At 35.4% G+C, this 72,089-nt stretch overlaps 1 protein-coding gene and 1 long non-coding RNA gene across 2 annotated transcripts; both read left to right on the top strand.

The window, feature by feature from the left end:
* Positions 1–37,395: 37,395 nt before the first annotated feature.
* LOC124105999 (disintegrin and metalloproteinase domain-containing protein 5-like) lies at positions 37,396–45,474 on the top strand. Its single transcript, XM_058585310.1, has 4 exons — positions 37,396–37,400; positions 38,193–38,320; positions 44,048–44,207; positions 45,357–45,474. The coding sequence occupies exons 1-4, from the start codon at positions 37,396–37,398 to the stop codon at positions 45,415–45,417; spliced, it is 354 nt and encodes a 117-aa protein (XP_058441293.1). The 3' UTR covers positions 45,418–45,474.
* A 12,732-nt stretch (positions 45,475–58,206) lies between these two features.
* Positions 58,207–72,083, top strand: LOC124106005 (uncharacterized). The gene is made up of 3 exons (XR_006855963.2): positions 58,207–60,461; positions 62,371–62,426; positions 67,235–72,083. It is a non-coding gene; the product is annotated as an uncharacterized LOC124106005 (long non-coding RNA).
* Positions 72,084–72,089: the final 6 nt, after the last annotated feature.

Raw genomic sequence — 72,089 nt, 5'->3', positions numbered from 1 at the left:
CTGCCATTTTCCTCTTCCCTTCCTTCCCCTCCATTTCATCCTGCTTAGTGGCTGAGTTTAACTTTTGCAGGCTGACCCCCATTGACCCACGCAGCACCTGCAGCCATCCTCTCCCACTGTCAAGGTGATGTGAGGCAGATGAACAATGTGGGCTTCTGGAGACCAGAAGACCAACCCTCTGCCTCCCCTTCCCTTCCCCTTCCGTTCTCCTCTCACCTGGGGCTCATGTATCCCAGAACAGGCTCCTGGTGTACAATCAGCCCCAGGAAGTCCTCTTGTGGATGATGAGGTGTTAGGGACATGGCAAGAAAAGATGCAAGGTCCAGAGGGCAGTGGGGAGAGCTGAGAGCTGAGATGACACACCTGTGCCTCAAGAGCTCCACAGGATCACAGATCACCTTGTCAGCACAGACTCAGTGGAAAATTTGTGAAGAAGTTTAATGTTGGGAGCTCAGACGGGGCTAAGGACACTCATATCAAAAAAAAAAAACCACATAAGCAATTTCTAAGAATCAACAAATGATTTGGAAATTATTAGAATGATTCATTTATACTCTAATAACTTGGCAAAGTAGTCTCATAAAATACATGGATTTTTTTTTTTTAGTTTTTATAGAGGATATAAGGAGGCATGTTTTAAGATTTTAAATCTACTTTTTTATATTACTTTACTGGTTATTAAATATCTTTAATACCATCCTTGGCCAAAAGTCCAAGTTACCGGTGAAAACATTTTGCTTTTGGCATACAGGAGGATTTTAAACTTTCCAAAACTGTTTGAAGCCCATCAAAAAAAAAAAAAAACACTTTTTTTTTCTTGTACTGGGGATTGAACCCAGGGGTTCTTAACCACTGAGCCCAGCCCTTTCTTAATATTTTATTTAGAGAGAGGGTCTCACTGAGTTGCTAAGTGCCTCACTTAGCAACTGTCTTTGAATTCGCCATCCTCCTGACTCAGCCTCCCAAGCCTCTGAGGTTTTCAGGCGTAAGCCATCGCGCCTGGCATGAAATACTCTTGATATCCAGCTTTTAAAGCATAAGTTTCTTAATTGGGGTATAGTCATTAAAAATAAGTAATTTCTGATTTTCTTTTTTTTTTTTTCTTCCCCTGTTACCTTTAGCTCTACTGAAAGGGTGTTGCTGGGACCCTAAGATTTGTTAAGGCAGACATATAATACAATGAGTTCCTTTTGGAGAGGTTTATGCTGGACCCCAGGATTATTATCTGTAGGTGGTATCAGAGAGCATATTCAGATCCCAGGTCATTCTGGGATTACCCAAAGCTCCACCCACAAGCCTGGGTACAAGATTTTTGTGTTCCCATTGCTCCCTTCTTTATTTCCCAAAAGACTGGAGCTCTCTAAGTCCTCTGACCCTCTACCTCTGGAAAGTCTTTGTAAGTCATCCTTTTGAAATTTGAGCAGCAAATCTCACAGCCATCAGCTTGATGTTTTAAAGTATCTGACTCCATTTCTCTCTCTCTCTGCATTTGACATTGGTGTTGATAGAAGAGCCCTTAATTCACCAGCTTAGAGGAGCAGGCTTGCATCCTCAGACACATTTCTCTGACTCTTTCCAAGGCATGAACACTCAATGATGGATGAACATTTCATTATTGCTACTTAATTTATGTTCTACCCAAACTCTAATTCATCAAACACTTCATTTATGTTTTGCTTCCTTCAGAGAATTAGCATATAGATGCAATGAAAACTAAACTTATTGAATAGGAGATAAAATAAGTTTATATTTATTATTCCTCTGGCTATTTTTCAGGATTAAATTTTAAGCAAAAAATCTACTTATTTCTTTTGACAATTTGGTATGAAATTTCCATCTCCTTATCAGGTGATTTCCCTATAATTGATGTTTTCCTGTTTAGCTATATTTCCAAATACCCTATCTATAATTGCTATTTCCTCTGAGTCCCTCTTACTGAGCTAAATGATTTCAAAATGTGGTTTAGGGTATTTTGAAATATTCGTTTCTCTGCTTCCTCTAACTTGCCATTTCAGTTTATCCTACAGTGGTTTCTTAGGGAGTGCCAGCTGACACATAATCTTTGTACATATCCAGTCGGATGAGTTCAATTTCATTAATTTCAGCTAAATTGACTATAACATATTGAATTGCTTTAAAGCTGATAGATCTGTGTTTCAGCGTCTTATTTTTGTTGATACATTTCTAACTTGTTGTGTGACCTCTGGGAAAGTCATATAACCAATCCAAGGCTCAATGGCAAAGACAAACAACGATTCAGTACAGTTATTGATATTAAATCACACACTGTATATGATTCCTGGCTCATAGTAGGTAATCAGTACCCTTTGATGTTGACTTCCTTTTCCTGAATACTGATAAGGATGATATGTACATGACGACAGTAAAACTGTTCAAAGAGCTTTGGCAGATTTGGCTCTCACAGCCATTAATGGTATTAAATACAAGAAAAGAAAACTGGAGTCTCTCCAAGTAACTGACAATACAATGAAATGTAATGCAAAATAATTGCCAAATGAAATCACAAATCATGCAAAAAACTACCCTTACAAAAGTGACATTGGAGGAATTGTTCAAAGAATACACATATCTGTTGTTACCATTGGTCAACATTAGTTATGCTAGAATAAAATATGCTATATGTATTTTTGATGGAATAATCATGTGAATCAGATCACAAAAATGTGTATCAATGGTATTATGAAAATTTTGTCATGACATTGCACCAGGGCTTACGCTAACTTCCAGTAGACCCAGTCTACCATGAGTTTTAGCTCCATATCCATCTTCCCAGGACCTGGTAGTGTCTGTATTAATCATAAAAAGTTTTGAACCATGAGAACAAATAATTAGAGCTAAAATCAACTATTAATCTTTCTGTTTCAGATAAATGGATATCAATACTGTTTATGTGGTCTTTCCCACTCTTTCTTGCTTATATTTTTATTGATATAAAGCTTACATAATTTAAGAATTTTAAAGTATATGATTCAATGGTTTTAGTATATTCTCAATGTTGCACAGCCATCATCACCATTTAATTTCAGAATATTTTTATAAACTCCAAAAAAACCTCTCTAACAGTAAAATACTTCTGGAGGGATAATTCATAGATTCAACAGTTAAAATCTATGTATTTTCATATTTTTTCATTCCAAAGGAAAAAAAAATAAACTTGAATGTACCCAGGAAAAGAGCTAATTTGAAATAAGAAGTGAGGATATTGAAACAGATATCAGCAGTTCATTATTTGGGGTAGTTGTAGTAGCCTGACTCCAAGGTGGCTTCCAAGGATCTGTCTTTTCTTTGTCAAACACTGTGTAATCTCCGCTCAGATTGTGTCCGGATTGGTCTGTGTGACCAGTAGAATACCACAGAAGTAATGCTATGTCACTTCTGATGCTGGCTTATAAAAAGACACTGTCATTTGGTCATGTTATGGCCCTTGAATCACTCTGTGGGGGGAAGCCAGCTACCAAATCATGAAGACTCACAAGCAGCCCATAGAAAGTGGCTCACAGAGTACGGAATTGAGCCCTTCCGTTCTCCAATGAGGATCTAAGGCTTCTTCCATAACTCCTGTGGGGGGTACCATCTTGGAATAGATTCCTTAGCCCCTGTCAAGCTTCAGATCACTGCAGCCTTGGCGAATGTCTTGATGACAGCCTCATGAAAGACACTGAACTAGAACTATACAGCTAAACTGGTGTTGGACCTTAGAAAATAAGTGTGATGATCCAAATGCAGCTGTGCACCCTGGTGATCCCAGCAACTTGGGAGGCTGAAGCCAAGGATTAAAAGTTTGAGGGCAGCCTGGGCAACTGAGGCCCAGTCTCAAAATTTAAAAATTAAAACGGCTGGAGGTATAGCTCAGTGGAGTGCACACCTGGCTTCAATTCCCAGTAGAAGAGGAGCAGAAAGAGGAGAGGAAGAAGGAGGAGGAAGAAGAGAAACAACTGGTTTCTCTTTTCTTGCGGGGGTGGGGGAGGTACAGAGGATTAAATTCAGGCATACTCAACCACTGAGCCACATCCCCAGCCCTATTTTTTATTTTATTTAGAGACAGGGCCTCACTGAGTTGCTTAGTGCCTTGCCATTGCTGAGGCTGGTTTTGAACTCAAGAGCCTCCTGCCAAAGCCTCCCAAGCCTCTGGGATTACAGGCATGTGCCACCAAGCCCAGCTGTTTCTCTGTCTTTTGAGGTAATTCGCTACAGAATAATAGATAATTGATACAGGGGTATAAGGATAATAATTTAACAAGGCTACCAGCATAAGAGGGGGAGGTACCTGTGCCATTCATGGCAGAGCACTGAGGTTTTTTCATTATATTATTAATGTCCAAGGCACTAACCTTGGACACGTAGGCTGCAGTTTCTTATATATTGTCCTATCCAGGACATCATGATGCTCTGCTGCCTCTTCTTTTTTCTAATCAAGACAGTCCTTGTGCAAATTAAACCTACACCATATAGAAATAAACAGAGAAGCCAAAATAAGGTAATTTTCTCTGGGTATCACTTGTGACCAGAGATGGAGGACTTTGATTCCCTGAATCTTCACAGGGGTGAGCTACAAATTTTCTCAAAGAGACTTTCGATTTTTCTGTGTTTGTTTTTCAGTGAATGTTACAGAAACAGATAAAAAAAAAATTAAGTGCAAATAAAATGTTAAAACTATTTAAAATAAGTAGGTCAAGGAAGATAATTTGAAAATGTTAAATCAGATATCAATACCTTCACGACCGCTCCCCTTTTGGAAAGGTACCGGTTTCTCCTTCCCTGCTTAAACATTTACTTAGAACCTCTATTCTTTGAATTGCTTAAACCACTCGACAATGTTTTCTCTTGGCACTGAAATATGTTTATATAATTCAAACCTCCAGTCTGTTCAGATCTTGTTAAAACTTGTTGTGCTTTGCTAACTCCTAGTGGAGTAAATGCATTTTAAATGCTTTGGGGCCAGATACTTAAACCACTTTTCATGAACTATTTGCCTGATTCCATATATTTCTTTCCCTTCACCAACAAGTTGCTAGGACTGAAGATAATTTTCTTTTTCCAGAGATGTGGACTAAAAATGTACTGGATGATCCTGGGTACTAGCTGTCTTGGATTTGCAGTGGCCTTTAGATGGCAAGTGTGAGAAGTCAGATGCTGTCCAGTCACTAACATCAACAGTTGGGAGCCAGGAGAGCTTGTCTCCTGTTTCATCAAATAAAAACATAACACAGATGCATTTTGTTAATTGGGCACGAAGGGCGGACATCAGATCCACCGGCCCCTTGTTTTTTTTTTTTAATTAGTTATATATGACAGCAGGATGCATTTTGATTCTTTGTACACAATTGCAGCACAACTTTACATTTCTATGGTTGTACATGATATAGCGTTGCACCATATGTGCAGTCATACTTGTACCTAGGGTAATCATGTCCATCTCATTCCACCATCTTTCCTGCCCCCATGAACCCTCTCTACATTTTGTCCAATCAAAGTTCCTCTATTTTTTCACATGCCTCTCACTCCCCGTTAAGGATCAGCAACTACTTATCAGAGAGAACATTCAGCCTTTGGTTTTGGGGGATTGGCTTACGTTGCTTAGCATGATATTCTCCAATTCCATCTATTTACCTGCAAATGCCATAATTTTATTCTCTTTTAATGCTGAGTAGTATTCCATTGTGTATATGTGCCATAGTTTCTTTATCCATTCATTTACTGAAGGGCCGGGGATATAGTGTTGGTAGAACACTCACTTCGCATGCACAGAGTCCTGGGTTCGATCCCTGGCAACACACACACACACACACACACACACACACAGAGAGAGAGAGAGAGAGAGAGAGAGAGAGAGAAAACCCATTGGTTTTTATAACAGGCTAAATAAATATATAAATAAATAACCAGAATGCTGCTCTGGGGCTCCAAGAACCAGGTGTATAGACAAAGTGCTGGTATTTTCAAGAGTGGCTCCTTCCTGCTTTCTCCTCCTCTTCTGTTTCTATTAGTCTTTTATGGCAAATGTAAGTAAATAGCAGGTATGTTCACCATTACTTATTTATTTTTGAGAACTATGTCTTAAATGTTTCAATTGTTTTCCCCATTCTTCTTGAATTGATTGAAAGCATGAGGAGCTTTTTGAAACAAGATTATGGTAATAAAACTTTTTTTTTTTTTTTGAGACTTTAAAAGCAAAATCTGAGCCTGGTATGGTGGTGCATGCTTGTAATCCCAGATGCTCAGGAGGCTGAAGCAGAAGGATCACAAGTTCAAAGCTAGCCTCAGCAGAAATGAGGCCCTAAGCAACTCAGTGAGACCTTATCTCTAAATAATATACAAAATAGGGCTGGGGGTGTGGCTCAGTGGTCCAGCACCCCTGAGTTCAATTCCCAGTACCAAAAAACAAACAAACAAACAAAAACAACAACAAAAAACAAAATCAGTAATCATCAGAACACTCCTTATTTAAGTCAGAAAATAAATAAAAAATATAACAGTTTTTTAAGACTTTATTTTTAGAGCAGTGTTAGGTTTACCACTAAATTGAAACAGAGAGATCCAGTCCCTATATGCAAAGCCTCTCTCATCCTACAACCCCCTGCTATTGTTATGAAGGATGAGCCTATATTGACATACATTATCAATGAAGTCTATGATTTACATTAGTACTCACTCTTGGTGTTTGATGTGTATCCACCATTAACATATCCTACAGGACAGTTCTCACTGTCTTTCACTGTCTCTCCCTCAACCCTATCCCTGGAAACCACCAATGTGTTTACTGCATAATTTTTCCTCTTCAGAGTGGTATGGAGTGAGAATCCTACAGTATGTGGCATCTTCAGATTGGCTTTTGTCACTTAGTGACACGAGTTTAAGATTCCTCCATCATTCATGGCTTGATAGCTCATCTCTTTTTAGCACTGAATAATATTCCATTGTCTGGCTGGATCACAGTTTATCCATTTATTAACTGAAGAATATCTTGGTTGCTTCCAAGCTTTGGCAATTAATAAAATTGTTATAAACATCTTTGTGCAGGTTTGGGCTGGATATAAGTTTTCAAGTCCGTAGGGTAAATATCAAGCAGTGTGATTGCTAGATCATATGATAAGAATATGTTTCGTTTTTAAGAAACTGGCCAACTGTCTTCCAAAGTGGCTGCACCATGTTGCATTCCCAAGAGCAGCGAATGAGACTTCCTGTTGCTCCATATCCTTGCCAATAATCAGTGATATCAGTGTTCTAGATTTTAGCCATCCTAATGGGTGTGTAGTGGTAATAGTTAGTTTTCAATTTTTCTTTGCAAAAGACTTTTTAGCTGTGTTTTTTTTTCCATTAACAAGTTGTTACTCCTATTTTACAAAAGAGAAAATGGATCTCTGAGAAATGACTTGCCTTCTAATAGTACAGATGTGATGCTGATTCTTATAAGAGATAAGAGTCTTGTGACTTTCTATCATCTATCTACATTTGTTGTCTGTCAAATCATGACACACAAATGACATTTGAAATGCTATTTTTCATCAGGAGAGTTTTTGTCTTTGTTAATGAATTGAGGCATTTTAAAAAATTCCTATCAATTTGCTGTAATTTTCCCTCAAGTAACTGCTCCAGATGGCACATCAGAGACCGGAACATGAGATATTAAGTGTTTTTAGGATGTAATGCCATCTCTAATAATTTCTTCTAGATAACATGGCCAACCTTTTTATCTTCCTAATACCATCTAATTAACCAAGATGAGAGCTGCCAGTAGGAAAATTCCTATTTTCTCTTTAGAATTCAGGCTCTTTTTATATAGACTTTGGCATCTGCAAAGCTTGGGCAGAAACACAGCCCACACTAGTGAGCAATTTGGCCTTGTTGGTAAATAAAACATATACACTTCTAATCATTTCCATTTAAAATTAAACACAAAATGATGTTCCAAGTGCATTTAGAGGTATTGTTTTGGCAGGGGAGCTTCATGAGCTGAATCATTGGTATTTTACGATACAGTTCCAGGTGGTACCAAGTAAACATTTAGGCCCAGACACTTTCCTTTCCTGTTTTGTTTTGTGTTTGGTTTTGTTTTCTTCCTTTGATCCAAGTCCTAAGTATTCAGTTGAGCACAGGATTCTTTTTGAAAGTAGTTTTCTACTTGGATGGGGTGCAGAGGCTGGTCCCGGGATGTATATCCTGGGATGTACAGAAATGACTGGCTGATATTGTCCCACCACAGCCTGCATTACAGAAAGTCTTACATTACTTTGGAAACTTCCTTAGGACTTTTTCTTATTTTGTGAAATTCAACATTCTTAACAACATACCCTTAAAAAAAATGAAAAAGAGGTTTATTTATTAGAAATGACCACAAAAGAAGGCAAAGGCACTGGAACTCCCCTTGTCTCCCACCCTTGGCCACCAAAGGCACACTCACAGTTGGCGGAGGAGCCAATGACAGATGGGATGTTAATAACCACTCTTGAAACATGGACTTGGCTCTGTTCAGACCCTGTTCTCAGTTTCTCGGATGCTTATTTTGGTGGAAGTCATTGGAATTGAACTGGGTCTAAAAGTGTCCTATGAACAAGCAAGTCAGGAATGGCAGAAGCTTAGTTTGTGAGCAGGGATAGATCATTTAGGGACTTTCCCCTTCCCTTACTCTATACAGGATGACACTAAACAGTGAAATCTCTAATGCGGTTTACTCAGTCCATCCTTAAAAATGAAATACGATCTTCCTGATTAAACGAAGAATCTCAGTCTCTCAGATCACCACCTGGCCTGCCTTCTCCCTAAGGTAATACAGTCGGTATAGAAGATGGTGACAGGTGGCTACACAACCTCTTGGGTTTGATGGGAATGGAGAACTCAGGTCTTGTGCTGGATTTGGAGCGTGATCTGCCACATCTGTCAGCTTCGAGGGTGATGTTGCTTTATCAGTTGCTTCCAAAACTGCTGTTTTGGGCTAATTTTGGGGTAATGCTTCTAGAAAGTTCCAGTCAGCTCTCACAGGTTGGCTCATCTCCCCCTGCTTTCTGACCTTCCAGTTTCTGTCTTATTCTCCATGCAGTGGCCTGGCCACATAGTCTACCATTAGTCACTGCTGAAGGTCATTTCGCCTTCTCCTGGCCACCTCTTGCCAGCGCACTGGCCCTCAGCACAGCGTCCTCATCTGGTGGGAATCAGGAGTAGCCTAGGAAGTAGAATTTCAAAGCATTTCTGTGTCTGGCCACCATGGATGGCTTCCTGTCTGGCAGTTGGGTGCTCATGAGTTGCTCTCCTCACTGAGACCCAAACAACCATGAGCCTGTGAACTCAACTTACAGAACCAAGTCCAGAGAGAAGGATCACCAAGCATCTATCTGGCCACCTCCATCTCCTCTCTCTCACTCCCCCTCCCTTACCTAATTGTCTCAGGAAAGAAAAGGGTGACCTCTCACCCATTCTCCTGCTTTGTGTGTCCCTGTCATAAAACTCTACATGCTAAGGAAAAAGATAAATGAATTGAGTTAATCCTTTCTTGAGGCAAAGGCCCTGCCTAAGAGACTTTTGTTTTGCTCCATTTAAACCACATTTCTAATGTTTTTCAAAGTGCGAAATGTTTTGCTTCATTTAAACTGAATCATACTTTAAGTCCTAGTTTAAATGACAGAAACTGAATCTTATTTGTCATTCTGTTGTTGTCGATTTTGTTTTGTGTTCCTTTTATAGAAATCTTAATCTTCTTGTAGGCAGATGGACATTCTTGGATCAAGGTCATGTGTTTGGAAAATCAGAAGTGAAAAAATAATTTTAAAAAACGCACAGAATTATCCAATTATTTCCTCCATTGCACTTATGCTTTCCCAAATCCTCACAGGAATTTAGCAGAATAAATATATTTTTATGCTATTGTATATATGAGGAAATTATATTTTATTTAAACAGATTTCAAAATTTGGTTCTCAAACCCATCTTCTTTCCTACATACAAGCTGGAAGTCTAAACCCAGGTCAAGAGCCAGAGAGAGGACACCAGAAAAATTCATGTAAATGGCATCATCCACACTATCTAAACTGCCTATAGATTCTCGAAGTCAGAGAACAAAGCAGGAGATAAACAGGGCTCCCACCATGGCTGTTCCAGGGCCACCGTTAGCTCCAAACCATTCAAATAAGCCCTGGGCTAGGGGCTACTCAAGAAATGTGCCATTCAATGACAAGATTGCCTGTTTAATAATAAAAACAGAATCTGCAGATGAATTCATTAAAATGGAGCAGGCTTGAAGCACATTCTCTGAATTCTTGATATCATCTGGGATGCTCATAAATCATTCCATAATCTTGTGAAGAGAGGAAGAGCTGATTCTGTTATTTTGACTTCTGAATCTCACACTATCTACCAACTCTTCTCAGCTTGGATGAATGTCATTGGATTTGAGTTCAGAGAACTTAAGTCTTCCTGGGCTATTATTATCTTGATAAATAAATAATTCAAGCATACAGCATTGAAGCTTATAAATACCTTGCCTTGTTTCCAGTTGCTGAATTTAACCCCAGGTAAATTTTACTTTCCCTTTTATTTTCACTTGTTTTTTATAAAGAATAGTGAAAAGTGAAGAAGTCTGTTGAAAGCAGGAGCCTCCCCACCCGGGGCAGTGTAGGAACAGTTTTCATGCATAGGTGTGTCCTGCTTGGGGACATTAGAACCTGGAGAGAGTGTAAAGGACACCTTTAGAGATGATGGTTTATGGAGGCTGTGTAGGAGAGAAGGCCACCTCTGAGACTTGAAGTCCTGTGAGCATCAGGATGGAGGCCAGGAAGGGGGTAAAGGTGGCAGCTGAGCCCCAGGGGTGAAGAAAGCATCCCTCTGATCAAGTGGGTGGTGGCAGCAATCGGAGATAATTGACATAAACAGATCAATTAAGGGTAATAGGACACAGATTTCTCACCATTGGAGAAGGGGAGAAAACTAAATGAACTCAGTGATATTGGAGTGAAAGAGACATGAGGTGAAAGGCACTCCAACAGTGAGTGCTAGAGAGACTGAGGGTCTGGGAAACGGCAGGAGGCTTCAGCCAACATGTGTTTGCACATCACTCTATTCCCAGGGATTTCACATAATGCTCTATATGTGGCTAATTCAAGTTTTGCTTTGGAGAAATTTCTGGAATTTTTAATATTTTTGATCTGTGGTTGGCCGAAAATGTGGATACAGAACCAGTGGGTATGGAGAACGGACTGTAGACAGAGGTAAGTAAAGAAAGATAAACAGATACACACATACTCCAGGTCTGTCCACTGACAGGATCTGGGTGAAGTGATGCTCCAATATAAATGAGCAGAACATGCAGCTCCCAGATCTGGTTTTCTTAATACTGTTCTTCACAAAAAGGAACTCGTTTCCTCATTAAGGTAAGGTGGAGAAAGTATAAGATGAGACAGGCCTAAGCATGTGGCTCAGTTGTCAAGTGCTTGCTAGCATGCGCACAGCTCTGGATCCAATCCCCAGAACACACACACACACACACAAAAAAAAAAAAAAAAAACACAAGCAAAATAAACAATCTTTTGGGGTCAGGAATTAATAAAGTGCTAAAAGAATGAGGGAATACATCAAAGGGAGCAGCTTGAAGGTAAGAGGGGGATTTGGGATAAAAAGTGAGATATACTGCGTCTTACAGTAAATACCCACAAGCCCCTGCGATGCAGAAAGCACAGCTATAAATCTTGAGTGACAGGCCCTTGGCCCATGCCCTTGTAAAATGAGGGAAATGCACAAGCACAGGGCAAGGATGGGGTGGGGCAGGGGACTGGCATGAAATTGTGTAGTTCCATCCTGCCTCCACCTCTAGTCCAGCCCCTTCCAACTGTCCTATAAATACTGCTGACACTTACACTAACAGTTGATGTCTCTCCCTCTGGAGATGGCCTGCACTCTCCTTGAATGCATATTCCTTGCTTTACCCCAAAGTTGTAGCTCATTTGAAAACCCCCTCCACCACCCTAACTTTCCTAAATAAACCTCTGTCTATGCCGTTGGTTGACATGTGCTGAAATTCTTTTCCATCATCTCACATAAGCCAAGAACCCCATTGGTCCTGAGCCAAGTTCCCCATTTTCTCTGGGAACTCCTAGGACATTTCTCCAGAGACATCTCTTGTGACAAAGAGGCTTCTGCTGGCAATTTGCTTTTCTAATCATCATCATCATCATCAATCAGAACCAATTGAAATAAAATTAAAAACTATAAATCCATAATACAAATAAATTGCATATTTGATGAGGAATGGGATATCATTCTCAAAGCACCTCTCCACAGAATTCTTGCTAATTACAAAGATAAAAAAGCATACCTTTACATTGGAGAAGTCTGGCAGACACCAGGCTTAGTCAAGCAATCACAGGACCTCACTAGTAATTGGACAAATAAAAAAGATGCACCAACAGTGTGACAGTGAACCAAAGTATGCAAAGAGAGGATCACAGCTTCTCATCGAGGATGTGCCTGCCAGAGACATGTGACAGGAATCAACTCGACAGAGAACAGACAATCAAATCATGAAGGACATTCTACAAAGTAGTACTCTGGTAATCTTCAAAAGCGGCAAGTCCTGAGAGACAGTTTTGGAGTGGAAAATGAAGGAACCAACAACTAAATCCAACATGAGGTTCTGAACTGGACCCTATGCACTATAAACCTTTGGGACCATTAGCAAGGCAGGATCTGAGAATTAGTCAATAAGCATGTATCATTGTTAATTTTCTGATTTGGCTGGCTGTTCTGTAGTTACATAGGAGAATGTCCTTGTTTGTAGGGAATGAACACTAGAGTATTGCATGGTTTTGTGTGTCAGATCAGTAAGTTACTATCCATGATTCAGGAACAACAACAAAAAGATCTTTGTATTATATTGATAACATTCCTATTGGAAAAAAAACTCTTTAAATAACATATTACATAAAAATAAATATGTAAATAAATTAAAACAAAGTGTATTTAATATAAATCTTATACACAGACTCAGTCATATGTCTTTCTACAGCCATAATAGATGATTAGAAAAATATGTCCAAGGGCTGGGGTTGTGGCTCAATGATAGAGCGCTCGCCTAGCATATGCAAGGCCCTATGTTCGATCTTCAGAACCACACACACACAAAAAATAAATAAAATAAAGATCCTGTGTCCAACTACAACTAAAAAATAATTTATAAAGAATATAAAAGTGTGTCCAACTAAACTAGTTTAATTTGAAACAGAAAAACGTAACTAGTGAGAAGCTTTAGGTCAAGTTTCTCTGAATTATTATTATCATAATTACCTTTAATTAACAATAACAGTAAATGTATGGAAATTTATTATAATCCAAAGACTGTACCTTTAAGTCATACTAGGCTCAACATTTGTTAATATCCTGGAATATTTGACTTCTTATCTCTCTCCATTTTTGTATGCCTTTTCTTCTAAAGGTAAAGCATTTTACCTTTTTCTCCCTAAATTTTTCTACCACTCTCTCTTAAAGATAGTTTTTTAGATAATCATAGGTACAATGATCAAATTCAGGAAATGGATCTAATAGTTTGTCTAATATATATTCCATATATAAATTTTGCCAATTATCTCAATTATTTTATTGTAAATTTTTTTTTCTCATTTCAGATGCAATCCAAGATCAACGATCACATTTAACTGTCTTGCTTTCTTGGTCTTTTGTAATATTGACAGTTGTTTTGTAAAATGCTCCTTCCCTAGCGTATGATGTTTCCCTCTGGATTATTTTTTCATTTATCCCCTCTCCTTTTTTTTTTTTTTGTGCCAGTCTTGCAATGTGTTCTTTTTCTGTCTTCTTGAGCTTAACCAAATCCCAGAAATAGACTTGCTTTGATGGATAGATTGCTCATAATATAAGCTTCTTCTAATTTTTTTATTTTTACTTTTTTTTATTTTTTTACGTTGTTGGATGCACTCAGAATCAATACCTGAAGAATTTCAATTATTTGGAATTATGGAAGACAACAAATGGACTTGCTGATAACCATTAAATCAGTTTGAAACAAACTGTTTACCACTGATTAAACAAAATTAAGAACAATTCTCTATAGCAAACTGCAGATCATGGATTTAGAAACCATCATATCCACAGTGTGAGTGTGGCATTAATTACACATTGTTTCTTTCTCAAGTATCTGCACAACGCTCAGCTTGGAGGAGTGAAGTGTTGCCTCTGTCCTCCGTGGATTATTTCCCATTGAGCTCTCACGCAGGTTCCTTCCCTAATAACAGAGCACTGTGGTTTTATGGGAGCCTGGAGAGTAGTACAGGGAAGTAAGAAGGTAGGGAACTAATTGTACCAGGAAGATGAAGCAAGCTGAGAGCAAGGGGTTATTAAGTGCACTTAGTGCTAGGTGGGATGGGATGGAAAGCATTGTACGAAGATTATGCTAAATATAGAAAAAGATCTACTTGAACACATAGGAATATGATGAGCTAATTATGTAACAAAACATGTAGCAATAATAAAACCTCAAGATTCTCACCGCCTCAGTTGTCTCCATCCCTTTCTGTAGAGGTAGCCATGAGCTTTTAAACTGCGAACCTGGTAATGTATACTTTAATAATATTAGGAACGTGTCCATCTGAACAACTGTTGTCCTAATCATGTACATATTTCTCAAGTTTTTTGATGAATTACATTATGTAAGAGGTAAGCAAAATTAACACACATAGCTTTCTACTAAAACCAACCAATCAACCAACCTACAAACAAAAAGCTGGGGGGTTGTTTGGGTTTAAACCAGTATTTAATGAGTTAACACTACTTCTGATTTTTTTTTAAGTACTCACCCAAGAAAATAGTGTTGTGTCTTAAACTGTTTCAGATGCCACATGTAAGTCTTCATGGATATTGGCTTTGCCAGTTTCACTTTAATTGCTGAGCACATGCTGCCCCCTGGTGTCTCTGAGCACCTCTTTAAAGACAATGAGTTTTGTATTTCCTGCTCGCTGCTGGACATCACACTGAAAAGCATCTCTTCACTGTAGCCTCCTCTCATCTGAAACAGACAGACACCTCGTCTTCTCATCCCTGACTTTCCCACTCCTGTTACTTCCTGCACTCTGCACAATGCCTAACATATATGGTGCCTGACACATCAATAACTGTTAGTTGGATGAATGAATGATGTTTGTCAGGCTAGAAAACTTGATGATATTTTAAAATTTTCTCTTGGTTCCCCACCAAATAGTCAATGTTCTCTACCCACTGCCATCCCATCCCCTCCATTAATTATCACTTTGTGTATACTGGTTTTCACCTGCATGACTTTGCTCCCAACAGAGATCTCCCCTCTTCTCCCTCTGTGCGTCTCACTTTTCTTGAATACATAAAACCCTGGCTTTCTGTATCAGAAAATGTATAAAGAAGGTGGTCAAGTGGATAAGCCTTCATTTGTTAATTTCTTTAGGCAGGGTTAACAATAACCATGACCACGCTCATGCTAAGCAAACATTCTACTACTGAACTACAACCCTAACCCCAGATTAGGCTGATGAGTGGGCAGGTATAGATCTGGATTCCAGATGTTATTTATCATCTGGGTGAATTGGACACAGAGCCTTAGGCTCTGTTTGTTCATCCATGAAATGAGAATAATAATAACTTGCCCCCAGGTAAGTACAGAAAGCAGGTATGCTATTTTTAAAGATAGTTTCCATTTGAGTCACATGGTCAAGACAGTAGAATGCTTCCTAAGGGGAGAATTGCTGCTTGGCTTAGAAGACATGTTGCTGTGTCTTTCTGACATGAAGAGAAGCTACTTTCCTCATCCCCTGCCCACGAGTCTAGATCTTGGAAGAAGATTGAATTTTAAAAGACCTTATTTTCTCTATTCAGAAAAGTATTTGAGATCCAGATAGCTGTGGTCAGTGCAGGAAAGAGGACCCAAAGTTGAGGAGCTACATTTTGTAGAGGAAAAAGAAATAGGTAGGAGTCATCTTTGAGAAACTTTTAGAGGTAAAACATACAAGCTTGCACTGTTTTCTATTTTCTTCTGTACTTAGTGTCTTTGATCTTTTTCTCCTCTCAGAAACATCTGTGGCCACCATGGGTGTAGGTGAGTGATGCTTTGGGAATGAAGAAAAAGAGAAGAGATTCATGAGTGGCATAAAGAGAGCAGGGAGAGGACCAGCATTCAAGTGGATAGTTGGCAGGTGGGAGGTTGAGCATCAATCAGGGAGAAGGAATCTGGAGAGAGGAGACATACAAACATAACGCCCCAATCCCACCATCACTCCCTCATAAACACACACAGAAAGCTCAAAAAACACTGTGGGAGGTGTTGGGCTTTGCACCTTATGACGGAGGGTATTTTATCTCAATATTAAAGGAGACAGACCCAGGGAAAGCAGAAGGATTTGGAAGCATCTGGGTCATATTTGGAAAACACTTCACAAGATACTTAGAACAATGTAAGCACTCAGTGAATGATACAAACAATGACCAGGTTATCATCCAGCTGTTATCACTACTATTTAGCAGATCTCTTATGTTAGGTGTTCTAGGACATCTCTTGAAGTGTTGAAATGAATTTCTGATCATCTCTAGAGTATCCTGCTATTTTCTCTTCACATGTTTTAGTCTAATGGAGGATCAATTCTGTGAGATCAGGGGCTGGGGCTAGATCTATGCATAAACTCCAAAGCTCCTAGTCTGATATCTTGTGCACAGTAAATGTAAAATATTTTTTGACCCAGCTGTCCTGATATGTGGTGCTTACTCTTATTTAGGCATTTTGTTGATGAACGGAATAACATGCATGCTTAACATTTAGACATTCTCCAGATCTAAGCTTCCCTTGCCAAACCGTTGAAGAGGGATTTCCCTCTTGAATGAAAAAGAGAGTTTTAGATTCAGTCTGTTGCTATTTTTCAAAATGAAAATTATGCTTGGGTTTTTAAATTATCTGTATCGTGATTGCCTCTCTGAAAGCATACTGGGACCAAAGTAAAAATCTTAGGTTAGCAGGGAACTATCTTATCCAAAACACTCCATGAGCCACAGGACTTCATTTTACAAGTAGCTCAGGACAACCATCCTGTAACCCCAAACTCTGGACCCTCTGCTGGCGCAAGGCCCCAGTGCATTTACTTCTGTGGTTGAAAGGGCTTCTGTCCAATTTTTTTTTTTTTGCAATCTGTGCTTCTGAAAACATAGTTATTTGACCTACAGCTGGAATTACCATGTGTGACACTGTTTTTATTTATTTGTCAGCTCACTCCAAACTTGTGCTCCAAAAGAATGATCACTTATATTCTGAAATAGGGGTAGAAGCAAAGGAGTCGGTGGAAAGAAAAGTACTTCTCTCCCCAGAATACCCAAGACTCAGTATTCAATTAAAGTTATAATTTAGAACCTCTCAATGATACTCATTTTCTTGTAATTGAATAATAAAATATATCATTATAAAAAAAAATAGTGCTGTAAATTAGACTGTAGAGGAAATTTACTATATCCAATCACAAGAAAGAAAGAAAGAAAGAAAGAAAGAAAGAAAGAAAGAAAGAAAGAAAGAAAGAAAGAAAGAAAATATTTGCTGTTATATACATATGTAATTTTAAAAATATGGAAATGATATGCTTCAACATCAGAAGAGTGGTTACCTCTGGTAGGGAGTCTGTAGTTCTTTATATCTATAAAGTTTTATTTTTCAAAAACACAAGAAATCATGAAAAATATGAGGTCTTGTTCCACAAGCTTAGTAAAATGAAGAGAAGGACGTGTCAAGGAGAACAGGGTCAGTGGTCAATTGCATTCAATTTAAGGCCAAATGATTGAAAGGTTACTTACACTACTGTTTTAGTTTACAAATTTACAAAAATTGCATTTGTACATATTCTGTAGCAATTGTTTCTTTCCTCCTCCCAATTTTATTTTGAAATTTATCCCATCTATACGTATTTGTAATGTATTCAAATCATTACATGGCCCTCTGTTTTAAGAATTAGATCTGTGCATGTTTTATTATTATTACAAATATTGCTGCTATGAACATGCTTCCGGGGCAAGATTTCTTGACCTCAGCACTACTGACATTTTGGAACTGGATAATTCTTTGTCATGGGTTGTTATGTGTTATAGGACATTTAGCAACACTCATGGTCTCTATCCACTCAGTACTGGTGACACCCTCATCTCCATAATGTGACAACCAAAAATGTCGCTAAACACTGCCAAATGTCCTCTAGGAATTAAGTCACCCATTGCTAAGTTGCATATTTTCTGCTTTCCAGATATTGTCAAATTATTCTCTAAGGTGGTAACAATGTCCACTTCCATCAAGTGGAATTTTGCAGGGGTTTCCAGTTGTTCAACAGTATCAGCAACCCTTCCAGTTAATTTATGCAATATTTTTGGCAAATCTTAATGCTTTCATTGCTAGTTTAGTTGCTGATGTCTAGTGAAGTTGAAAATGTCATATATATGACCATTTGAGTTTCTTTCTCTGTGAAATCCTACTCACATATTTTGTTCATGCTCATGTTGTCTTTTAACTTTTTCTTGTCTTTTAAATGGGACTTTTTAAAAAATTGTCAAATACCAATGTAAATGCATTAACTCATTTGACAAATATTTGCTGTGCATGTATGTGGGCCTGAAATCTAGGTGTTGACAGTATAGGAGTGAACCAGAGAAAAATTCCTACCCTCATGGAGTTTCAGTTTCTTGCAGGGAAAAACAAACAATAAATAAAATAAGCAAGTAAACTTTGCACATATCTTTAGATGTGTGTACTGAAATACTTGTGAATGAAATAACGGAATGGCAGTCATTCGCTTCAAAATAATCCAAAGGACTGTGGGAGGGGAGGGAAGAAGGGAAGGTGGGTGAAACAGGACTTGAAGTGGGCGTAGGTGCAAGATGGCTCCTTAAACAATTTTTACTACTTCCATGTATATTTGAAACTTTTCATAATAAAGATTTTTTTAAAGAACTTTTTAATTTGGTTTTTAAAAAGGCAGTCTTTCTCGATATTTGGCCTAAAACATGCATTTGGAGCTTAAACTCCCTTCTAACTCCTACTTCAGCTATGTCATGTGTTTTTATACATAGTTTTTGTTGTCCTTATAATCTAAATATTTTCCCATTCTTCCACTTAAAATTTGCTTCACTCTGTGAATTACTGAGATGCATGCTTAACATTTTCTAAACCTATTGTTTGGAGGGATTATTTTATTTATTTTTATAATAACACTAATTTTATAGTTATCCATTTGGACAACATAGTGTTTTTTAAATTTATTCTTTGTATTTGTTGAGGTCCACCTTTTGGCCTACACCATGGTCAAGTTTTGTAAATGCTTCAAGTGTACTTCTCTAGTGTTTGGCTCTACATGGGTCCACTAAGTAAAGCCCAGCTTGTGTTTTTTGTAATTCTATACCTTTACTAATTTTGATTTTCAATTTATGTATAAATTGAAAATAACACACAGAAAGATATGTTAAAACTCTAAAAGTTATTGTGTTTTAATCTCTTTTTTTCTAATCATCATAGTATTCATGTAAGTTTAGAAATGTTATTTCTTTTTGTTGTTTAATATTTTTATTAGTTGTTGATGGTTCTTTATTTTATTTATTTATATACGGAGCTGAGAATTGAACCCAGTGCCTCAACACATGCTAGGCAAGCGCTCTACCACTGAGCCACAATCCCAGCCCAAAATATTATTTCTTAATAAGTTGTTCTTTTTAAAAAAATCTGTTAATGCTTTGTGTCTTGAAGTGTCTGGTTGATATTTGTTTGATTAGTATTGCCTACTGTATTTTCTTCTGGTATCAGTATTTTCAATCTGTCTGTACCCTTTTTAAGATTTGTTTCCTGTAAATTGTTCATTCGTGGATTTTGTTTGGTCCAATAGGAAATACATATATGCACATGTTTTTTCAGTGCTGGAGATTGAACCCAGGGTTTCACACATGCTAAGACAAAAACCTGTATCTTGTGATTGGTAAATTATGTTTGTTTGCTTTAAATTATAATTTTCTCATGCATATAGATCTATTTATATCATTCTATTTTGTTAAAGCTGTTTACCCTGCCTTTTCTACACTTTTCTTCTTTCTCTACTTTGAAACTTAAATTTTCCCTCTCCTGTTGTTTTGATATTTTATATCTGATTTCTATTCTTTTCAGGGTTACTCTTAAAATTTAAGAATTATACTTTACATAGCAATGTCTAAGGTCAGTCTTTACCTTATTGTGTTTTATTGTGAATAAAGAAGTTTGGAACACTTGAATCAGTCCTGATGTACAAGCTGCTGCTTATTTTATTTCAAATTTCTGACACCTCCAAGCTAGTCATTATCACTTATATAATTAGCATTGGTTTGGATTGACCGACATGTTTACAGTTTCTACGGTCAATCTTTTTTCTTGTTCTCTTCTCTTTCGATGTTCATGTTTCTGAAATGTCTCATGATTTCTTCCAGGAAAGTCTGTGACTGGTAAATCTACCTTTGTTTATTTTTTTCCTTTTAAATTGTGACCTCACTGTTGAGTGAGGGATTAGACATAAAAATCTTTTTTCTTCTGCATTCCACTGTTGTTAATGGCAAATCTTATCATTCTGATTTTCATTCCTTTGTAGATAATGTTGTTCACTTTCAAAATTTTAGGTGTATTCCTGTCTGTGATAAGTATGGGGTGACAGCCAGTGTCTTGTTGGGGGATTCTTCTTCCTGCTAAGGAGGGTGTAAGCCACCTGAGATATTAAAGTCTAGAATAATTAGTGAAGAACAAAAGACAAAGAGTCAGAAAGATATTCTCAAAATCAGAGCCCCTGATAGGTTTAGTCCACATGGAAGCTGGAGCTAGACAAAGAAAATGGGTCCAGTGGTTTATTTAAGGGGGTACATCAAAGGGATAAGGTTTCAAGGGTGGAGTCTTGCTTCATAATGACTTGCAGTCAGCAGGTTGATTGTCATCTTGGCAGGTCACACCATCTCAGGTGCTGTGTGGGACATGGCAGAGCGGGATAGAAATTCACAATGTCTCTGGGCAGTCTTACTCAGAGGAAATGTCCACTGGAAGTTCCCAGACACCAGATGTTCCTATTCACTAGGCTGCAATGCCGACAAAGTCCATCCACAGCCCACAGAAGGCTCGCGACAAACAAGAACTCTGAATTTTCAACCTTTTTATCTAAGCAGAGATTCATGTGTTTCTCTAATAGGAGAGCCATGTGTTTCTTAAATCTAGAAAGAAGTCAATCATTCTTTTTTTGGATTATTGCTCTCCCCCTAATTCTCTATTTTTTCTCATTAAAACATTTTATTTATAAATTTTCATTCTCTTCACTGCCCTGATACTTGGCGTTTTTATTATTTCCATGTATTTTTCTCTTTATGCTGCATTACCAATAATTTCTTCATTCCAATCTTTTAGCTCACTAATTCTTTCATTGTCTATATCTAATCCAACATTCCATAGGGTTTTTTTGTGTATGTGTGTGTGTGTTTTTACCTTCAATGCCTGTCTTCTTTATTTCTAGGGTTTCTATTTGATTAGTTTTTCACATCTGCCTGCCCTTGTATCATAAGGTCTTGTTTTTTCTTGAGATTTTTGTTTTCCTAATTTGTCTCTAATTTTTAAAGCACCCTTTCTTGATATTCTCTTTCTGACTGATATTCCACTGAACTTGAGTTTCCAGAGCTGAGACCTACTCTGCTGTTTCTGTTCACCCTCACCCATTGTTCCTCCTCTAAGATGACATTTTTAATAATCAGCTCATCTTAGCTTTTACGACTTGCTTTTCTGAGAGAATCCTCTGCAGAAGGAGTCGTAAGAACATAATTTTAGAGTAGTATTACATTTGCTTCTGCCAAACTTTCTGATGCCCCACCCCCCCACCCCAGACAACTTGGCTGTTGCAATTTCAAATCACAAATTCAGGTTAGGTTCTGGTCTGCGTTTTCAGATGGTGTGTTAGTCAGCTTTTTGTTGCTGTGACCAAAACATCTGACAAGGGCAACTTCAAGGAGGAAAAGTTTATTTGAACTCAAGTTTTCCGAGGTTCAGTCCTTGGACAGTTGACTCCATTGCTCTGGGTCCAAGTAAGGCAGAACATTAAGGCAGAAGGGTATAGAAGAGAAAAACTGCTCAGCTTATGGCAGCTATGGTAGGTGGGAAGGGGGGAGATATGAGAGAACCTCAGGGAACAATATGAAATCCTCAAGAGCGTGTTCCCAGAGACTTTGCAGTCACCTACTATCTGCCTACAGTTACTGCCTAATACAGTAGTCCTTTCAAATTATTAAAACATCACACTGATCAACACAATAATTAGGTTACAGTTCTCATAATCTAATCATTTTACCTCCTGCACTAACACAGGAATTCAGGGTGGAGGGGGACCTTATATCCAAATAATAACAGATAGTTAGGGCTATGTGATTTTTTCCCTCCAGATCTTCACATTGAGACAGATACACTTCCTTTGTTGTCTTTGTGTGCAAGTGTGTGGATTTTTTTTTTTCTGGTCCCACTTAAGTGGCAAGACTCAACAGAGGAGTCTCAATTACAATTCTGTCTTTACATGAGCTCTGCTTTATCTCTTTTCCCAGCACTGAAATCATCTCCTTATGCTACTTAACTTCTAGGCCAGATTGTAGTGCAACTCTGTATTTTAAAAAAAGTATTATACCAACTTGAATCTAAGCAAAGTGAGGCCTAGTTTTGTTCACTGTCATACTCCAAAGCTTAGCACGGAGTAAGAGCCCAGTAAAATATTTATCAAATGAAAAAAAAAATGAATGAATGAACCTCCTTCCACATTTGAGTGCAGTTTGTTTTTTTTTTTGCGGAGGGGGGCATTGCTGTTTTGTCTAGTTGGCGCTAAGACAACTAAAAAAACAGAGGTGCATTCTATTCTCTCATCCTCTGAATGACACACACAGTAAAATCTTAATCGTATTAGTCTGCAATCCAATTACCCAAATCCAGTCTCCTTTCTCTATTTCTCCTTTCTCATTTCTAGCTCATTCTTCTAGAGAGAGTCCATTCCTCCAAATCCACCAGCTTTACCAGACACCAAACTCTCATACCTTCATCTTCCAGACTATTGCCCAGTCACCAACCCTTCTCACTAATCCCCAACAGAATCCTAAAAGCCCCCACTTGAGTCCATATACAGTGAGGTTGGGAGCTTGGTTTTTGTTCACTGCTGTATTTCAAAGCCTAGGAGTGTCTGGCACAGAATAGAAGTTCAGTAACTATGTCTTCAATAAAACAAAGAATGAATGAATTTAACCACTACCCATCTGGAAATACTATGCGGTATAAATACCCAATGTGCAATTAAAAGTTTATGCTTCAAAGTAAAACAAGATTAGCAGAAGCCTGCAGCCTGAAGCCTGTCTCTATAATTTTTAAGTGACATTAAAAAATATTTTTCAGTGCATAGCAGTGTTTCAAGATCTGTTGCACAGTTTCTGGTACTAAACAAAGTAATAGATAAAAGTTAAGAAAACCCAAATTCTCAGATATAAAGAAAAAAATGAGAAGGAAAGACTCCATAAAAATTTAGACAAGGCTTTTAAAAAAATATATGTTTAAAGCTCCAGCCTCCATTGCTAATTAAAAACAAATTAAAGCTCAAAACAAAACATTTTCCTAGATGGAAACTTTCCATCATGTTTCTGGATCTGAAATAGGAAAAAAGGAGAGAGAGAGAGGGAGGGAGGGAGGGGGTTGTGGGGAGAGAGAGGGAGGCAGACACCATTTTTAAAATTCATTTTGTTGAAAAATCCCTTAGCCTCAGTTTCTAAAAAGCATTTCCAGGTAAAATAAACCACTAAGCTATAAAAACAATTGGTCAAAGTCTTGAAGCAAAAATTTTGTCAAATGCTTTCTGAAAACCTATCAAACTCAGTTTCCAATTAAAACAAAACAACAAGACATACAAATACACAAACTTTTGTTGTTGTTGCAGCAGAACCAGGGGTTGACCCCAGGGGTGCTTTAACACTGAGCTACACTCCCACTTTTGAAACCGGGTCTCACTAAATTGCTCAGGCTGGTCTTGAACTTGGGATTCTCCTGCGAGAGACACAAAAAGTCAGAAACTTGTAGCATAATGTAAGAAACTATACATTAGAGCTTAGCTGCTAGCAGCAGTAGCTGAGGCCACCAAGGGAAGCGGGGAGCACAGGCAGATAGAGAAGATGACATAGATGATGGCTTGGGGAGACCTGTGGATTAGACAAGAAGACTGATCTTACGAACACAGAGTCCTTGTGGGTAGAGGTTCAGTGAAACCTCCCCTCCCTCCAAAAAAATCATTCACCCCAGGAGTGGGTAATTCAGTAGGAACTGGGATCTCAGGCACGGAAAACTTTGGTAGGTGCAGAAATCTGCTGCCAGCATAGGAATCCTCTACAATCACTGTGCAGCAGTGGGTAGAGATAGGAGATCAGGAACTCATAAGGGAAGTGGCCAGCAGTTCCCTACTATAATTCCCAGAGTGTACCTGAACCAGAGTGACTGAATTAGGTGTAAAGAAATTTAAGCCTGGACCATACAGGGTCTGGATACTAAGGGTTGAGAAAGCTCCTTTTGTTGCTGGTACCCATAAGAGTTGTTGGGAAGATGCCTAAAAGTCACACAGGAGCTTCTGTCCTCCAGGACAGATACCTGGGAATTCATATTCATAGCAGTGAAGGTGAAACCTATGGAGGTTTAGTCCCTATATCCTAAAAGTGAATTTTACCAGAGACCCTAGAGATCCAGACATCCTATAGAGACTGGCATCACCCCAGCAATAGGATCTAATCTCAAATACCCACAAATTCCCTAAGTCCAGTTAAGACTAAACTCCAACTATTGGAACTTCTAATTTAGAACTCCGTACCAATCCTGCTACAGAAATACACTATCTTATATTTGAGAAAAAAATTTGTATTATATTTTTAGTTGTACTTGGACACAATATCTTTATTTATTTTTATGTGGTGCTGAGGACCAAACCCAGTGCCTCACATGTGTGAGGTGGGCACTCTACCACTGAGCTACAGCCCCAGCCCCTTGAGAAAATTTTTAAAAATTAAAATTTCAAAAGGAAGAGTAAAAAAAATTAAAACATGTTTTTAAATGGGGGGAATACAAAAGAAAAAAATAGGGAAAAAGAGAAAAACTCTTCATAAAGGGGAAAAAAAGAGGAAAGGCAGGAAGAGGGGAGATGGGAAGCTGAGAGCTACTGCAGCCAGCTTTGCCTCCTGGTCACAGCAACTGGCAACCAAGTGAGGAACAGGACACACCCGACCTAGCAATCCTCAGTCCTTGACCTGGGCGGGGGGTGGTTATAGAGCCATAAATATAAAGAATGAAAATCCATTCCCACCAAAAGATTTGACTACCACAGCAGAAACAAGCCCTTTATTTTATCGTTAAGATTTTTTTCTCTTTTTTCCTGCATTTTTCTTATTTTTTTCTTTTGTATTCCCCCATTTAAATATATACATATAACTATTCTTTTTAAAATTTTTAATTTTAAAATTTTTCTCAAATATAATTTCATTATATTTTAATATTTTTTACCTTTTTCCACTGTGCAAGATTTTGTGTTTATGTATGTATGTGTGGAGTGTGTGTGTGTGTGTGTGTGTATATTCTCACTGTGCAAATAGATTTTTAAAAAGTATACACATGTGCACATATATGTTTATACATTTATATACACATATGTATATATGCATATATATTTATATACACATATGTGTATATATGTATATTTGTATGTATATATACACACACAAAAATGATTTTACTTTCACTTTAACCTTTTTCCTCTGTACCTGTTTATTATTTAGAATTGGTTTAACTTAAGTGAGGTATAAATATATTTGGGTTTGAGTTGCTTTGATCTTAGATTTGCTTGTTGTTTTGCACCTTGTCTTTTGTCCTTCTTATCCTTTCTTCAATCTTTTCCCCCACTAACAGCCAAATTTTCCCATTTTCTCTTCCATTTGCTATCTTCTGCCTCTCCTATGTTCACTTTTAAAACTATTCAAATTTTCTCTTGCCTTCCTACTTTATTTTCTCTTCATGTAAGAAACTATAATCCCACAAATAACACAATTTATAGTTTACACAATTTCTATCCCACTCATGTTATAATTTTTAATACAGGGATTGACATAGTAGACATCTGCTGTCTAATGCCTGACCTAGTTCAGTTTTTTAAATTGTTGATACTGTTGTTAAATACTGACCCCACTATTCCTATACAGGTGGCAATTAGTGTTCTAGGTGTCCCAGTAGACACTGGACATTTATCTCAAGTTTGCACATCTGCTGCTGACATTAGTGCTATTCCTGGCTCCCCCTTCCTCTAAGAGGGGCTGGAAGGTGATTGGGACAATTAAATCAGAGATTAGCAATCCTGCTGCAGAGCAATACCCCAAACTCAACCAAGTAACAGCACATCTCACCCCACACATGATCTAACCCCACCTGAGGAAGATGAGCAGAGTAGAAGGAGGAGTATGGGGGTGGGGGAGGGAAACAGGAAGGGAATGGGGATTGAAATCAAATTCTGGGCATATATGAATTTGTCAAAATGAACCCAACTATTATGTATAGATATAAAGCTCTAAAAAATAAATAAATTCCTGAGAGGCTAGGCAATAGAATGGCTGATGGATACCCCCTGAAATATTTTGGAAGCTTTGTGTCAAAAGTGAGTGGTTATGAGGACATCACAACTGATGATGGCTGCAGGGCCCATAGGAAACCTCTCTTTAGAGGCCAGGTGCATTTCAGCAAAGTGAGGCAATCTCTGTTTGTTTGTTTTTAAATATTCATTTTTTAGTTTTAGGTGGTCACAATATTTTTATTTTTTTTTAATGTGGTGCTTAGTCTCAAACCCAGGGTCTCATGCATGCTAGGCAAGCACTCTACCACTGAGCCACAACCCCAGACCCTCTGTTTTATTTTATTTTATTTTAGTATATAAAAGCATATGTGGAACCTTCACAATATTATATTAAATGAAAGAAGCTAGGGAGAAAATGTCAATTGTTGCATGATTCCATTTTAATGAACTATCCAGAAGAGGAAATCCATAGGCAGAAAGCAGATTAGTGGTTGCCACGGACTAGCCGGGAGGGGAACAGAAAGTGACTACTTAATGGGAACTAGTCTAATTTGGGGTGATTAGAATAGTTTGGAATTATGCAGGTGTGGTTTGCAGAACACTGTAAATGCAGTAAATATCAATGACTAGTACACTTCAAAATGGTTAATCTTAAGCTTTGTTGAATTTCACTTCAACAAAAAAAAATTTAACAAGTACAAATATCCACATGTATATAAAAGCTTTTCAAAAAATTATTTAAACCAGGAATGGTGGTACACACCTGTAATCCCAGGTACTCGGAAGTCCAAGACAGAAGGGTCGCTCATTAAAGGCCCATCTGGGCAACTTAGTGAGATCCTGTCTCAAAAAAAAAAAAAAAATGTGTCTGGATGCAGCTCAGTGGCAGTGTTTGCCTCGCACACAAGAGGTTCAATCTCTGTACTGTAAATATTTTTTAAAAATTATTTGAGAAAATGTGCTTTAATCTCTCTCTCTCTCTCTGAAATCAATCACAGTGTCTGATAGCCCAGAAACTAGACGGAATGATCACAAAGCTTTATCAAAGCTTAAGTTTATCACATAACTCCTGGTGTATTTGGAGTTGGCTATAGGCAACTGTTAGTGGATCCAAAAAGACCAGTGCAATGACTGTCCATCTCACTCCTCCTCATAATCAACAATGGTCCTAAGAAAAATTTTAAAATTCCTTCCAAAACTAATGTATTCTCTGTGTTGGCAGTTATTATAAATGATTAACATAAAATACAAACATAATCAAAATTCAGTGTTGGCTATAGTATTCACCAGTTATATGCATTTTAAGCTAGACCTTGGACTCAGTTTTTGGAAAGTCTAATCGTAGCTTATTTTGCTTCAACATCATATTTAACACCCCTGAACTTTTGTGTTGGTCGCTGATCCATGATCTGTTAATTTACCACCATATCGAAGTGGCATAATGTCAATAATTCAAACAAGTCAATCTTATCTTCAAATATAGACCAACATTATATAAGATATAACTTGGAGCTTCATACACATCAGATAGTTAAAATCTAAATATATATTTAACATGACACAGATAAAAATACTATAACATTAATGGTGATTGTGAAGACTATTATTTTTATTAAATTTATTTTTTAAATAATTAACTTTTTAAAAGTTCAGATAGTGGGGCTGTGGCTGTGGCTGTGGCTGTGGCTCAGCAGTAGCACACTTCCCTGGTGTGTATGAGGCACTGTATTCAATTCTCAACACCGAATATAAATAAATAATATAAAGGTCTAGCAACAACTAAAAAAAAAGTTTAGATAATTAAATAAGGATATAGGTTGACGGCTATCAATAGCATGCAGGGAGACTATATCACCTAGATACACTTACATTTACAAAGAGTATTATGTCTTACAAAGATTTCAATGGAAATACAAAACAGTAATAGGTTTATATTGCATCATAATTTGAACCTTTGTAGAACTGTTTGGTAATATTAAACACACTAACATTTAAGGGCTATATTTAATTTTGTGGGCTTTTAGACCATAGCATATTTTTAAAATCATTACTGTTTGGGAATGATTTTCACTTCGTTTTAAAATTTGAATTTATGGAGACATAATTTATGTATAATAAGTTTAGCCCTTTTATACAACCACCACCACAATCAGTACATAAAACATTTTAATAATACCTTTTCTATTGATAGCCTCAATTTCCCCTATTGTACAATCTCCAAAAGTCCTATAGATGATATTTTTTGCACATTCTTTTTTTTTCCTGGTACTGGGAATTGAACTCAGGGGTGTTCTATCACTGAGCTATATCACCAGCCCTTTTAATTTTATTTTGAGTCAGGGTCTTGCTAAGTTGCTCAAGCTGCCCAGAGCTTTGTGATCCTCCTGTTTCAGCCTCCTGAATCACTGGAATTACAGACATGTGCTACTGCACCCAACAACACTTTTTTTTGCACATTCTTTAGAGATTTGGAAATGTATACAGTAGTCCTTCCTTATCTGCAGGGGATATATTACAAGACTCCAATAGATGTCTGATATCTGGAATCATATACATACACACACACACACATATACATACACACATATGCATGCATACATACACACTCACATGTATAACTAATTGGAACAAATAAATAAATAAATTAAAATTTTTTAAATAAAATAAACCAGTTACAGATTAATAACAACTAATAATAACATAGAATGATCATAATAACACACTAACAAAATTGCCAGCATCCCTGTTCTTGTGCTTTGGAGCACCATTAAGTAAAACAAGTGTTATTGACAGAAGTATTGAGACATGACAGTTGATCTGACAACTCAGATGGCTGACTTCTGTCTGCAGGATCTATACTCACCCCCTCGTGTCTGTGGAGTATCAGTTCTGGGACTCCTGTGTATATCAAATATACATATACAAACGGTGTAGAATTTGCATATAACCTATGCACATCCTTCTATATACTTTAAATCATCCCTAACTTACTTAAATACCTAATAGAACATAAGTGCTATGAGAACAGTTGTTATCCTCCATTGCTTGAAAAATGACAAAAAAAAAAAAAAGAGTGTGTACATATTCTGCTCAGACACACCCATCGTAGGCCTGACTACCAAGTAGTAACACAGTCTCTGGTTAATTAAAGCCACTGATGCAGAAACTGTGGCTGTGAAGGGCCAACTACCGTTGTGGCAGTGAGGATATGCCAGACAAAGAAATGATTTATATACTGCATGGGATAGAGGAGAACAGCACAGAATTTCATCACATCACCCAGAATGGTGTGCAGTTTTAAACATTGCATTGTTCATTTTTGTAATTTTACATTTAATATTTTCAGACTGCCGTTGATTGCAGATAACTAAAACCTTGGGAAGCAAAAATGGGGATAAGAGGGGACTAGAGTGCCTTGTAAGAGGGTGACATGTAAGGATATTTAAGAGAAGATGTTTGTAAAAGGAGATGAACAAATAGTAGCCAGGGAATATTTATAGACACAAATGGTGACAGGGTGTTAGGGTCAGTTAATGAGCTGAAAGGGTGTGTGTTGTAGGAGCGTGTGCCATAATTAACATAGTGCTCAGCCGCCAAAATTAAAATTAAATAAACAAATAGAAAAGTTGGCCTTTGTTTCCATTTGAGAGCTTACTTTTTATCCTGAAATGGTACAAAGTTTAGACAACAGCCTTCATATTTTACTTTTTATTAATCGTTTAGCTGGGGTACCTGTGGTAGGAAAATTCCTTCTACTTGCTCTCATGGAACCCAATTATGATTTGGCCTAGTAGGGCTTGGTGGGCTTGTTTCCTGAGGTCACAACACAGAATGCTGAGCTCTGTCTTTTAGGTGGAGAATGACAGTGAGGACAGCAGAGCTTGGGCCTGATAGGCTAGATCCTCATCCACAAATAAATTTTTATTTTTATAAAAGTATATTTAATAAAAATAATAGTCTTCACCATCATCATTAATGTCATAGTATAGATTGTTTGTTTGTTTGTTTCCAAAACAAGATCTTTCTGATTGATAATGTCCCACATGGATGATTCCCAGGGTCTTGGTTAAGCAGCTTGGGCTCAACGTCTCTCAAGAGGAGAGCTTTCTTCGCCCTTGCTCTGTCCACTGAACACTTCTGTGAGATCACTGAAGCAAAGTCACACCCCCCTTAACCACCTCAGCATCCTTTAAGATCAGATGGTGTGAAGCATGTGGCGTGCTGGCCTGCAGCTGAGTCATCTTCGTGGTTGGGGCTGTGTTTCATTCAGCAGGCTGGGGACCCTGCAATGGCTTCTCTGTTTGCTTTACCAACAGTGGTCAGACGTCTAGTCACCACAAGAAAAATGGCTTCAGAACTCTCTTGACCATTTCAAGGTGACCTTTTAGGCACCCTGATTTCTATCTCCCCAGGCCTTCTCTTTAAAAATGGACATCCATTGTGGAGACATCAGATAATACCTTCAGTGTGTTGAGGGTGATCTTAGCTTTTTACAGAAGCAAAATCATTGTAAAGGGTAGTTTTTTTGTTTTGTTTTGTAATCATTTATTTTTCAGATATAGGTAGACACAATATTTATTTTATTTTATTTTTATGTGTTGCTGAGGATTGAACCCAGTTCCTCATGCGTGCTAGTTGAGCGCTCTTTCTCTGAGCCACAATCCCAGGCCCAAGGGTAATTGTTTTTTTCGGGGGGAGATAATTATAAAGCATTCAGGTGCATAAGCTGAGACATAACTGTAAAGTTGAAAGCACTTTGGCCAGAGGGGGCAACCATAACCTCATCCTTCTTAGATCTTTTCTGAGATCAGAAAAACAACAACAACAACAAAAATATTATGGTTTGGACCTTAAGTGTCCCTTAAAGTCTCATGTATTAAAAAATTGGCCCCCGTTGGTGGTGGAACCTTTAGGAAAATGGGGTCTAGTGGAAGGATGTTAGGGGTGTAGTCTTGGAAGGGATGTTGGAACCCCTTCTTCTCTCTCTTTGCATTCCAGTTGCCATGATGGGAGTAACTTTGCTCACCTGTGCCCCCATCACCCAGAGTGATCCTGACTGATTTAATCATGTCGCAGCAACTCCCGTTTGTACTCCTTACACCCGGCCCCCTCTTCTGTAGACTTGTTCTATTCTAAATATTTCATGTTAATAGAATCATTCAATGTTTTTCCTTTTTCCTATCTCACTCAGCATAATGTCTTCAAGTTTCATCACGTTGTAGCATGTGTCTGAATTTCCTTCCTTTTTGTGACTGGATGATATTCCATTGTATATAACATTTTGTTTATCCATTCATCTGTTGATAAACACTTGGATTATTTCTACCTTTTGGATATTGCAAATAATGCTTCTATGAGCTTTGGTATAAAAATATCCCTTCAAATTCTTCCTTTCAGTGCTTTTAGATATATATATATATATACACAGAAGTAGAATTCCTCAATTATATGGTAATTTTATGTTCGATTTTTTGAGGACTGTTTTCTGTAGTGGCAGCACCATTTTAAGTTTGTACCAACCCTGCACACAGTTTCTAATTTCTTCATATTCTTGCCAACATTTATCATCTATGAGGAGGTGTCTAGCACCCCAACAGGGTAGGTTCCTGCTCAGGAGGTGTGAGCCGCCTGGAAAATAAAAAGTCTGAAATAATCAACAAGAAATAAAGACAGAGCCAGAAATTAGGTATGGAAAGAGGAGCACCTGATGTGTCTTCTAGTCCTGATGGGAGCCAGAACTGAACAATTGAAAACGGGCTCTGATTCTTTATTTAAGGGGGAGTACATCAAAGGCAGGGATAAGGTTTCAGTGAGAGAAGTCTTGGTTTGGTGCTGGCTTCTGTGGAAGGGGTTTTGCAGTAAACAGATTGATTAGCATTTTACAAGCTACACCCTTCTCTATGCTATGCTTGAACTTGAGAGGTGAGCTAGGTAGGATGCCACATAAACCAGGCATTCACAAACTGGTAGATTCCTACTGGGAGTTCCTGAAACCAGTCTTTCCTACCTAATGGCTCCAACAGCGCTCTAGTCCACACACAGTGCATGGATATCTTCTAGCAATTATCTATTTTTTTTAATATCTATTTTTTAATATCTATTTTTTATAATAGCCTTCTTAATGTGTATGAGAAGAAGATATTTACACCCCATCTGTTAACCTACTTTGACGTGGTTTCAGAAAAAATCTACTAATAATATAATACATACATACAGTGAGGTAAAGTTTTAGAACATCTATCTCTTCATCAAAGCAGAGAAGCCTCCCATAAACCATATTTTGACAGTTGCTCTGGAACACAGCCATGATGGGTGAAGGTTAAGGTACAGCGTCTGCTGAAACATCTCCTATGAAGTTAGGTCTTAGTGCTATGTGCAAGGAGTGTTCCCTTTAGGAAAACCTTGCACTCAGGTCCATAGCTCTTCCAGAGAATAGATGCTCCATTCAATACACTTATCACCTCTTCATTTAAAGGTAGATTGATAGTTACATTTTTTAAAAAGCTTAAAATTTTCATATTGAAAATAGAGGTTGTATTAGGGTTCTACAGAGAAGTAGAATCAAAACAATATAGAGAGATTCAGAGACAGGGATACAGGCTAAGCAAATGGTGTGCTGTAGACAGGGAGACAGGCTAAGCAAAAATCTGTAGAGCAGGCTAACAGATTAAAAGTTCAGGAAGAATCAAGTTTGCAGCCGAACATGATGGTGCATGCCTGTAATCCCAGCACCTTGGGAGGTTGAGGCAGGATGATCAGGAGTTTAAGCCAGCCTCAGCAAAAGCAAGGTGCTAAACAACTCAGTGAGACCCTGATTCTAAATTTAAAAAAAAAAAAAAAGAAAGAAAAAGAAAAGAATTGAGTTTGCAGTCTTGAATCCAAATCTGTAAGGTGGTAACTCAGGCAGGGTTTCCATATTGTATTCTCAAGGAAGAATTTTCTTCCCTTTTGGGAAGTCTTTTCTTTTATGGCCTGATTGGATGGGGCCTACCCATGTTATATGGAGAGTAATCTGCTTTAGTCAAAGCCTACTGATTTAAATGTTAATCTCATTTAAAAAGTGATATATGAGCAAACTGCTGGGTACCATTATCTAGCCAAATTGGCACAGATCATTGGCCATGATAGAAGTTTGCACAGTAGGTGACTTTACACTAAAAGTGTAGAGACTCAATATTCAAGACTAGAGATCTTACACCTAGTGTAAGAGTTTATGCAAATTTTAATTTTGAATACTAAAGCTTTTTGCTTTAATTTTCTTTTTAAAAAATGTTGGAAACTTACCATGGGAAGTTTTTAACAAAACAATTTATAGATGACACTTTTAAAAAAACATTCGAAATTTTTTTCTTGGATGATTCTGCCTGTTCTTTCTGCTGCTTTTATTCTTCTTCAAATCAAATAGCATCCATCGTCACAGAATTTTTCATATCATGTGATATTTGCATTATGGATTGTTAGCTTCATGGAGAGTGTTCGCTGGTTTGGTTGGAGGGTAGGGCTTAGGTAGAGCTGGGGGAACTGGGGTGAAGACTTCGGGGAGGTTGGGAGCACAAGGGCAATACTCTGGCAGTTGAAGCACAGGGTTGTTAGTCTCACTCATCTAGGAGAAGCTTTGTCTTCAGCTCCCCAGGGAATCTTCTCAATACCTAGAGAGAGATGAGAGATGGAGTCTTGGATCTTCCTAGGGCAGGAAGATGAAACTGAGAGGCCTTCACTAAGTCAGGACTCTTAAACGGCTGCTCCCCTTCCAGTAAAGACTAGAAATAAATCCTCCCCAGTAGAAAAATACAAAAAGGAGGAAAACATACCTCTTTGTCCTTTTACCAATGGACCAATACCAGACAGCCCCAAATAATGTGTTCTTCTTTGTTTGACAGTTAATCACCTTCTGTTGCCTCTTCAAAGAAAATAAAAATCAAGACATAATATTTATATGCTATTTAGTGTTTCTTATGATGATCAACATGTGTTGCTCATGATGACTACAGTGACTTCCTCAAAGCAAATTAAAAAAAACTGCCTTTCTTTGATATCAATTCTCTAATGCTGGAGAATTTGAGTGACAGTTAACAGTCGCCATCCGGTGCATGGTAAGCATCCTGGTCCCTAGTTATCTTGTCCTTTAGTTTAAACAATCCCTTTTCCTCTGTATGTGTTTGTAGAGCTAATTTGCCATTTATTAGAAATGCATGCTGTGCTGAAGTGATGTATATGCATTATCCAATTAAATTTTTAAAATATTCTTGCAAGGTAGATACTATGCATTCATTTTAGATACAAGAAAACTTAGATTCAAAGAACACATTGCTTAAAGCTAGAAAGCTGTGGATTTGGATTTAAGTTTAAAGTGCTTGATTTTTCTCCTGTGCACTATGGTCTTTTACATAGCCTATGCAGAAAACAAGATCTGCTCAATCTTTTCCATGTCCTAAATGGTGTGCTGGAGTTGGCTTGTGGGAACCAATTATGAGTACCTTTCTCAACTCCACATTTGGTGATGTCATACTAGATCTTGCAATGAGCCATGATGGAAATATTTATAACAGGAAAATTAGCCAATGCTATAAATTAATGCCTTTCAGAGAGCTAATTGTTAAACATCTACCAGCACACCACTCAATGCCTTCAAACTATCGCCATCTCTTCTCTTTCTTAGTTCTGGTTTGCACACTTTAGAATTAGTTATATGGTCCTATAAACTTCACATCCATAAATATTATCCACACCAACAATCTATCATATTAATGAGCAATACTTTAATCTCCAAGGTCCAAGATGCTGTAAAATAGAACTGGATTTTAAGACTCTGAGAACAGGATGCAACAAAGGTGCTAAATCTACCAGCAGGGGGAACCCCATTTCCAAGCATATAGGCACTTGCCTTCTCTGGAATTCAACAGTGATTCAAACGACAAAATACAGAACCTGGCTGTGATAAAATTATTCAGAAACGCAAACATACATTAGAAATGGAGACTATTCAAATAAGTTATATTGACAGAACTTATCTTACCAGATTCTGCATTGCCTACAATACCGGAAATAAAGAAGCATCTTGTTGGGGCTGGGATTGTGGCTCAGTGGTAGGGCACTCGCCTAGCATGCACAGGGCCCTGTGTTTGATCCTCAGCACCACATAAAAATAAATGAATGGAATAAAGGTATTGTGTCCAACTACAACTAAAAAAATAAATATTTTTTTTTAAAAAAGAAGCATCTTGTTAAAAAAAAAAAGGGAGAAGAAGAGAAAGGAAAAAAACTAGTAGGAACATAAAATGAAGAACTCAGATTTTTTTTTTTTAAAAAGGTCAGCTTTTCTAGAAAGAAAACTTGAAGTGCTATGCATTTTGTATTCCCTGATCAAAGTATTTTAGGATAATATAAACTATGTAATTTTCAGAAAGTGTATTTACATTTTCAGGGTTCTTAAAAATCCCCATTGATAATATATGAATATAATACAACTGTAATTTAAAAGTTGATTTGTAAAATCTTGGAAATATTATTCTTAATTTTCTTTAAAGCTAACGGAGTAGGAAGGCATCTAAAATACTGAAAAATGTGCTGGGCATGGTAGCACACGCCTGTAATCCCAGCAACTCAGGAGGCCGAGGCAGGAGTATCTCAAGTTCAAAGCCAGCCTCAGCAACTCAGAAAGGCCCTAAGCAAATTAGTGAGGCCTTGTCTCGATAAAAAAATTAAAAAGGGTTGGGGATGTGGCTTAGTGGTTAAGCAATCCTGGGTTCAATTCCCAGTACCAAAAATAAAATACTGAAAAATGGGAGTAATTTTTGGAAGCCAGAACTTGAACTTTCATATTTTGCATTGTTTTCTATACCAACATAATTAAAGCATGTGACACATGTGCTAAAAAATACAGATGGAAACAATAGATGAGCTCATGCAGACCTAAGTATTTGGATTCCATTAACATGACATACTGGCATGTCAAATTGGTGGGAAAATCACACATAATTATTCAATAAATGATGCTGGGTTAATTATTTGGGGAGAAAAGTCGTGTACTTCTTACTACGTTCTAAAAAATAAAGTGCAGAAGGACTAAAGATTTAAGAGCAATACTTACATTTAAATTTGTGAAATATATTAAATGCAATACATACACGCACAAATGTGTGCATATGTGTGTGTTTGTTTTATGCACAGATATATAAATTTCTTTACATATGTGCACATTTCATACAATGGGATTATTTGTGATCAGCAGGCTTCTATTAGCACACAAAGAAAGTTCTGGCCCAGCACTCTGTAAATCAGCACTCTACCTCTCATTCCCCATCCACTGTCTCTGTTCTCCCTGAAGGATGGTCTCCCATTCACCACAAATGTGCTTTCTCCAGCAAGGAAGATAGACTGCTGTAAAAATGTCTGTCAGCAATTTTAAGCATACCGATTTAAGAGGAAACAGAACTTCTTTCCCCAAGCCTCAGTAGACAAAATCTGTGATTTTTGTTTCCTTTTCTTTTATAATCATGAAAAAAAAAAATTCTTGAACATTGATGAAAGTAGAGAAATTGGTATAAAAACCCCCATGTACCAATCATCCTGTTAAAACATGGACAGTTTTATTTGTCTACTCTGAAATACCCTCCCAAAGTCCATGCATTACAGACTTGGTCTCAGGGTGCTCTTAGGAGGCGATGGAAACTTGAAGAGGTGGGGTGGGGCTTAGTGGGATGTCTTTAGGACACTGGGAGTGTTGTCTCAAAGAGGATTATGGGATCACAGCCCTCTCCTCACTCTCCGATTTCTGGCTATGAGGTGAGTGGTTTTGTTCCACCATCTGCTCCTTGTCATTGCCCTCCAGCACCATCACCAGAGGCCTAAAAACAATTGGTCCACAAATCATAGACCAGAGCCTCCAAAACTGTGAGCCAATGTAATAAACCTTTTCTCTTTATACGTTGATTATCTCAAGTATTTGTTATAGCGATGGAAAGCTAACTAATACATCTATTCTTACCTTCTCAAATTATTTTTAATATATTGATTCAAATATCAGATTTCAAATGAACTCATCCATAAATATTTCAGTATATATATCTAAAGGACACAGTCAATATTAGCATGCCCAATCCATTTGTTTTGACTTTCTATTATCATTAAATATCCAATCAGCATTTTATTTTCCCCAAATATAAATGTTTTGTGGCTATTCTCAACCTGAAATAAGAAATGGAGAGAAATACTCCAAAATAATGACTTATTTGAAGAATGAACGTTGCAATGGGAATAAGTGCACCACAGTAAACAATGTGCATATTCAGGGAAGCAAAGGGAGACAAAAATAAAAGGAGGAGGATTACATAAGCTATTTTGAAGTGATTACCTTTGGCTACAAGAATCAGTAACTTGATTGAACAGCCCAAGATTGAATAGGCAGTTGTTCAGCAGATGTCAGCACACTAATATTTTCTGTGTAAGGCTGAGCTGGCCTTTGTACAAGTTTATGGTTGTGACTGAGTTTCTCGAAATAGTTCTTGTTATCAGAAAGAAGTGCATAAGATTCCCTTATTCATCACTATCTGGCTGTATTTTTAAATTTTTGTTAAGGTTTGACATAAGTGACTCCTGCAACAATTTTAACCATTGCCATTGTGAGGAAGGATATACCCCTCCTGACTGTGCAAAGAAGGCTGGGGGATTTGGAAGTGTTGATGATGGACATGAAATTAAAATGGGTTGGTGTCCTTAATACTTTGTTTGAAGTTAGATTACACAGATAACCTTATGTCAACAGATATGGCTTTATTTTATTTGTTAGACTTTTTAAAATCTGAAATTGTAGGTTTGTAATGTTCTTTCTGTCTTAGCACTGACTTTGTTTATGAATAAAAAAGTGTACCTAATATTAGGCAATTTTAAAAGTAGAAATTCCATTGCATATACTTTGACCAGTTAATTCAAGTTTTTCACTTTTAATTGTCTCAGATATTCCTAGTTTCAAATGTTTCACTAGTCATGGTTATAATAATATTCCTGGGATTCAGGCTGTCTTTTTTTTCCTATTGACTTGATACTTGGTTGTCTTTCTCCTGCCATGTGACTCCAAAGTAGTCTTATGAAATTTCTTCTTTTGCATTTCACCCTTGCTGTACCTGAGTAGTATTTTGAGATAAAAAAAAAGATGAGACTGCAAAAAACTAGGGGACATCCCCTGGTTCTACAAGGTATGTCAAACTCATTCAAATTAACTGGGAACATTGGTGAGCTGTCCATCCTATCCCCCTTCCTTTTGGGACTTTATAAGAAAATCATGCAAGTCCTAGTCAGACTTCTCTGTAGTTGGTTGTTATAAGATGATTAACTTTTTAGAGAGATGATATATAGCCATATCCAACTATGTATCAGGCTAAAAGAAAAGCTAAGATGTTACGTATGACTGTGTGTGTGTGTGTGTATCTGTGTGTGTGTGTGTATATATATATATATATATATATATATATATATATATATTATTTTCACAAAAAAGTAAAAAGTAGATATATAAATGATTATATATTATTCTATATTGCTTACATTTGTTGTTTAAAGCATAATAGGACTAGCGAACAGTATTAGTGATAATTGTTTATGACAAATCTTATTGTTGAGAAAGATATAGTAGCATTTTATAATGAGAAAAAGAAAGTCCTCCAATGTTGCGATTTAACTTTAATAAACTCTTCACTGGGTCCATTATGCTGGCTATGTTCTTGAGGCACACAAATATAAGACTTTAAAAACATAAATAAATAGGAATAATTAGACATTCCTTATATTAAATAAAAATAACTTTTTGTTCCATGATGTAGTCATATATTTTTATCCTTTCTGTTTTATTTTCCAATATACTTCTGTGAATTGCTTTTAGCTTTTAAGACACCCTCATTTTTATGTATTAGCAAAACTGAATAAACTTAACAGTAAAATTTATTTTGACTTGCAACTCTACTCCATATCAAGCCATTATTATTTTGATTGCTGGTGTCAGCACAGCAAAGTGCTTTCAAAGCAAGTGAGGTCATCAAGTAAAATATCTTTGTAATGAAAGTATTGTAGCTTGGATTTCTTGGGATTTTATTTGACAGAGCAGCAGGGTCAAGATTTATTTTTCAGGTCTACAAAACATGTCCACTTACTTTGTATCTACAGGCTTGTACTGGAAGAAGGGCTATTTGTCAGTCAGGTCTTTTGCATACTTCATTTTCTAGGTTATCCATGTCTAAAATGCTTGTCACTTTTAAACACTCCCAAAGTACCTTAGTGTTATAGAGCCACATGAGCATACAGTAAGCACTGATAAAATTCAACCTCTCTTTGTCCAGCCTCCTCACCCTACCACATTCTTACCAACCTCTACTATTCATTATTCTATATTAAGTTTGACTTTTTTTTTAAGCTTCCACATATGAGGGAGAACATGTCATACTTGCCTTTCCACATCTGGCTTATTTCACTTAGCATAATCTTTTTGAAAAAAGAGTGGATAAATTTCTGTTTTATTGTATCTTCCCCTTTTCTGTTTTCATCCTCCATGTTATTAAAAATTAGAGAAGAATAACCTTATATTTCCACATTTTAAAATTAAGGATTTATGGGAGGCTCATATGTTAACATACGTTCTAAGTCTGGCAGCAATACTAGTTATCTTGTGTGTGTGTGTGTGTGTATATATATATATATATATATATATATATATATATATATATATATATCTACAGAAGTTATCTTCTCTCATTTTATAAATAAAAAGAATCATTAGGGGCTGGGTTGTGGCTCAGAGGTAATATGCTCATCTACCATGCATGAGACACTGGGTTAAATCCTCAGCACCACATAAAAATAAAATAAAGATATCATGTTCATCTCTGTGTGGGCTCTCTCTCATCTAGTGAGGAGGTCCACGGAACAGGGTAGAGGGGAGTGTGGCTGCAGAAATTTCTGCTACCTTGAGCAAATACAAAGTACACTTTGCTCTTCTACATGCATACTTAGCTGACAGTAGAAAATCAAATTATTATAACTTCCATTTAGTCTATAAACATCTTATGGGAAAAGATCTCATCTGTTCAATATATTGCACACTCATACACTTCACTAAAGGGAGTATGATTTACTTACCTGTGATATAGAAGATTTCATAATAAAAGTTTTTGGTCACTTCTATTGCAAAAGCATTTAATAGTCTTTAAAAATATTTTTTAGTTATAGGTATGTGGGGACAAGTGCATGGATTACTACATACACGGAATACGTTAAGGGCCTCTGAATGGCAAACCACTCCTTCTTGTTAGGCATGTGAGCAGAAAATGCCTTACCCTGTAGACACAGCCCTGGGAGTGAGGCTTCATGTTGCACTCCCTGTGCTTGTTTCACAGCCCACTTTTCAATTGGTTGTGGCAAGGACAGTTGGCAGAAATTGCATTGGTGGTTGCCTGTAATCTGCTTAGCTACTGCCTGAGTATATATACGTGGTAACTGTGCAATAAAATTAGACCTGCTTCCTGCTTGGTCTCTGGAGGTCTTGCTTTGTGACTCTGCAGCCACACTCTCCTCTACCCTGTCCTGTGAACCTCCTCGCTAGATGAGAGAGAGCCCACGCAGGTCTCTAAATAAAATACAAAATTATTTCATTGAACGGATTGCTCATTCTTTTGGTTTGGACATCTATACCTTCCTCTATCCCAATAACTCTTAAATTTGGTCTTTTTATGGTATCCCAAATTTCTTGGATGTTCTGCTCATGGTTTCTTATAAGCCTTTCTGAGTTGTCTAGGCTCTTTTCAAGATGATATATTTTGTCTTCGTGGTCTGATGTTCTGATTTCTAATTGTTCTACTCTACTGGTGATACTCTAATTTGAGTTTTTAATTTGGTTTATAATTTCCTTCATTCCAGGATTTCTTTTCTTTCTTTTTTTTTTTTTTTTTTTTGCTGTTGTTTTTGTATAACCTCTATCTCCCTGTAGAGTTGCTCTTTTGCTTCTTGGATTTGTTGATGTAATTCATTCTTGAAGTGATCTTTCATTATCTGCATTTGCTGTCTAAGGTCTTCTTTAAGACTCCATAACATCTGAAGCATGCATATCTTGAAGTCTTTTTTTGACAATCTCTCTGCTGTGGCTAGCAACTCCTGTAATGTTGAGTTGTCCTGCACTGTTTGTGTTCCTTTTTTCCTTGTTTTTTCATGATGCTCATGTTTCTTTCCAGCTCTGAATGCTGTGTTATTATTTTCTCCTGTAAATTTGTTTTGCTTTTGTATAACTCCGAGATCTCTCCTTTGTGATGGGAGACAATGTCTAGAGATGTTGGGTTCAATTATAATTTAAAGGAAATTCATTAGTTTCATAAAAGACATACAGATTCTGATGGTGTATAGAGAACTGAGGTTTGGTCTTAGGACTTTATGTTTAGGTGGAAAGATGTGAGGATATGGGGGTTAGTATATCTTAGCTACTTTGGAGAAGAGTTCTACTGAAGAGGGACATTAACAGGAGAATAGATAGGAGTATTTTGGGGTAGCTAAGTACTTAGGAGGACTATAGGAAGCCTAGAAACATTCACCTATTTGCGTTTAGTAAATTACATGTAGTAGAAGAATGCTTGGGAGGCTGGGAGGAGAAGAGAGGGAGAAAGAAGAGTATACTTATAAAGAAGAAGAAAGAGAGAAAAGAAAAGGAAAAAAGAAAGAAAAAAAAGAAGAAAGAAGAAAAAAAATATATATATATATATAAAGGGGGGGGGGGAGAATGCATTCTTAGAGTTCTATTTTCTTCTCTTCCAGTAGGTGGTGTCGTGCTTTCCAGGCTAAGTCTCTTCCCTCAGGATGTAGAAAGTAATCCATGTGGGGTGGCTCTCTCTCCCCTGCTGGGTGTCTCCCCAACCTGGTCTCTTTGGGTTGCTCCTGGTTTCTATCCCCCTCACTTCTCCTACCCGCCAGGCCCCAGTTACCGGTAGTCCTCTCCACATCTCACACCCTGGGGGCATGGCGGCGCAGGTCTCGAGGATGCTCACTCCCTTCCCGATGCCATGTCTAGGATATTTGACCTTTTATAACACATGCACACACATTTAATTGTGGCAGACCATACATAACAAATTTTATGATCTAAATGTGTTTCAGTGTGTAAACTTCATTGTACATTCTTGTTGTACATCATCATGCAACCATCATCTCTCTTTAGAGCTTTTGTCAAAATCTTGTAAAGATGATACATTATGTCAATTATGTATTATTCCCCAGACCCTGGAAATGGGCATTCTACTTTATCTATGAATTTGGCTACTCACATAATTGGAAATATACAGCATTTGTGTTTTAGTGATTGATTTATTTCACTTAGCATAATGTCCTCAAGGTAGCTTATGTCAGAACTTCATTCCTTTTGAAGGCTGAATAACTTTCTATTGTGAATATATACCATATTTTATTTATTTATCATATATTGATGGGTTGCTTTCACCTTTTGCCTGTTCATCCATAATATTATATTCAATGCTCTTCAAATTTATAAGGATATATTCTTCTTACATGAAAATTATAGTCAGTCTATCCCAGAAGACTCCCAAATCTTAACCTATTCCAGCATTAATTGCAAGTCCAAAATCTCATCTGAATGTAGTTTACGTCAGGTATGAGTGAGAGTTATGATTCATCCTGAGTCGAAATTCCTCTAGAGTTATGAATTTGTGAAGTCAAACAAGTTAAATGCTTCCAAAGTACAAGGGTGAGATAGGAACAGGAGATGCATTTCAAAGGGGAGAAATTGGAAAGAAGGAAGTGGTACTAGGTCACAAGAAAGTCCAAAATCTAGCAAGGCAAGTTGCGTTGGATCTTATGGCTTCTCAAATAATTCCATTTTGGTTGCTATTCTTCTCTCCAGGTTCACTAGCATGGCAATGTCACCTTCACCATCCAAGGTGGTAGCCCTAACCCCTTCTTTTGGTGCTTATTAAACTACTTCATCCTTTACCCATTTCCAGTTCCAAAGTCATTTCCACATTTTTAGGCATTTGTTAGAATAGCAGCCTACTTCCCAGTACCAAAATCTGTACTACTATCAAGGTTTCTTCAGAGAAACAGAACAAATATGAAAATGGCTCAACACCATTATGGAAGCTGACAAATGGCAAGACTTTCAAGGTGAATTGACAAACTGGAAAATAATTTAGTAAATGTTTGCAAATATTATATAATCTAAGAAAACATTATGTAGTGTAAAAATTGAGCAATCAAAAACATCAGTAAAATATTCCCAACAGCACATTTATATACTTAGTTCATTTCTTGTTTTTTATTTTATTCACAGTCAATATGAATGAGGTGTTTGAGGTTTGGGAATAATGTTGATAATAATGCCTTCTCCATTGTCTCATTTGGTTATTGAAATCTCTGACCTAATTTCAAATTGATATTTTCTGTTCTAGCTGGAAAATCTGCAGATAGAGGTCCTGGTAGTTCACAAAAACAATACTTTCAAGTCAGTTTGTACGTTTCCGTACCTCTGCTTATCATTACTATTGCCCTTTTAATTAATCAGGATAAAATAAGAAAGCAATGCTTCAGAGAGGAAAGTGAAGCTGACAGGTATGTACTTGTTGTATATATTTACTCTTATAACAGTAAACAAATTGAGAAAATAGTATTTGTGTTTTATTAGAAATGACTATGACTATAGGTAAGGCAACATAAGGAGAGACCTGGAGACACATTCAAATTGGTTTGATGTCCATTGTGTGTTTTCCAGTATTGTTCAACCCTAGAATCATTTAGTTGACTACCAGTATCCCTGTAGGAGGAAACATGGCTGCCGAGAATATCTTAGAAGGTACATGTAGACTTTTGATCCTGTTAAAACAGCCATATTGCCCATAGGCTTTAAAGAACAGGTGACACTGCATTTCAAGGGAACTTGCTAACAATAGTTTTATTAAGCATGGCTTCTCAGGTCAGTCATCAACACGAAATCTGTATTACAACACAATCTCTTTCTGAATTAGAGATAAGATCTTTGAACCTGCTTCCATGATATTTATTACAGTGTCAATTCTTAACTAGAAATCACATGTATGGCTGTTAATATTAGATTCAGAGTCAGAAAGCAGTATTGTAGGTCATCTGAAATATAACTCTTAGCTTTGGAAAACTTGTTCACAAATTCTAAATCTTGAATGTAAAACTGATATCTTGAGCAAGTGATTTAATTTTTATGTACTTCAAACTACTCTGTATAACTAACTCCCTAGAGTATAAGATGATAATGGCTTTCTAATGTATCAAACTTTTGGATTCATCAACTGAGTAAGTGAAATCACCATATTAACTATAAAGAATCACACACATTTTAGTATATTTAATATTGAGTTTCCTTACATAATTTGCAGGATTTTGCCATATGGAGTACCATATAATGTTTTGATTAATTGATTTTTTTTTAGTGCTACTTAACAGTTTTGGCTTAATTTGATCTGAAGAATTAGAAATACCATAGAGTACAGGGGCCTTCCTCTACAGATGGGCTTATGGCATAAATGCTTGAATAAGTTCACATTGAAGTGAAAAGAGCCAATCAGCAAAGCAAGGTGCCTGATAGCATTCACTTCAATAATGAGATTGTGCCTGTTGTTTTATGTTGGAAAAAGACATGTTACATATTTGATATTGTTTGCTTGAAGAACAATCTTTAAAAGAACTTAAAATTTTCTCCACTTTTAAATAAATTTATTGATTTCATAGATCTATGGCAGAAGAAAACACTACCACTAGCAGCATCAAGTCATCCCCCACTGAAAAGTGAGTATGGAACAATGTAATAAATCACCTTGCAACCTATGTTTTGATCATTGTCTAGGACCACTTAAAATGGTTACTTTAAAAACAATTATATTTATTCATAATATTCTTTGTTATTCTCACTAGAGTTTATTTTATAATTATAAGCAATGAAACTTGGTTTCTTAATTTTTCAATCTCCCCTCCCTGTCCTATCCTGAAGGAAGGGTGTTTTGCACTCACCCTAACATTTATGGGAATATATATTAATTCAATGATATCATTAAAGATCTGGATGCTATAATTTTAAATTTTCTTACAAAGTTGATATTTGGGCATGAATCAGGACACAAAAGCCAAGTCAAATTAAGCCAACCCTTGCATAATCATTTTAACTTATATTTTGATTAATTAAATAAATCACAACAGCAAACTCATCATTCATGGAAAAGTGTATGTAATATGCTCCACTCACTCCAATGGGATGTACTACAAAGTCATGTGGCAAATAAGACACATAAATAATGACATATTTGGATATTAGTAAAGAAATGGAAAAGTAATTTAAATGATTACATCCTCCAAATATTTAAGGAACAAACTATGTCATTCTTATACATTCTGATGTAGAGAATATGGGGGGGGGTATTTAAAAAAGCAAACCTAATCATTTTTATAGATGAATAAGAATTATATGAAAATCCATATGTAGTAGAATGAAATTTAACCCATATCTCTTACCCTGAACAAAACTCAAAAATGGATCAAAGACCTAGGAATTAGACCAGAGATCCAAAGGAATAAAGCCAAAGGAAAAAAAGGACAAAAGAGCTGCACACAGAGACAAACATTAACAAAAGGCACCATTATGTCCTTATGTAAAATAATTCACTTAAATGAACATAGATTAAATTACCCAATCAAAAGGAATGAATGTAACAAAAGAAAGAAAGAAAAACAAGATCCAAATAAACTCCAAAATACTCACTTTACAGTTAAAGGCTCTCGTAGACTCAAAATGAAGGGATGGACAAAACTATGTGAGTGGCACCAAAAGGAGCATAGAGACAGCAGTTTCCAGTTTCTGGGTATGCATCTGAGTAGAGCAGCACTCCATATGCTCACACTCATAACTGTATTTGTACTCTATCCTCCTGCAATATCCCTTGATGCCCTCTACTGAGATGATGCTTAAAGAGATTCCATTAAAAATTGCAGAACACATATATAAAGGTGAATTTCAATCTGGGATGCACTAGGTAAGCTAATGGGTAAACCTATGATTCAGAAATCCCTCTGTCTTCAAAAGCAATGAGTGATTTTTTAATTGAAAGTATAATAATGCTTATTGTAGATTTATTCATAATGTGCAAAAGTTTTCAACAGAAGAATGAATATATAAATCCTGCCACATTTATCTAATGGAATACTGTACTGTAAGTAAAACATACAAACATTATTTAGGTATAGCAACCAAGATAAATTTCAATGACATAGTATGGAAAGAAGCCAGAATCAAGAAGGGATTATTCATGTTATATAAAAAATGATTCAAGACAAAACTAATCTCTAGATAGAATAAGGGGCACTTTTAGGTATAAATGGTACCTAATGGTATAGTGAAGTATATTTCTGAAGTACTAATAACAAATTATATTTAATCCAACTTGTGGTTTCATTTATGTATACAACTGTGAAATTGAACTGAACATTTAGGATTTTGTATACTTTAGTAGTTGTAAGTATTTCATTTTGAATAATATGTTATACCAAATACCTGGAAACATCAAATATCTAGAAATCTATGGAGGTATGTTCAGCACATATGCACATCGAAAGACATGCAATGTGAAGTAGCATTAAAGAAAAATAATTAGTGGAATATGCTATTTTTATAAATTGAAAGACTAACATTTTAAGCTTAATTAATTATGACAAAAGAGAGATTTCAGTTTGAAAAGTATGATTTTAGTATGTGGTTGGTTGAAAATTTTCACTGAAAAAAATTCTTGACTACTATCTGAAAATCTTTACACACACACACACACACACACACACAAACACACAATGCAACACAACTTCAAATATGTGCCCCCCCAAAACATTATAATTTTATTTTAGATATAAATGTGAAAAATAAAATAAGAAAATATCTAAAATAAAAATTTGGAAATATCAAATATCATTTTTACGTTTAGTAAGACACAAACAATATTAACCATAAAGAAAACCCACGGATTTGTTGAAATTAGGAGTTTCTAGTCATTAAAACATATTGCTATGAAAGTGAAAACGTTATCCACAGGATTGGAAGACATACTTGTATTCAACAAATGTATATTTGTTCACATTATGTATAAATGGTATGCAAAAAAGAACTCCTACAAAAGAATGGGTAAAAGAAAGGTATACTGATTTTAAAAATATAGGTAAAATACTTCAATATGTACTACAAAAGAGACAGAATTTGATTGAGCAATGCACATACTAAAATGTTCTGAACCTCAATATTCAGGTGGAAGACACAAATTAAAAATACAATATGTTACTACCATGATATCTAATATTATAAAAATTATCTAATATTTTAACAAAAACCATATAAGAACTGAAAATTTTATATACCCTTGAAGAGAGCATAAATGTGCAAAAGCAATTTGTGAAAGTTTCAGAACTGTTTACAGTTCAGCCAATGCATAATCCACCAGATCCCATTAATTAGTGTGTACCATTAATGTGTGTGTGTATGTATGTATGTATATGTATGTATGTGTGTGTATATATATATATTCACACTGAGGGAGAGTATTCATAGCAGAACTAATTGTGATACCAAACTACTAGAAACAATCCATCTTTAAGTTTTTACTCTATTCTTTCCCCAAATCAATAATGTTCATATGGTGAAATATTTAATGTAAACCCAAATGTTTGTTTTTTTTTTTTTTGAGACATAGACAAGAAGAATTGGGAAAAGATTCTGAAATTCATGTGCAAGAAGAATGTATGGTAGCCAGGCAAATACCTTCTTATTTTCAAAAAGTATTTTTTATTTGAATGTACTATGGAATACATACTAAAATATCTAAGAAACCTTGAGAGATGTGAGAATTAAAGTTAAATTCTCATAATCATATTACCCAAAGAGGATGTATGATAACAACTTATATGTGCATCTTCTTAAATGTTTTTCTAAGTAAAATATTAGAAGACCTTACATATACTTTTGTTCAAGAATATTATGGACAACTTTCTTTTTCTTAAAACATGGATGTCTATCACCACTTTGTAACATAAAAATAATTTATTTTAAAAGTCTACTGTTATGAATATTTAGGCTATTACCAGTTTTTAGTTATTACAAACATCCTATAAAAATACCTTTGCATGGATGTAAACATCTTGGAACAACTGTCCAGTTAGGTCCTGGAATAAATTCTCAGAAAAGAGATTGATCAAAGAATGTTTACTTTACCAGCTAATTTGTGTCAAGTTATAACTTTCCTGAGTTATTAGTTTTTAGTCAACTTGACATGTGAGTGGTAGATTTCCTGAGCCTTAGCATATCTTAAAATTTACTTTCTTTTACTATTCTATAGAATTTTACTTGTAATTTTCCACTGTGATATTAAGGAATGAGGTATAAAAAGTATGGAAATAGAAGTAGGAACCATATAATATGATCATATAGAATTAAAGAGCTTTGAAGACTACATTTAACATGAGGGATGCTTCACATATTTTAACATTATCCAATTTCCATTGATTTTTATGCTATTTAAATTAAGATTTTAGATCTAAGTTACTGTTAAGAAACCCCTGCTTTTTGTATATTGTTTTGGTTTTAAAAATATTTTGTAATTTTCACCATTATACTTAAGTTTATAATTAAGTAGGGTTAACTTAAGTAATTGAATTCATGTTATGTTTAATTTGTTTCATTATTCATAATTTTAAAGGATGCTTTTAGCTTTGATGGTATTAAGATTCTGGTCTACCCAAAGACTCGAATTGCCTGAATCTTGTCTACCTTCACTCTCCTAACTCATTCAATAAATTGTGAGATCTAAATCGTTCTGCTTCTTATGACACTTAAACAAATTAAAAGCATTTTTTAAAAATACAGGTATGCAAAAAAATGAATCATGGTCAATCCTGGCCCATCCAGGGATGATCATTGTTCAAAACTTTCAGTGTATGGGTATATACCCTTGTGTGTGTGTGTGTGTGTGTGTGTATGTATGCACTTATGTGCATATTGATGTTTTTATTTAATATAAAATATAATAGTTAGAATTAGCCTTCTTTTTCCTTTTAATTTTAAATTAAAATTATTTCACATATTTAGAATTGAAATTTCCATGGCCCTTCATTTATTGCCTTGAATGGGTACCAAACATGGACAAATAAACACTTAGGGTATTTTAGGAAGCAATGTGTATTATAAAACTAAGAGTATCTGGGCTGGGGTTGTAGCTCAGTGATAGAGCGCTTGCCTCACATGTGTGAGGTACTGGGTTTGATTCTCAGCACCACATAAAAATAAATAAATAAAATAAAGGTATTGTGTCCATCTACAACTAAAAATATTAGATTAAAATAAAAGAAAAACTAAAAGTATTTGTAGTTGAAGTGACAGGTAATTGTTTTTTTTTCCTTTATGGGATTAGTTTTCATTTTCTTAATTATATTGAATCACTTGTATCTTTTAAATTTTGTGTTTTGGTTTCTTCTACAGCAATAGTTCCTAACTACCTTGAATGCTAATATCTGAGAGAGAAGAAAGTACCAAATCTATCATCATAAACTGGCTTGAATCAAGAAGGAAAAAACAATCTCTCAGCTCTGTTGTCACTACTAAAGGGTTGAAACTATGAAAAAAATAAATCACCTTGCCCAAAATCTCCTGAGTTATGTACTATATTGTCTCTGTGTTTTCAGGACCAGTTTTTACTTTATCTTTCCTAACTTGCCTGCAGAAGTGGCTCTAACTCAGGTGAGAAACAGCCTAAGACTCTCATCCTCTGATACTAACAAGACCTATCCATCCTCACAGCCCAAGGGCAGAGTGTAGGCTCTTTTCTTCTACTTATAGGTCTGACTCTACTTACCGTAGTCTGACCACCTCACTTTCCTTCAGAGTGCCTACAAACTCTGACTTGGCATTTACTCAGACATGATCTGAATCCAATCCCTTTAAGGCTACCACTTTTCCTTGTACACCTGTTTTAGTGTGTTGAGAAATCTGTTTTACCAAAAGTAGATTTACCATGAAACTAAAGAAGCAACAACTTCAGGGCCATTTACCCACATAACCCCTTTTTGGCCATGGACCTAATTTGTATTCTTATGTTCATCACATTTTTATGGTTCAGGCCATACTGAACTTGGCTCTATTTCTGCTGTGTACCAATTTCCTTGGTAGTGGTGAGCTGGAGCTAGTTCACACATGCTCACAAGAGCAGAATCATTTAAAATGTCAGAATTTATGCTCCTTAGCTGTCATACATGATTTAAATTTAAATAATAAGTTAAAAATACTTAGACTGATCATTATTGTTTTAGAATTTAGTTTCATTTTTGCTCTTGAGGTTATAGTTACCATATCTTTATAGTGGGATTAGTATAAAGTATTATACTGTGTGCCCTGCTGCCTCTCTTTTCAAGTCTTCTAAAAAGAGTGGTTTGAAATTGGCCTTCACTGAAACGGATATACCTATAAATTTGGGATCCTTTATCTTCCAGAGGGTTATATGTATAACATATATCAGCAAACCAATGCCTTTGAGGGCTTTTCGATTTCCTCAACTCTTCCTGGAATCAGAATACCCAGTTGGTTGGTTCCCTATTAAGTTTTGACATGGTTTTTGGTGAGGCTGAAAGCCACCTCTGGAAGAGGCAAATAAGGTGTGTGTTTCAGATCTGCTGGGTTCTGGAGTGTGGAGGAGCAACTGAGTTGTTCTGTGTTTACACTCCCACAAGTCTAAGTATCTTGCCCTTAGAGCTGTTCAAATAGTGATGAGCCGGTATGTCTGAAGAAAGGAACAGGAAGTAAGGCCAAATTTCCCAGGTGCTGTGAATAACTACCAAATACTTCAGTACCTCTGGACCAACAAGGAGAGTCTGGAGTTCCATATAAAAGAGCATTTGTACTTTCACTGTCACCCACCCTAAAATTCTCAGAAGAGTTAAGAAAGATTTTCAGAGATGGAGTAGAAAACGTCTTGCGAAGAGTCACTGCGCTTTGGGATTTGAAAAGAGAGAGGAATGCTGCAGGTGTGAAGGTGCTGCCAGATCAGAATGTTTTGTTTTTCGCCTGAATTGGTCAAAGGCCAGTGAAGATGTAAACATTATGCATTTAGGAAGAATGGGGTTTAGTAATTCTGTAGTTAGCATTAAAGGTCTATCCTGTTAGGCAGATATAGTTAGGGACATTTATTCACTTTATAGGTATAAGTTCTCAAACTCAAGATGTAAAATCATTATCTCATTGTCCACTGAAGAGAGGGTTCAGTCTTTCTCTGAAATTACTAGTAAAATCATCACTTATGTATATGCGGTTGTGGATTACTTTCACTTCTCTCCTTTCTCTGGCTTTCTTAGTTGATATTTGAGTGTTCTATTACCTAAAAGAGGAATTTCATTGAGTAAACACAGTAGTAAATATTTATTAAATGAAAGCATACTCTGTGATCACAGGTTCTATTCCAGTGTTAGTAAAGTATGACCTCACTTAGACACAGGTACTATGCATCTCAACCCATTATTTAACGAAGGTATAATAATACTACTCTCACTAAATTATGCTATCCTGTAAATCCTATACATTTCACATTTATTTTTATCACTTTAATGTTTACATAAGATATTAAATGCATATATTAAGTATTTTTTTTTTGCTTTGATCATTCTTATTTCAGAGCTTTGGGGTTATGCATATAATGAAACTGGTCATTTGCATTTGGATTCTTCACATGTTAAAGCAATAAATGTCCTTGACATGTTTCTTTCTTGAAGTAGACATATCACTAATATTGAGAATTTTTTCCACATTGATCACAAATATTTCAATTTGTTTTATGTAGAAGTTGCATGGGAATAGACATGAAACGCTAGTAGAAGAGAGTACTTGTGAGTCCATAGGTGGTACAGAGTAAGAAGATTTTAAAAAAACCTTTTTTTTATGTACACATGTGTTAATAATTCTGTTTGACATTCTTATGACAACTTATGTTCTAAAACTTCAGCAATATTGACAGTGTACTTAGTATTCACAAAGAATTAATTTACTTTCTATATGATTTTCTAAATGTATTTTTTAGTATGCAAGGATATTTTGTGGAGTGAACAAATTCAGTTATAACATTTTGCACCCATTCTGAAATCATGTCATAGCCTTTTAGAGAATATGCATACATAAAGAATTTAGGATATACTTGAAAATGTGGCTCACATGAAGAGGAATCCTTTTCTTTTCTTTCTTTCTTTTTTTTTGTGGTGGCATGAGGTTATATAGATCTGTAAAACCTTAAGAGGGACAGATGTAATTTTTAATAAATGGGCCCATGATGGTTGGCCCTTGAATATGACAGCACTTAGTGTGTTTCGGAGGAAGTGGAAAGGACCCTCTCATCAGGGGGTAACCTGCCAGTATGTGTTTCTTTTCCAAGTCTTTAATAGAATAGGGTTCCTGGGCTGAATTTGTGGAAAGATAGGGTTGGATTGAGGTGCTGGGACCACTTGATTTCTGAATTCCAGAGAGGTGCTGTGATGCCTAGACATTTGGTTCCTGATATTGCTAATATCAGGCTGGGGGTGAACCACATGGCCTGAAATAAGGTAGTGGCAATGAGGAGAAGGGTGTAAGTAGCACCATTCCAATTGGTGTTTCAAATGCCTTTATCAATATATAAAGGTATTTGAAATTCATACATTTAAAGTGCACATTCATACATTTAAAGTGAATGTTTTTTAGTGTATTCACATTCTTTAACACAATTAAAATTAGACAAAAATAAACATTGCTCATTAGAGCCATCAAAAAGAAACTGTTCACTAGAACACTTGGAATGGAACCACCATATGACTGAGTTATCCCACTCATGGGTTTATACCCAAAGGACTTAAAACCAGCATATTGCAGTGGTGCAGCCATATCAGTGTTTATAGCAGCTCAATTCATGATAAACTATAGAACCAACCTAGTGTGCCCTTCAACAGATGCATGGATAAGAAAAATGTGATCTATATACACAATAGAATATTACTCAGCCTTAAAGAAGAATGAGATGATGGCATTTGCAGTAAATGGATGGAGATGAAAAATATCATGCTAAGCAAAATAAACCAATCCCAAAAAACCAAAGTCCAAATGTTTTCTCTGATACAATAACAGAAGTGTGGGGTGAGGACGAGGGAAGAATAAAATTATTTTGCATTAGGAAGAGGAAAGTGAAGGGAGGGGTGTGAAAATAGGGTAGGCAGGATAGTAGAATGAATTTAACATTTTTACCCTATTTGCATATATGTTACATAACCAAGTAATTCTACATCTTGTACAACCAAAAGAATGAGAAGTTATACTCCATTTATGTATGATATTCTTCTGTCATGTATAACTAATTTGAACAAATTAAAAATATAAAAAAGGATCGGTACAATATTCAGAAACTCAGTGTAATCCATATTGTTAACAGCCCAAGAAGCAACATCATAAGACCATATCAAATGACAGTGAAAGGCATTTGTAATTATCAATAGTACCATCATCTACAACACAACATTCAAAACCTAGCTATTGAGTGGAAATTTCCTCAAATGTAAGATTATTTAAAATATTCCTACAGATAGCATAAAAATTAATGGTGATATATAGAAATATTTTCTCATAAAGCCAATTTTTTCCTCATTAAAAATCACAAGGAACATAGAAAATTTCATAACTAAAAATCAAATTAACTATGCTGCAGAATATAGAATTAACACATACACACACACACACACACACACACACACACACCTCAATTGTATATCTATATATTACCAATGAAGTGGAAGTCAAAACAAATAAACCAACACCATTTACAATTATTATAATGAAAATTGAACAATAAATAATGAAATAACCACACATGTGAGATATATGGTGAAAGTTCCAATAATCTTATAAAAGATATCAAAGAATTAAATAGGGACATGCCACATTCAAACAAAGGAAGATTCAATACTAAGGTGATTGGCACCAATACCATTTATATCAAAGTCACAGTAAGGTTTCTTGTAAGCATAGGGAAATTGATTCTATGAAGTATAGAGATAGTAGAAATAGCCACAACAATGTTGAAAACAAAGAACAGAGTGAGAAGAATTGTTTTTCAAAGTGAAAATGGGGAACTAAAAAAATCAAATGACACACAGATAAATGGAAGAGAAGAGAGAACTGAAAAAGTACACCAACAAATACATCTAATTAGTTTTTGACAGAGGTAGAAAACCCCAACTCAACAGATGAGGGGTCACTTTTTCAAAAGGTTTTACTAGAGTAAATGGACACAAAACAGTTTTGATTGCTCACTCTTCAAAAAATTGTAAGTCAAGATGTAGCATGTGGTTAAGTGTAAACCATAAAGCTAGACCTTTTTGAAATGCCATAGCACAAAAACTGAGGGACTTTTTCATAAAAGAAAAAAGGCAATGTCTTCTAAATAAAAATTTTAAAACTCTTGGAGAAAAAAAAAATAGAGACCTAGAGAAAATATAGGCAAATCACACATCCAACAAAACACATGTCTGTAAAGCATAGTTTTTTAAAGCTCAACATTTAAAAAACACAAACAACCCAATTAGAAATAGTAAAATACATGCAAAAAATGTTCCCTAGATGGGATGAAAAAGATGACAAATGAACAGTTAAAGATGGTCCATATCATTACATATATGGAAGTGTGAATTAAAACCATGAGAAACATGAGTAAATGCAAATAGAATGGCTAAAACAAATACTAGTATTTTCAACAAGTGTTGGTGAGATTGCAAAGAAGTGGGTCATTCGTGTGTCATTGTTGGAAACATCAACTCTGCAAAATAATTTATTTTGAGCTGTAAAAAGCTTAAAATATAGTCCAGCAATTTTACTCTGAGACATATATCCCAGAGAATTAAAATTCTATTTTTAAGTAAAATCTTCTTTGTAAATATTCATAACAAACTGATTTATAATAGCTAAAAATTGATAACATACAAGAAGTGGGTATATTTGTGTGTCATTGTTGGAAACATCAACTCTGCAAAATAGTTTCCTTTGAGCAGTAAAAAGCTTAAAATATAATCCAGCAATTTTACTCTGAGACATATATCCCAGAGAATTAAAATTCTAATTTTAAGTAAAATCTTCTTTGTAAATATTCATAACAAACTGATTTATAATAGCTAAAAATTGATAACATACAAAAGTCCTTCAGTAAGTGAATGGCTGAAATATTTCTGATATATCTACACAAGGGAGTTCTAGTTATCAGTAAAGATAAGTGAATTCAAACATGGAAAAACTTGGATGTGCATCATGGATATTACACAAGAGAAAAAAGGAAGCCGATCTCATAGGGATACAGAATTTGTGATTCCATTTAAATCATAGTCAAGCAATCACACAATTAAAGAGATAGAGAACTGTTCAGTGGTTTTCAGGAGTTAGCAATGTAGAAAAAGGATCTTAATATATCCATGAGGGGTAATGTAGGGAGCAATGTAATGATTATATGATCATGCATCTTGATTGTGGAAGTCATTACATGAATGTAAACATGGCAAGATAGCATAGCACTAAACACACAAACACACATATACACACAGAGATGACTGCACATACATTGATGCAATTGGTTATAGTCTTGCCTGTTTTTCCAATGCCATTCACAGTTTGGATAGTGTAGAAAAGGAACATTTTAATGTTGGGAGAGGCTGAGTAAGGGTTATATGGGACTTCTCTCGTATGTTCTTTGTAGGTCTTTAAATCTACTATTATTTTAGCATAAAAAGTTAAAATATACACCAAAATGGGATAGGACTACACACCTAACATATGACAGAGAAAAATGAAACAACATAACAAAACTGAACATATCATATGGTGGTGAAAATATGAACTGACTGGGCAGAGTCCAGACTCACATAATGGGTTGAAAGGGAAAGCAAGCACATCTGGTAAAGCCAGTTTGCAAAATAGTTTGCTTCTTATAACATTAGATATATACATACTATATGGTACATCAAACTCATCTCTAGGTATTTACCCACAAAAACAAACTTCAGCATACACAAACTTTGTGTGAATATGTCTATAACACCTTTTTTCCCACAACTGTCAAATCTATAAACTAAAGTCCTTTAGTGAATGAATGAATGAACAAATTATTGTACATCTTTTTGATGGGAATCTCCTTAGAAATAATAAAGAGAGAACAATTGAACCACTTGATAACATAAATAAGTCTCAAATATATGTGTATTATGTATGACACTCTGGAAAAAGCAAACCTGTATGGACAGAGAGAAGATTTGTTGCTGGGGATTGACAGTGGTGTATGACTACAAAGTGGTAGCCAGAGGGAAAATAAATCTTTGACGTGATTACTGTAGTAGTAACATGAGCCTGCACACATTTCAGTACCTATAAGACTGTATTCCACAGAGTGAAATTTTCTGTACATAATTTCTAAAACCCAATGTGTCTAATTGAAATAAGTGTTAATGCAAAGATGAATTTTAGCCTAAACCTTTTGGCCAAATGTTTGAGAAAGTAATTAACCTACATATTCAATCTTCTCACTAAATTCAAGCAGAATAAATTAAAGGATTATCACATTTTGGTAAATCATAATGAAACTATGGATAATCAATGTGTAATGTGTATGAAAATAAGACAAAAAATAAAATAAGAATTACATTATTTAGATGAATAATGAGATTGCACTTGTATTATCATAAATGAAAGCAAGGTTAAAGTGTATCTGCATTTGAATTTCTCCAAGAGATGATTCTTAGAAAAGAATTTCACTTTCACTGAAAATACCCCACACAAATTACAATATTATAAAAACATTTTAAAAACAGCCAAATGCTCAGACATTGCTCACTGCAAAGCACACATAAAAAGAAATACAAGAGGAATTTTTCCAGGATGAAAGTCCTGTATGTGTATTTAAATATGTTTAAAAATTGAGCAGTCCTAGAAAAAAGTAAATATGAAATGACAATAATATATAATTTTAAAAATACACTTAATATTCTATTCATCATTTAAATGCTGTATTCAAACTTGTGATTTTTAAGATCCATACTTTAAACATAAGAACATAGATAGGTTGAAAGAGAAAAAATTTAAATTTACACAGAAATATAAAAAAGACTTAAATTTATCCTCTAAGCATAAAAACTGGTTAGACATTAACAAATTGATGTAAGGATCCATACCAGAAACTGAGTGAGACATTTCATAGTGGTATAATATGGGGAGCCACTGTGAATGACCCATGAAAGAACAAACAAGGCTCATCATTGGAGAAAATGCCCATTTATTGAGGAACAGCTCTGCATATTAATAGAGCCAGGGGTGGTTTGACAGTTATGACAGTTTAACAGTTTAATGGTTTGACAATTGGCATGGAGTATGTATGTCATCTGTAGTTTTATCTGCTAAATCATTGCCCAAACTAAGGGCTCCAGGCAATCCTGTATGTGCCCTGATATGTCCTATAAAGAACGGATCTTTTCTGTCCCAGATTAGAATTTGGGACTGTTGTCTTTCACATATGCTCCTAGAGAGTTAGGGTATTGTTCTCTAACCCAGGGTTTTTGGGAGAGACAGTCCTGGCCAGTTTCAGTGTACATAAATACAAGCTTGCTTTAATCTGATTTAAAATTGGAGTTGGTGGTCTTTTCTTTGTGTTGTGGTTTAACAATTCAAGACGACTGTAATATTAATCCATAAAAGGAAAGTTCTCTCCATGTTAACTCTGCTATCTTTCCATTTGTAAGCTCTGTATTTATAGAGAAAAAGTTTTATTTTGGCTATTTATTTAATGTCTTTAAGCCATAGGTTTTTCTAAGAAACAAAACTGTACAAAAGTGAACAAGTAGATTTTTAATTGTTTTTACAGGGTCATTGTTTAGTTATAATTTTTGCTTATAAGTCAATGAAGATAATAAAACAAAGGTAGTAGGTCCTCTGTTTCTGCAGTTTCCATATATGTAGATTAAATCAACCATGGAGCTACAATATTAAATATATATATTCTTAACAAAATCAGGTGGTTTTTTCCTGTCATTATTCTGTAAACATGATAGCATAACAACAATTTACACAACATTTACAATGTATCAGGTATTATGAATAATCCAGAGATGATTTTAAGTATATAGGGAGATGTTTGCAGGTTATATTTTATTTTATTTAAGGGACTTGAACATTCACAGATTTGGTATCCACTGAGGATCCTAAAAACAATTCCCTACATATACCAAAGGAGAACTGTACATACATTCATATATAGAACTTTGTTTAAACTTCTAAGTTTTCTTAGAATCCATCTTAACCATAACACAATAATTAGTTGTTTTTTTGTTTGTTTGTTTGTTTGGGGGGAAGGCTGTTATTTTTGTTAGTGGGGATTGAACTCAACCACTGAGCCACATCCCCAGACCTATTTTGTATTTTATTTAGAGACAGAGTCTCACTGAGTTGCTTAGCACCTTGCTTTTGCTGAGATTGGCTTTGAACTCAACAATCCTCCTGCCTCAGCCTCCAGACTCCTGGGATTACACGCATGTACCACCATGCCAGACATTTGCATTTGGGTCTATTTTTTTTTTTTTTACCTGAGATTTAAGAAGTAGAAATTCAGTAGTAGATATAGTTATAATAAGCAATTGTCTGCTACAAAACATATTGTGAATTTTTTGAGGTTTGTATTTTCCTTTAATACAATAGTTTACCCATTGGCCCACAAAGCTTTGATATGGAATACAAACACTACCAAAAACTTCCCTATCAAATATCTAAAGGAGAAAACATGGTTTATAAAACCTTTACGTTACACCGCAATACACTGTAAATGTCAAGCTTTTGGGAAAAGGCACCAGTGCACAGAAGTGCAGGCCTTAATGTGCTTTAGCAAGTACAGGGGAGATGTGAAGGGGCACCTTTGGGGCTGTAGAAGGCTGGATTCTGCAATCCACAGAGCTGCCTTGGGCCTGGACAGACCAGCCACGCCCTCCAATCTTTACTCCTGTCTGGCTCCCCGGGAATTCCTTTGACCCCGCCCTGCAAGAGCCCCGCAGTTGGTGGCCACGAGACCCAGGCATTGCATTACAACCGCCATCACTGTGGCCAGGCCGGTTAACCACACAATACTGTCTCTCCTGATAATCCTCTCAGGCCTGGCGTGGCCGACCTCTGGTGGCCAGAGTAAGTAAAGGGCCCAACTGGATCTGAGGGCAGCCTTTAGCAGAGACCTTTAGCAAGATGAGCTTCAGCCTCCTCGCTCCAGAAAGCTCAGACTGGTGAAGGATGCAGCAGAGCCAAACCTGTTTCAAGGCTCTGATCCTTGAAGGCCCCTGAGCCCTGGTGGTGAGAAGGCTCCCTGCAAACCCGGGATACTTGTCCCTCATTTATGTGACCTGTATAAGAAGAGGTGCATCTCCTGTGGAGGTGCGGGAAAGAGAGAGTCTGCATGGGGTCCGGACCCTGGGATGGGGTCTTCCGTTCAGGACTGAGGTCAACAGGCCCCAAAGTGTCTCTGGATAGCAAATCTCTTGCTCTCACAGGATCTTCTACCTGGGATCAGCAAGGTGTAGTTTTGGAGCTTGGAGTGTGTGCAAATGCTAGGGCTTGGGAGTTTAAAAGGTGATGAAGGGAAAGGAGACAAGTGAAGACTGAAGATTCTGCTCCCCACTGGGGAACGTTGACCTGTGCTTTTTCTTGCTGCAGGCTCTAAATCATCACTTCTGCAAATTACAGTGCCGGAGAAGTTTGACAAAAACACCAACCGTAAGGATGTTACAGAAACACACGTAATTAAGAAATCAATTTTATAAAATTTATCCGTGCTTTATTTTTACTGTACTATGGCCCAGATCAATTTATGTACATTCCTTTGTGAAATTCTGTTTGTGTTCTAATTTACCATGCTAAGGAGTGTTTTAGTTTGAGAACAATCTTTGATTTTTTTTAAATTTTTTTTAGGTAATGTAGGAATTATATGTAATTATTTTAAAACAGAAACTGAAGAACAAAACAATACAAACAGTGCCCCAAATTTTTGGAATGCAAAATGGAGTGTACCATTTACAGGACTCTTACAAAATATATACATTTAATGATGTATGGTCTTGCACATGAGATCATGCTAACATTGACCTTGTACCAATTTTAAACTGGAATACAAAATAAAATAAAAAAACAAAAGCCAGAAAACTTCATGGCTATATAGGTATCCATATGTATATATAAAACCTTCAGAAAAAGGACATTATATCATTTAAAAAGGATGTACATTGCAAAGTTAAATCTAGACAGCACAAACAATTGTGAATACAGTGAATATTTACCTTGGTTTTAAAGATAGTAAATTTAAAGTATGTGAATATTTACACATGGACATACACATTTGTAATGATCATCTGAGTCTTTATATGGTTGTAATATCACATATTTTACAAAACTTTTGACATGTACATCGTTTCATAAGGCTTTGGTAGTTCATCTACATAGGATCAATGAGTACACAGGTAAATATTTTTAGGATATGTATTTCAAAATATCTTCACTTCTTTCCAAATCATATAGTTGCTCTTACACAAATGGCACACTACCTTAATTATCATCATTTCATCATAAGTCTCTGAAATTTGGTATTTTTCTGCTTTTGCTTTTTTTAATTATTTTGCCTGTTTCATTTTTTAATATGTAAATCTTGTACATTGTCTTGCCAAATTTTACAAACAGCTCCTGGGATTTTGTAATAGATAATATTCAATCTACAAGTCAATTTTTGAGTGAAATGAAATTTCAATAATATCAAGTTAATTTATGAATGTGATTTTTTTCTATGTATTTGTCTAATTTGATTGTTCTCTGTCATGTTTTGTATTTTCAATTATAAGTAGACTGCATATATGCTTTAAAAATTTTTTAGATGTTGGTGAAGCTTTATTTTATTCATTTATTTATATGTGGTGCTGAGAATCAAACCCAGCGCCTCACACATGCTAGGCAAGCGCTCTACCACTGAGCCACAATCCCAGCCCAAGTCTGCATATGTTTAAGGTTTACTCACACTATGTAAAATGGTATTTTTAAAGTTTATTTTATAATTGTTTCTCATTGTATAGAAATAAACCATATATTTGTGTATGTAACTGTATATATCAATACTGCAAATAAGAATTTTAAATAGTTAATAATAGTAATAGGTTTCTGTTTCTTTTGACTTTTTATGTATTACATACATATTATTTACAAAAGAGCTTCATTTTTTCCCTTTTTTTCCTATCCTTAGGAGTTTTTTTCCTTTTTTTCATTTTTATTTCATAAGTAATGTTGAGAAGCTCCCACATGACATTAAATATGAGTTAATAAATAGTTCATCAATTTCATCCATGTTTTTTTCTTTCTTTATTTTGTGCTTAACAGGCACACAAGTGTATCTGCACAGGAAAAATAACTTGCAATGTTCTATAGCACAGCAGCAGAATTATGGTTGACAACAATTAATACTATATTTTAAAATAGGTAGTTCAGAGGATTTTGATTGAATTTAAATTTAGTTATGAATAATTCTGTCATAAACTTCAATTTTGAGGTGTGCAGTACATAATTCATGTGTATGAAAGAGTATATACATATAAAAAATCTTAGCTTTTTACTTTTAAGGATCTAAAATTTCTAACGACTATTTTCTCTTTTAATACTTTGCTGCAGGTGACCTATAGTATCACTATTGAGGAGAAAACATACATTCTCTCTCTCAAAAAACAGTAAGTGTCCATTTTTCTTTTCATACAGTTGTTTTTATAATCACCACCCTAAATTGAGCTTAAATAAAAGCATAAATACTTCATTTCTTTAACACATTGTATCTGCTTTGGAGTTAATGTTAGGCTTGAATTTCAAACATTAATTGTGATTTAATAATCTAGCCAAATTCTAATTTAATGATAGAAATATTAATGCATGTTTGATGAATGAGAATTATTCTATTTTACTCCTTAAAATGTAAGCAGAAATGCAATAATCAAAGGCCTTTTTTATGTCTGTTTAATTTTTTTTACCTGTAGAGATCATTTTACATATTTATATTTTTTAAGCATCTTAATTCACATTACACTTGTCAAAATAAAAATTAAAATTAAAATGGAGATCAGGCCTGAGAAGTTCCTCAACCAAAAAAAAAAAAGAAAAAGAAAGAAATCAGATAGACCATGAAAATAGCCATAAGTTGTACACATAATTACAACTTAAAGTGGGTCTTTCTTTGTAAATGCCAGTGTTGGCAAAATAAAACTTAAGCCCAGCGAATCTAAAGTGCTCAAGTAAGGCATAATTATATGATCAGGGACCTTCCCACAAGGGAACTAAAAGAAAAGTTAATAACCGTAGCCAATCACATATTTCCTTTGTTTTTACTTCCAAAGTTACAATATAGATACTTGCCCTTCAACTCTTCTCTGATTTTATGCTTTCCATTCATGAATTGCTGTGAACTGAAGTTCACTCTTTTTTAAGTTCTTTCACATTTTGTTGCACCTCACAATAATGTTTTTTATCATTTTGCTACAGTTTATCCTTTTCTATCTATAAATTCTCTTTTCTCCTTTTATTCTGTTAGAAAACCAATGGCATTAACTTTGTACATAACCTTCAGTAATTTCCTATTCTAAATTCTATCTTTAAAACAACACATAGAAATGGACAGAAAAGTTTGTTTTTCTACAAACATCTATATTAATTTGAAACTGGTAGATTTTATTAATAATGTGCAATGTATATCTTGTTATTCTCAGCATGACATTCTTTAATAGATAACAATCCACATTATGTAGAATCATGGATAATATTATTTTCAGGGAATGTCTCTCTGGAACCCTACAGTGAGCATCCTTATATATAAATTCTTATATATATATTTTGCTTTATAGTTTTGACATCAAGAAATGGGATGCCAGATCAAGAAGTACCAATAAAATGACAATAATAAATAGCAACAATGACAAAAGTGGCTGACATTTATTAAGCACATACTGCTTGCCAAACAGATTAAATTAACAATTTCCATATACTTATTTAATTTTCACAATAATCTCTAAAGGCAGGCATTGTGTATTACTCACATGTTTTAATGCACTAATAGTTCTAGAAATATTTTTATATAATTATAATATTTTATATAATTATGACCAATTATTTTCTGAAAAGTCAGTACCAGTTTAATTGTCCAAAATAATGCATGATGTGCCAAAATATCTTTTCTCAAGGTAGCATATCGTGTCAGGGAGCACATCGTAAAGCAAGCCATTTACCTGATAGATGAGAAGCAAATAAGAGAGAATGAGGAGGAGACCAAAGTTCCCATGTACCCAATGACCCAAAGCCTCCTACAATAACCACAACTCTTAAAAGTTCTACCACATTCCAATAGTGCTTATAGCCTGGCGACCTGTCATTTAACCCATGGGCCTTGGAGGACATTGCAAATGCAATCTATAGCCACCTACTTGAATGCTCTGTTATTGCTCTATTGAGAGTCTTAGTCATTTTCAATAAGGGATCTTGCATTTTCAATTTAGTGTTGGCCCCCAAAATTAACTAGCTCATTTGTGGCTATGTTACTTAATTTGTTCAAAGAGTGTTAGCTGACATAAACAGAGGGTTGAAAACAGCTTTGTGATTTTCTGCTTCCCATCAAGTTTGTCTACCATTGCCATGAAAATATACTTGAACTAACTTCCTGGAAGCAGTGTCACATGGATTGCAGCCAAAATACCCTATAAGTCTCATTCAAGGTCAGCCAAAATTCACTTGAATCCTACACCAAATCTGGTTGAGGTTAGTAAAAGTACTGAATCTACCCTCACATTACCCAGAAAGGGACAAATATTTGCTTATTTTTTTATTGTGCATATTGTAGTTTTCTGGTAGTTTGGTATGTAGCATTTTATGTAAGATCATTATTTAGGATTGATTCATATTGATGTATATATACAAAATGAGTTCATTTATATTCAGTGCATATGTAGACATCAAATCAATATGTCTTACCTATTATTTATCCACCAATATTTGTAGGGATGTCCATTAATTTTACTCAATTGATTAACAACAATGCCAAGAAAAGTTGTCTGTGGATGTCATTGTTCTTGTTCTTGACTTCCTCAGAGGCACCTGTGAAATTGTTACGTCATAAATGAGAAAACATTCATGTGTGGCATACACTGCAAATATTTTAGTTGAAGAAGTGCATACTGACTGCCACTAACAATTCAAAGCTATCTCTAATCTCTATATCCTCAACCAAATGCACAATTTTACTCTTTTATTATTGCCAATTAATACATAAAGGATTCCACTTCATAGTAAAACAGTTCAAGATATATTTCCCTACTTTTTTTCCACTACTTGGAGCATGCCATATGTTTTCAAATATTTGTCCACCATTCTAATTGAACCCTTCCCCTAGATTTAGCTTTTTCTTTGTGGCTTTATTTTTATTCCCTTGGTTTTGAAATATTTATTTTTAATATATAATTTATTTTTCTTTTTAGTTTTTTTTTTTTACAATCAGCTTGGGAGAAATTATATTTTCTGTGTATATTAACCCTTTGATTTGTTCTAGATGTTGCAGGTATGCTGCCCAGTCTATCGATTGCCTTCTTTTTAGGATTTACGGCTATAAAAATTTAATTTTCATTTCAACAGTTCTATTCATATTTTGTCTGATTGATTTTAGAATTTCCCACTTATGTTTCTTACATCTTGAATTTGTATCATAATGATCCTTCAGTGATACTAAAAGTGTTTATACACTTCAGATGAAAATATAGTGCTGGCTTTATTGATTATCACTATCTTCTTATTTTTCTTGATATTGCAACTTTTATGCAGACCCTGATATTGGTTAGTCAGAAAACTTGCAGATTATTTTCTTCAGTTGAAATAAATGCATAGAATGCTTTCTGAATTGGTGTGTTTCTGCAAATTTTCCTTTTGTTTTCAATGAACAATACCTCATGAATCATATTCATTCATATAGTTTTTTGTTCTAAAAGTTCATCTTAAGTGAATTTTTCAGTACATGTTTTGTTGTTGTTTATATTTGTGTGTGTATGCATATGTGTGAATTTTGAAGTATTTATGCTTTACCAATTCAGTTCTTGGCCACCAAAATCTCTTTGATATATTTATTAAATTAAAAATTTTCAGTGTGATATGTTTCAGTTTTAGAATGCCCATTTTATTTTTCTTGAAATGATCTCCTTTGAAATCAATTAACTTTCCTTCAAATTCTAATTTTACTCTTAAATCAGTGCTAATTTCTTATTTATTTATTTATTTTCCTTACATGGAATATTGGTTTTTTAGTGATCAATTATCCCTTTGCTATTTAAGCCAGACTCCTTTGTAGTTTCATGTAGGAGTAAAAAAATATACTTCTGAGGGCCTAAGGTGAATAAACTTGAAAACTGAAGTGTTATAATTATGTTAGATTTCTTTTAACATATAATTTTTCCCCTGAATACGACTTCTGTATCCTATTTCCACTACCTTCATTTGCATGCTTTACAGATAAAAAAATGTGACTCTGCTTTCATGCCATTATTTATTATCCAGGATCTTGCACCTAAATTTAGATATTTTCCTTGAATCTATACATACATTCAGTTTCCTTGAATAAACTGATAAATAACATTTTTTTTCTGCATTGGGAAGATTACAGTTTTGGTTCTAAATTGAGAAGAAAAATTTGTCAGGAATGAGAGAAAATGAAATAGATATAAAGAGTGAAGAGGGAAAGAAAGAAGTCTGTGAGTGCCCCAGCATCTATTCTAGTCTGGCCTTGAAATGTGTTTTGGTGCCTGTGATCCTGATAGCTTGTTGCTTAATCTTCATTTCATCCCATGGGAAAATAATACCTCTCACCACTTTTTGTCAAGTGCATCCACAAAAATTGTTTAGCTTGTGAAATTTGAGCAAAATACCAGTATCCCCTGTGAACTAAGCTTTAGGACTAACATATGCTTACACAGCTTCTTTTGCCTTTTTGCTACAAAAAGGCATGTTTAAGGGTAAGGCATGCCTTTCCTAGATTTCAGAGTGAAGTTGAGACTCCAGGAGACTCATGAACACTCATTGTTCTTTTTAGGGCACTGAGGAATTGAAGGTTGTTTTAATCATAGTATAATTTCATGAAAACTATTTAATAAAAAAATAGATTAACCCATTTTTAAGTGTTAGCAAATATTAAGATATTCATCCCATGGTATCTATTGAAGGTGGATCTTAAATAAAAGTCTCTTGAAATACGAAATTCCTATTATTGCATGAAGTTTGCATTGAACAATTTATCATTCTGAATTCATCACAGCTCCATACTAGTCCTGGTTATAGTAGTTAATTTTGTTTTGTATTTTTTCTTATGTAGATAATACAATATTAAGACAGGTGAGTCTATTTTAGTTTAGATATTTGGACTTAAAACATTGATAGTAAATCTTGATTCATTTCACTGTTCTAGAAGTTATTATTAATGATATTAATACAATGAAATTTCAATGTTTGTTTGAAATAGGTCATATTTAGCCCCAAATTTCCCAGTGTTTTCATATAGCAAGTGGGGATCATTACAAGAAGATTCTTTATTTGTTAAGGTAAGTTTTGATATTTTCTGTGTTTTAATTTGGTTAAGGTGCTAGTGTTGGCAAGAAAACGGACGCTTTATACTCTATAATGTTGTTGGGGAAACAGATAACAAACACCTCCCCCCCCAGGCAAATATGGCAAATTTCTTGGAAATCATATTGACTAAAACAGATACTTTTACTTTACTGGAAATCACAAATCATTTATCAATCAATAAATAAATAAAACAAGAAGAAGAAGAAAAAAAAAGGAGAGATCTAGGTATATAAGAAGTTCTTTTTAGAGAGAAAAAACAGAATGGTGAGTGTGAGGATGCAAAAATACGCCCAGAATCTTAAGTAGGTTCACATGCGAATCATTGGAACGTGAATGGTTTCCAAAAGGCTTTCGGGAGCTAGAAGGTTTTGGAAATATGTGAGAAAATAAGTGTGTAAGATATTTATTTTGGTTGAACAGATTGGTAAGAGGCAAATGAGAGTGATGGGTCAGATTATTTTGCTATATCAGAACTGAGAGATAATGTGATTAAAAATATGGTAACTATAGTCTGTTTGGTTCACCCTACCTTATGCAATTAGTAAGTAGAACAAAATGAAAGAGATATGTTACAATAGGCTGATTGGGATTCAATTTGGCTTTCGGACTGGGGATACTATCTGGACTACAGCATAGGGGTTGGAAAGAAGCAGAACTCGAGTTCTGAGTTCAGAGACATCGAAGCAGTTGAAACTTGCATGGCACATTGTCAGAGATGTGGGGGTGTACTGTCTGCAGCCCACTTTGCTAGAGTAGTGGAATGGGTTGCCAAGAGACCAAAGAAAGCACCCAGAGAGGGCATGCAAGATGTATATTTTATTAAAAACTGCTTACAGGTAAGGTCCAGTGATGACAGTTTGAACTGATAGCACTTGCATCTGTTTTGTTGATAAAGACAGAATTTTACTTTTTTTGACATCTGAATATTCCACCATTTATACAAATTGCATTTTTCTTTTCCATTTTTCTTTTGTAAGGGAAGTTAGGCTGATTCCAAATCATAGCTATTATCAATATTATTGCAATAAAATGGGCATATAGGGGCCTTTTTGTAATATTGACTCCATTTCTTGGGCTATATACCCAGAGTTGGGAATCACTGGGTCTTAGAGTATACCTACTTATAGTTTTTTTGAAGAGGTCTTCCTTTTTGTTAATTGTTTTATGTCCTTGGGCGGTGCTTCCTTGCTTGACTGTGAATTTGGCTACACCTATGTGCTGAATTGTTGTGAGTGAAATAGGGATATAAATATCAGACACTATTGGGATATATTGGTATCAGCTGAGGTCTGGTGGAATCATCTTGCTAAGTCCCCAGGCATTCATCTAAGATAAGAAAAGATTTTACTAAGAGAAAATATTAAAAGTCTAGAGGGAGGTCCACCTTATCACCCTCAACCCTCTAACCCAAAGTCAAAACCTAGCAGTAAGAAGGTTAATTTGAGTTACCATTAAATTAATTGCCTTCTGTACAAAATGCAATACTGTATATAGAGAGGTTACACATAATATAGAATGGAAACCATTCAGATAAAGACAGAAATTAATGAGACAGAAACATAGAAAAGAATAGGAAAAAAATCTACAAGACCAACCTTGAATCCCTTGAAAGGATTAGTGAGAATAATCCCACGTAAGAACTCTCTAGAACAAAAATAAAAATATCTACAAATATTAAGGATGGAGAATCATTATTACTAGTCATACATAAACCAAAATATTTTACAATTCTATAATGGTTTCATGCCAAAAATTCTATCATTTGTTTGATAAAGACAATTTATCAAAATTTAGACAGGAAAAAGTAAACAATCTCAGTTGACATTTATTTAAAATTTGAATTTTTAAACACCTACTTTCCCAGATTTAGTTAATCTCACTTTAGTGTATTCCCCATGTTCTGAGGAAGAGAGGATATTACCTATTGAGAGGTGACTTGGCTGTTGCAGCTATGGTATTAAAAATAATGCTTTCAAGAATATTCATGTGCAAATAGTTGTGTGGATGTAACATTTTATTTCTCTGGGATATGTGGGTAAGGGTGTGATTACCAGATCCAGTTGTAAATAAATGTGTGTTTTGGTGATTTTTTTAAGAAAATACCAAATTATTTTCCAGAGTGTCTATAGAATTTTAATATGCTCACCACCAAAGTATGAGGGATAGAGCTCTTCATAATAATCAACATTTGGCATTTTAATCATGCACACACATAGACAAAATATTAGCTTCTCTCATTTAGCAGTATCTCGTGTGGTTTTGATTTGTGTTTCTTAATGGCTAGTGAGTGATGGATATATTCTCATGTGCACGTCACTTTTTGAGATAGGTCTATTTATGTTTTTCTTTCATTAACTGGATTGCCTTTTAAAACTATTATGCCATTATATGCATATATTTTAAATCCACATTTTGTCAGATGCTTTTTTTGGAAGTATTTTCGCTCAGCCTGTGAGGTACTGATTAGAAAGTAAGACTATTTCATGACAACTTTTTTTTCTAAAAGTTTTATTTTTCTATGCATGCTGTTTAATTCTGTGTCTGAGACAATTTTGATTAAGGTGTGCAGGGTTTGTGTCAAGGTTCATTCTTTACTAGTTATGTAACTGTCCAATAACTGATAGAAAAGGCAGCCTTTTAACATTAAAAGAAAATATTGTGGCACTTTTGTCAAAAATCAGTTGGGCACATTGGTGTGGATATATTTCTGTGCTGTTTATTCTGTCCAATTCTAGGTGTGTGTCCAGTTCTATAATGTCACTTTCTTTACTCTGCTTGCTCATTAAATATTTATATAGACTACAGTGATCCTACTGTATTCTTCTTTCTCAAGGTTTCTACAATGTTCTATTTCGAGATTTGTCTTTTTAACATAAATGTTAGACAAAGCTACTCCATATGTAGAAAAAATAACTCTACTTGCTAGGATTGAGCTATAAATTGTTAGATCTGTAGGTCAATTTGAGAAGAATCAACATTTTTAGTTTTCCCTCCCCCAAAACACAGTCGGTCCATCTCTATTTTTTTTTATGTCTTTCATTAGAATTTTATAATTTACCTTTTTCACCTTCAGCTTATATTTTAAGGTTTACAAATAAATGTTTCATTTCCTTTGGAGCAAATGCTACTACTGTGTTTAAAAATCATCTTCCATTTGCTTGTTTTTATCGTCTGGAGATCAACTTACTTATGTGTGTTTAACTTACATGCTACCAGCTTGATAAATTTTCATATTAGTTCTAAAAGTTTTTTTTTTTCAGATTCCTTGAAATTTTTTTTAATAGACACTTATTTTACAAACAGGAATGGTTTCCTTTTCTCTTTTTCAATCTGTCCACTTTAAAAAATTTATTTCCTTTGACTCATTGTGCTTGCTACGATCTGCATTAATGTGCTAGCAGTAATGAAGGTAGACTTGCTCCATGTATTCCCTATCTTAGGAAAAGTGTTCAGTCTTTCACCATTGGGGAGAATGTTGCCTGTAGGTTTGCTTAGACTCTTTATCAAGTTGAGAAAGCTCTCTTTTTCTAATTGCTAATTGTGTTTTTCTTTTTCTTTGCCATTAGTGGATGAAGGAGTTTTTAATTATATCAAATGATTCTTCTGTATCAATTGGTAGGGTCCTATGAATTTTTTCTTTGTTTTCCTAACAAGGTAGATTGCACTAATGAATTTTCAAATCTTGAAACAGTCTCACATACCTAGAGAAGCAGCATCTTGGGCCTGGTATATAAAATTCCTTTTCTCATGATTGAGATGATGATGATGATGATGATGATGATGATGATGATTTTGATAATTTCTTGAAGATGGATGTTATCAAAGACCATCAGAGACATTGATCTGTGGATTGCTTTTTGTACTAGCTTAATCCAAATTTTTTTTCCGATTAAAATTTTATTTTATTTTATTTATTTTTTTTTAATTTATTTTTTTTATTGGTTGTTCAAAACATTATAAAGCTCTTGACATATCGTATTTCATACATTAGATTCGAGTTGGTTATGAACTCCCAATTTTACCCCAAATACAGATTGCAGAATCACATCGGTTACATATCCACATTTTTACATAATGCCCTATTAGTAACTGTTGTATTCTGCTACCTTTCCTATCCTCTACTATCCTGGCCTCAAAAAGTGCATAGGCAAGTCTTTCCTATATTCTGGAAAATGTTGTATCCAATATGTGAACTTTTAACATGTTTGGTGAAGTCATTGGTCTATATGAAATGGGTACATTTAAGTTGCCAATTCAATTTATTTAATGGTTGTAACAATATTTATGTTTAATCTGTGTTGCTTTAGTGTTTGTGACCTTTGAGGAATGTTCTCTCTTATCTTGGTGTATTCATATATATAAATTTGTTCATTACATGTCTTTATTATTCTTAGCAGAAGCTATAGGCCTGCTCTTTCTTGAATTGATTGTTTGTGTTTTCTTTCTTTTAAATTGAATTGATCAAAGAACCAGCTATCTCTTCTTTGATTTTTCTATATTGTTTTCTTATTTAGAACTGTGTTTATTATTTTCTACATCCCAGTAGTTTGGAGTGAACTTTGGTCTTTTTCTAGGTTTTTTGAAGGAAAAAGTCATCTTGTTGATCTTTCCTCTTTTCTAACCTAAGTATTTTCCTACTAAAATTATCCTCTCAGAACAGCTTTGGTTGCATCCAACAGCAATATGTTTATTGTTTCTTTAATTCAGATTTACCTGTAACCATATTTAATACAAATACATAATTAACA

This window comes from Marmota monax, unplaced genomic scaffold (assembly GCF_021218885.2).
Source record: "Marmota monax isolate L192 unplaced genomic scaffold, Marmota_monax_Labrador192_F-V1.1 WCK01_AAM20220418_F8-fsc00438, whole genome shotgun sequence".
Classification (NCBI taxonomy): Eukaryota; Metazoa; Chordata; class Mammalia; order Rodentia; family Sciuridae; genus Marmota; species Marmota monax.
The sequence above is the reverse complement of the archived record's forward strand: the minus strand, read 5'-3'. Positions and strand labels throughout refer to the sequence as shown.

Bases quoted from the DNA above. Each gene is read 5' to 3' on its own strand.
- LOC124105999 (XM_058585310.1), top strand. The intron at 38,321-44,047 runs GTTGGTGTCCTT...TTTCTGTTCTAG, and splicing joins TGGACATGAAATTAAAATGG to CTGGAAAATCTGCAGATAGA. The intron at 44,208-45,356 runs GTATGTACTTGT...TTGATTTCATAG, and splicing joins GAGGAAAGTGAAGCTGACAG to ATCTATGGCAGAAGAAAACA.